General features: G+C 37.2%; 2 protein-coding genes across 3 annotated transcripts; one reads left to right on the plus strand and one right to left on the minus strand.

Annotated features, from left to right (window-relative positions):
- Nucleotides 1-15849: 15849 nt before the first annotated feature.
- On the minus strand, nt 15850-17094 carry LOC114410555. The gene is made up of 2 exons (XM_028374539.1): nt 17049-17094; nt 15850-16922 (listed from the first exon to the last, which is right to left on the minus strand). The coding sequence occupies exons 1-2, from the start codon at nt 17092-17094 to the stop codon at nt 15850-15852; spliced, it is 1119 nt and encodes a 372-aa protein (XP_028230340.1).
- A 12092-nt stretch (nt 17095-29186) lies between these two features.
- On the plus strand, nt 29187-34138 carry LOC114409348 (high mobility group B protein 10-like). 2 transcript variants are annotated; one of them, XM_028372775.1, is made up of 6 exons: nt 29189-29576; nt 30115-30193; nt 30474-30636; nt 31361-31447; nt 32407-32792; nt 33831-34138. In XM_028372775.1, the coding sequence occupies exons 1-6, from the start codon at nt 29356-29358 to the stop codon at nt 33921-33923; spliced, it is 1029 nt and encodes a 342-aa protein (XP_028228576.1). In that variant the 5' UTR covers nt 29189-29355; the 3' UTR covers nt 33924-34138. The 2 variants fall into 2 exon arrangements, with proteins under 2 accessions (XP_028228577.1, XP_028228576.1); XM_028372776.1 differs by lacking the exon at nt 31361-31447 and having other exon boundaries at nt 29187-29576.
- The last annotated feature ends 37951 nt before the right edge of the window (nt 34139-72089 follow it).

Here is a 72089-nt window from a genome sequence, read left to right on the forward strand (position 1 = left end):
TTCCTATACTTTTTTTTGTTAATCTTCATCATTGTGTTAGCCATTTCCTTTCAGTTCTGTTGATCTTCATCCATCGTTTTTAAACTCCATTTACAATATAAACATGACATTAAGTAGATTTTGTTAAATTATCTAAATCCACTAACTGATTCATGCATAAACTGACTACACCATGCTTATCAAGGAACTAGAACCATGCAAACAAACAATAATGAGGCCTACACTGTCGAAAACAACCAAAACCAGAACCATGAAAACAACCAAAACACCAATAAATCTGCAAAACAAACAGAATAGACAATGATTTCATTGAAAATTTCTAGGTGCTCTTGTTATGGAGGAACCAGAACCATGCAACATTTCCTCTCATATTTCCTCAGATATTTTACCAGAACCAGAAACAGAATTGTGCCACCAAAGCTTATTTTCTAGTAGTGTGTACATGAAGTTACTACCATATACATAACCCACAAGGCCACAACTATATACAAAAGGATGCACTATCATAGCTTAAAAACACAAGTATAATTTAACTTCGATGTGCATAACCGCAAACCAAGCAAAAATAAAAATAAAAAACAACAACACTACCATAACTTACGAATACAAGCTTCATTAGAGAATCACAAATTCACCTCACGAGGGTTTAGTAGCATTTAGCACCATTATCAATTTCAGAGAACACATTTTCAAACACAAAGCAAAGGCGTTGCTCAGATAGGGCTAACCTGAGGAGGAAGTCGCGAGGGAACAGGCCATGAAACTAAACAGGGCTTCAAGTTGCGAGGTATCAAGAAGATAAAATGATGATGGCATTGTCGCAGAACACGTGTGAGGTGGTGACGGTGTCGCAGCAGAACGTGGGGGATGACAGCGAGTCAGAGTTGTGAAGGAAAGAACCGTCGTGAGGTCAAAGGGTAAGAGTGAGAGTAGAGTTGAAGTGCCAGAAGTGTGAAAAAATAATTTAAATAAGATAATAAAACGTTAATTTTTTCTAAAAACCGATGTTAACGTGATTTGTTAACATCGGTTTTTGGAAAAACTAATGTTAATGAAGTCATGTTAACATCAGTTACTGAAAAACTGATGTTAACCAACTCATGTTAGTATCAATTTTTGGAAAATCAATGTTAACAAACTCACATTAACATTGGTTTTTTGGAAAACCGATGTTAATGAAATCACGTTATTTAGATTATGCCACCGCATTTTCGTTTACATCGATTTTCTATAAAACCAATGTTATTCTAACAATGTTAAAAGTAAATTTTTTAGTAGTGCCAAGTCCTTTTCACTACTAGATTTCATTCTTTGCCTTAAGTCATCTACCCATATATGAAACAAAACAAGATAATGAAACAAAAAATATAAATAGAAAGGTTTATAAGTGCAATATATTGATTATTGATTCCTTGAAAGTTAAGGGAAGTGGGGGAATGAAATTAGAAAAAGATAACATTACAAACACTGTAGAGAATGATGCAATCAAACTAAATTGAATATTGAACATACCTCATCAAAAGTTGAAAACGTACACCACAGGGACTTCTCAAAGATCTAATATCATTAGAAAAATTGCCTAAATGACTCGAGCAAATGTGAAAAACTCTACCATACTTTTTTATCATCAGAATTTATGAAAACCTGCAAAAGAATTGCTATCGTTGCTTTTTTCAATTGCATATATTATCACATATGACAATATGTGCCATTTATAACAAAGTCCCAAGGTCATAATCTGGGTATGGTAAACATTATCTTGTCATTCATGTGTGTCAATATTTCTTCCTCTTGGGATAAAATAACATTCAAATTAATGAGGAAGCATAAGAAACACAAATGCATCTTTTTACCAAGAACTTGCCAAGGTTATTAAACCAAAAATGACATTATTTACTCATTTATAAACCATTCAACCTATTGAGGATTAAAGAAAACACCAAATTACAATAACAACACCCAACAACATCTCAGCTTTCATCAAATTACCATATTCTTACTTTTTTTTTTTAATTTTCCTACACTAACTCCCTTTAAGTTTAAAAACATTACACTAACACCCCCTTATATGGTTGAAAACGTTACACCAAACACCCCCTCAAATCTTACATTAGTACCTCTTACAAGGAAGGTGAATGTAACGGTTAAAAAAGAAAAAAGTGTTTGTATAATTACTCGAAACCTCAGGAAATTTTGCTGTAATTACATTGGATTTTCAAATATTTAATTTGCATCAAGAAAGGGGAAATTTGCCTATAAAAGTGGGTTGTTTCCAAGAAAATATCTCAGACAAGTCTTTCTCAAAAGCACCAACATGCTCCAATGAAAGCATATATCGAACCCAAAGATCTCCAACCCAAGGGCAGTTCTTAGTTGCCCTAGAGTAAACATTTCTGACAATATTACCAACCTAGAGAAAGAAGCAAAAGGGAGAAAACTCTAGATTAGAAATTTGGACATAGGATTTGGATGTTGTGATGCGACAATGCTAATACAACAAAAACTTTATCCTACAAAGTGAGGTTGGCTAACATAGATCACATGATGCCATACCAACTCTCAAGGATATTAATTACCATAAGATGTGATAAAGACAATAATAAAGGCAAAATTTAAAACCTTCGAAGTGTGCCCAAATTGCGAGTATAATCCAGCCAAAGAACAACTCGTTCATATAGAACTTGAATTCTATTTGGCATTCTAGAAGACTGCTCAAATTAATCTCTTTACTAAAAAGAGTTACATATACTAAAGAACAATAGATAAATAAAATTCTAGGAATCTATCTCTTACAAGTAAATAGTCATATTTTGACTTGGAGACATACCATGTTCTATTGTAGTCTTTCTAAACCATAAATATTCAGGCTAAAAATTCATTCTTCAAGATGACAACATACATTATACATCTCCAAGGCCTTTTGGTATGAAGACACAACATCATCAGGATAGATATCAACCAAGTCAATGGATTCAAGATCTTGAAGACTTCCTTGTTCCACCTCCCAAGTTTGATAGGCCATATTTGTTGAACGCATACCTGCAAGGGGAACAAACAACTAGCGACGGAATAAACTACAAATGCATTGAACTTACTTTTCTTTGGCCTGCAAAGATAGAAGAAAACTTAATGTACTACTGAAACAACAACCTACATAATGCCACCAAAAGCTTCAATAAGCCAAGTTCTTTTTATAAATGTTGAAAGTTAATCTCTAAATCAAGTTTCTCTTTGGCTGATGGATTTTCGTTGTTATATAATAATTCTCTTCAAGACTTCAATTGATCAAAATTAAACTACACTCTCAATTGAATTTTGACATTTAGCTTAGGCCATTTTGTGCATTCATTGGACTACCTCAGCAATAACATTTTTCCCTACAACTATATTCAATTGTATCTGCCAGGGTTGGATTCAGTACACTCAAACACCTTAAGGGATCCTTTGCAAATTCCAAGTGGGCCTATTACAAGAGCAATGACCAAGAGATTCATGAAATACAATAAATAACACTAAAAAATACAATAAATAACACTAAAAGGGTTGAATAGTGTCATTGATAAACTTTTAGTATCTTTTTAATTGGAAGTGATTTTTAAATAACAAACTATTACACAAGGGCTATTGTCTAGTGAGTTGTTTTTTTTACACAGTAAAAGATTGTCGTCTAGAGATTTATAGATGGTAGTTTTTAATGAAAAACTTGTTGCAAAGATGTGATAGTAATATTCCTAAAAAATACTTATGATACACTAAAGAAGAAAAGTAGAATCACTTAGTTTTATATTGGTTTACTCGATCTTGAGCTACGTCCAATTTCCCTTTATTGACTAGTAAAAGGTTTCACTAATCAAACTAATTACAACAAGTATTCTATCTTGTCACTTTTGACTTACAAGTATTCTTTAGGCTACTACTGACACAATTCTTAATCTCTCTTGTGAATGTATATCATGCAGGTTTTTGATGATGCCAAAGTGTTTACTTGATGAGCACAAATTGAATCAAGTTAGCAAACAAGATCAAGAAAATCTAAGAACTTAGTCAATTTGTTAAAAGAATCTCAAATTTTGATTGCTATAGTTTGGCCTCAAAATCTTTTATCAAAATTTCTTTGTATTAAATTTAAAATCAGTTCAGAAAATTTCCTTTTGAATTGGTAATCGATTACCAAAGAGTTTGTGAAAATGGCTTTTTGAAAATTTGAATTGATGAACTAACGACACAAAATTATTTGAATTTTGATATATGTAATCGATTAAAATAGCCATGTAAGTGATTACCAGTGAATATATTTTAGAAAAACTATTGAGAAGTCACAACTCTTCAAAATATAACTGTGTAATCGATTACCAAAATGATGTAATCGATTATTAGTGAAGAAATTTCATAAAAAGCTTTTGAAAAGATATATCTCTTCAAACTATTTTTGAACAGGCACAATGGGCCTATATCTCTTCAAACTATCTCTCTAAACAACTTTGGCCAAACTCTTACAAATTATTGAGAATTCTTCTAGGAACTTCAATTTGTATCATTTACTCTAAAAGAGAGATTTTGTTCTGTGCATATCAAAAACTCAGTTGTAATCTAGAGATTGTTTGTCCCAAGGTGTGTTCAAAGATTGTAAAGGATTTATAAGGATAGTGGAAAATCTCCAGTGGGTTACTTGAGGACTGAACGTAGGTACGGGAAGTGACCAAACCAGTATAAATCGAGTTTGTAATTCTCTCTTCCCTTATGTCATTTATTTTATTGCAACTGATTTTGTCTTGCACGTTTAAAGAATATTGATTAATTTAATTATTGCTTCTTCTTCTGCATTCTGAACCTATCATATATCATTTAAAAGGGGTTTAAATTTTGTTAGTCAGAAAATTTTTAAAACTTAATTCACTCCCCTCTTAAGTTATTGATGTCACTTGTTCAACATCTCCTTGAATCTAAGACACCCAAATATTATTTTATTACTAAGCCACTTTTGGCTTTCTCAAACTATTGTTTAAAATAGAATCAAAGATTTCAACACTCAAAAAGTGTGTTTATAATGAAAATCATAATCTTAGAATTGAACTTTGCTAGGCAAAGAATAAAACTCTCTAAGTCCAGTGTTTTTCTTGAATTGATATCCTTTTCTATTTGAGTTCTTGACTTAATCACCTTTTGCTTCTTTTTTCATATTCCTGATCGTTGAAAAGAGTTGTCTTTTATAGCTGTTGGAAGAGTAGATATTCCCTGGGATCAACGCATTCAATATTTGACCGTTGTTAGTATTATGGTAGTTTAATAGCTGGAGGTGCAAATATTTTTAAATAAGGATAACTCTTCATGTTTCTAGTAGTAAATTGATCTAGAACAAATCCTAACTAAGTTTGTCTCTTCATGTTAGTTTAAATAAGGTAATAATAAGGAACAATCTAAAGTAGACAAATAGAAAGATCAAATCCATTCTTTTATTGGACTACACTTATGAAGGAAAAAAATGTATGCAAGTGTTTAAAAGTCCTTCTGGACACGTGATTAAAGCATAAGGGGTGATCCACTAGTTTTCAAAGTTTGTTCTATTAGTAGTGTGTTGGACATTCGATAAAACAATAGTACTTAATTATATAGTGAGCGATAATCATAAGCAAAACTTAAGGTATAGAGAAAGTTATTACCATAATGCTTCCATGTGATGTGTCCTGTACTCTTACATGTAAATCATTAGTAATCATAAATTTATATTATTGTTATTTATCAAAACAAAAGCACACGAATGGATCATCCAATTCTAATAATTCAAGAAAACATTAAATGGACTTGTTCAAGACATTTGGGCTAAGCATTATTATGTCCAACCTGAATTTGAGCCTAATTAATCATGTTTTTCAACTAACTTAGGCTAAAGATGGAGCTATAAAAAGAGATTTGGGCCAAAAACATTTAGATTACGGAGCTTGGGCTATCAACTATACATGGGTTGGTTGAGTTTAAGCTTAATTATGTTAGTTTGGGTTGAAAGGGTGTTTTTATGGTCAACAAATGTGTTTGGACGAATTTCTGAGTTTAAAAAGAGTCTTTTCAACTTTGGGATAATAATTCTAATCAGTTGTTACATATTAAACAAGCTTATTAGTGTGAGTTATTGAGTTTTTTCATTTGGCTAGTTAATGCGTTGTTACATAGGGATTTAATGTATAGTAATTACTTAGGTCAACACTTAGACTATATAAATGCAAAACTCAGTGTATCGAGCACCAAGTTGAATGAAACAAATATTCTAAATAATTTAGATTTGTGAGAGTTTTTCTCTTTGGTTTTTTTTAGAATTTTTCTAACTTATGAAGGCTTGATCATCCTTGTGGCATATCCAACACTTAGGATCCTTGTTTCTTGTACTCAAAGATTCGAGTGGATCACTAAACCTAATTGTTAGCTTTATTGGGAAGGGTGTAAACTCAAGTGCTCGTGGGTTCAAAGGTTCTAAGCCTTGTTGGGTTCACATCAAGTTAACAAGCTAAACCAGAACAATTTGGTAAATGCCAAAAGTTAATCTCCAAATCAAGTTTCTCTTTGGTTGCTGGATTTTCTTTGTTCTTTAAATCCGTTCAACAAACCAAAATTAAACTATGCTCTCAAGTCTCAACTAAATTTTCACATTCAGCTCTGGCCATTTTTGTGCATTCAAGGTACTACCTCAGGAATAAAACTTATTTTTGCTGCAACTATGTTGCTCTATCCTCAATATTATCAGGCAAGTAATACATCGAGTTTCTAATAAATGCAAAAAAAAAAAAAGCTTTGTCTACAATAGTAATGTAAAGGATATATACCTAAGTAATCAACATCCACCCTTTGTTTTGACAGATAATTTCATAAAAAAAATACTTAACTACATGCAATGCTTGGGGCATAAAGTAAAACATTGTATTAACATGTAAAAAGTAAAAACTAATACTGGTATTTTGTTTAGTACAGTCGTGTCAATATAAATGTATGATAAATTTACAAATGTTCAGAGTTGTGCATCAGTATCATCAATGGCTAAAAGTATAGCATGCTCATATTGCCTGTATGCTTCCCATATTTTAGTATACCTTCAGCAACATGCAAACTAACTGCATTAAGGGCACTCTCAAACAAATCCCTTGCCTTGGAAATACCAGTAGGTGAACATTAGAGTGCCATTGGATCAGAGTCTTGTACAAAATTAATGTAGTCACACCAAAGAAAGACAAACTGAAATCAAAGATAATGCGACGACAATTGTGCAAAACCTTAAAAGAAATAATTTGGTTATGAATTTTGGTTCTCCTAACACATTAAATAATTTTATAAGAGTAATGCAATATCTTTACTACAGTTAAAAAATTTTTAACTCGGGAAAATCATATTCTTACTTCCTCCAAAGGAAAGCTTTTGTGCGAAACTAACTAAAAAACGTTATCAAAAATGATATTTTTTTAAAGTAGGTACCAAACATGAGAAACAAAGTTTCCTACTCTAAGATTCTTTGGAACTTAAAAATTTCTCCCGTACCAAATATCTTCTTGAATATCCTATGCTATCTTCTTAACTAGGAAAAGACAAACAAAATGAATTGAAATGTAATAAGTAATAATCTAATAAAAGTAATGTGATATTTTTAGGATAGTTAAAAAATTAACTCAAAAAAGTTAGATTGCCACCTTTCTAACAGAAAAGCTTTTTGGAAAACTACCTAATTTTTTCCCCCCATAAAACCTCCTTTCCCATCAATGTTATATTTTAAAGTAGATGTCAAACATGAAAAACTAAGTTTCTCATTCTAAGATTCACATGAAATTAAAAAAATTTCCCTTATCAAACGCCCCTTTTAAGTATTCTATCTTATCTTCTTAACTAGGAAAAGACAAAAAAAAGAATTGAAATATAATAAGTAACATATATAACCAGCCAAATAATCAAACACCCCTCGTTGGTAAAGCTTGAGAATTCTAGAGGAAGCATCGAGTCTGCATGGTAAAGAAAGCGAAAGTAGGTCAAGAAAGAAATCATGCCTAATAGGAGTGGAAAAAGAAAAGAAAATCAAGATAAAGATGAATGGAGTGAAGGACCAATTGAGAGAAAGCTCATCATTGATCCATTGGCGCCACATTGCAAGGCTCAAAGGAAAGAGTTCACTCGTATTTTCCTAGGCTCTTGGTAGTTCATCAACATCACCTATTCTCCTCAGAAGCGTTATATACTGAAAAGATAAGGAGGTGTAATAATTTTTTATTAAAAGCTTTGATTAACTCCTTAGTAGTTGTTTGAACGTTTTTCTATCAAACAACTATTGGTCGACGAAATATGAACCAAAAGCTTAATCTTGATATACCTCAAAACAATACTTTTTTGTTACCACGAGATATATTGACAACTGCGGATCATTTGATTGGAATGAAATTTGGAATGAGTATACTTGACGATATAAATCATTTGAAAAATAAATGTATTCGTTTGGTAGCAGATTTTGCATTTGTTAATGACTTGTGTTTTATTTTGTTGTTTGTAACATCATAGGTTTGATATTTTAGTCTTACATTTGGTATCAGAGCCGTAGTTGCCTTTGCCTTGTTCATTTTCGATTTTTGGTATTGTTCCGATCTAATTTCGTTTTTGGTATTTAGAGTCTCATTTTTTAAAAATAAGATTAGAAATATGTAAAATAGTGCCCGAATGAGTGAGAATCGATCAGGTCTATATTTTGGGTCAAATTGACCCGCTTGAGGTTGAAGATGATGAATAGTGAATTTTTGTTTGCTTAAAAAAAAGAAAATAAACCATTTCTACATTGGCTGGGTGTTGAACCAATGACCTACAATTTACTAGATGTCACATGAGTCACTAAGCTATTTAAGGTTCTTTGATATTTATTTGTTTTTCCGTATTTTATATGCTTATGCATTTTTGTTTATTTTTGCAATTTGTGCAGTTTTAATTTATTTTATGCATGAATATAGTCTGAAAATTTTTGTTCTATGCATATATATATGAAATCAAATGCATAATATTATGTTTCAATTATGCAATTATATATGTGAATTTTATTCATCATTGTATTATATCTTGATCTTGAAGTGCATAATATGATTTATTCTCATATGATTAAGTTTTATGTTTAAGTGACCTTTATAATTTTGATTAATTATGAATTAGCCACAACATCTATAATTTGATTAAAGTTATATATTAAGTTGTTTAAAGATCATATAAGGAATTAATCATAATGTTGTGATTAATTGTACTTTATATAATGAATTTTATCCCACAGAAATTTTGATTATATTTGTATAATTAATTAGTATAAAATGTCATATTATTTTTCATGGTTTACCCATAGGGATTATGAAGTGATGTATAATTTGATAGTTTTATCATAAAGTAAATATTTGCGAAATAAAATCAAATTATTTTCATGTTATACCCGTAAAGCATGAATTTGAGTACGTGATTTGATTATTCTATCATAAAGTCTAATTGTATCTTATTGAATTAAAAATTTAGCCCACAGGCAATTTTTCTGTCACAAGATTCAATTTTCTAGTATGTTTACATTGGTAAAACATACAATTAAGATTAATATGCCTCAAATTTTGACATAAGCCTTTAAATTTTTGTAGTTTCTCAAACTGTTAGTTTTTCTGATATTCAATGTGATGTTCCCGAACTCAAAGAAAATAACTATAAGATATGGAAGGAGAAAATTCCTTTTGCAATTGGGGTGGATGGATGTTGATGGGTTGGCAAATGCACCAATTCGTCCCAAGTAGTAAAGTTAAAATGGAAGTCTGAGTGTTGAATCCACATGGACTTTGTTTGTACTTAGGTAGATGAATATTTTATTAATAAAAGAAGTGAAAGAAAATTGACTTGAAAAAGTTATGAGAAAAACAATAATTTAAATTGGTAGAAAATTAAATCAAACAAGAGAAGAAATTAAACAAGAATTTAAATTGATTAATTAAAGACAAAAAAAGTTAGAGAACCCAATAATATTGTAGAAGTAAATTCAGAAGATGAGAATGTTGAAAACTTAGCCTACCAAAGTTGCTCTTTGATGTAATGTTAGTGATTTTTCTCTATTTATAATTATTCCAATTTACACCTGGATCTAGTCGTATACTCTAACTTTGGTCCCCCGAATGAAAGAGCCTAATTTATCTATTTTCTCTCCTTAATCCCTTTGTATAGCTAAAATAGTAAATTGTATTAAGAATAGAGATGTATAACAGGCTAAACAAATATTAGTCTATCCCTAGTGATGACTTTATTTAGATACCCTTTCCCAGTTATATTAGAAAATAATGTCTCTCAATGTTACCCCTAAAACTTACCATGGAAATGAGTGATTAAGCCACAAGCAATAATATTAAGCACAAGAAAAAATATTGCAAATGTAATATTCATAAATAGATAGGAAGAGAAATTACATCAAGAGTAGTTGGCTGCCACGTTTCCATCAAAGGAGATTTAGCCTCTCATAGTCCTAGGAGGCTTTACAATTGCAAGAGGGGAATATTTAATGAAGGGGAATAAGATAAGAAAAGAGGACAGAAGGAAGGAATGACTAATGATTACTTCTCCTTCTTCTAGCCTTTGCCTTCTATATAAGAAATTGTATTCTCTTGGAATTTCTATATGTTTTTTCCTTCTCCTCTCTTTTTCTTTTATTGGTGCAAATTAGCTTAGCTAAGCGGGCTTCTCGCGCTAAGCCCACCTTAACTTTTCTGAATTAGCCTGCTTTCCTTAATTATCCATGCTTTCCTGAATCATCCTGCTTTTTTGGGCTTTATTTTACTCACTAAGCATCATAAATTCATCACTTTTAATATTTATTGCACAAAAACTTAAATGATGTTAATTTAACAATTATTTGATCAAAAAAGAAGAATTAAGAGAGAGAAAAAAACAAATTCCTATATAATTTAGCCCCAAAATATACTCACAATTAGCAATTATTAATGGACATAAACTATAAGGAAAGACGAACCACCTACAATCATTGGTGAAAGTAGCCAGCTGCTGTTGCGTTATATGAGCGGTGGGAGTGATCTAACCGGTTCAATGTGATATTCATTAAGGCCAAAATCTTGGCTGGGATACGTGGTTCTATCGACCAACATGATAAGGTCAGAGACTTTCATAAGGCTATTGATGACTAGTTCATCACTTCAGATAAGGCTTTAGCAACCCTGATCATGAAATTCTCCTCTCTTCGGCTCACTAGTGTGAAAGGTATGCGTGAGTACATAATGCAAATGTGAGATATTTTAGCTCAACTTAAGAATTTGGAGTAAGTTCTCCTCTCTCCAGCACACCAGTGTGAAAGGTGTGTGTGGGTACATAATGCAAATGTGAAATATTTCAGCTCAACTTAAGAAACTAGAGGTTGATATGCTTGAGTTATTCCTGGTGCATTTCATTTTGAACACCCTTTCACTGGAATATGGGCCGTTTAAGATTTCCTACAACACACATAAGGACAAATGGTCTATCAATGAATTAATGACCATGTGTGTTTAGGAACTAGAAAGGCTTGTAATGGAGATGGGTAAGAGTGCATTGCTGACAACTGCTTGTGGGAAGAACAAAGCTACTAAGTCTCAAGCTAATCAGAAAGGGAATGATAGAATACCACCTCAAGCTGATATTTAGAAGGTGACAAAGTGTTTCTTCTGTAAGAAGAAGGGACTTAGCACAAATCCCACGCTTAGCGTGTCATACCCCTAATACTCGCTGAGCCTAGAAAGGCGCGCTTAATGCGAGGTTGCATGAATTTTAAGCTACCTTATGCCTATAAAAGGAGTAGGAAACAAAGGAGAAAGACACACCGAGACTCATAGCTCTCAATTGAATACACCCAAAGCCTGAGCATCCCTAATAGGGGAAACCCTCCTTCTATAGTCATTCTCTCTTTCTCTTCCTTTATCCATCCTTCTTCTTCTTTTATCCTCGTCAACCCCTAAAGTGTAAAGCCTCTCATAAAAATGAGAGGCTAAACCCCCATTGTTGGGAGCCTGACAAGCTAAACTCTTGTAATATAACTCTTCCTTACTATCTATTTAATGCAATTCCAATTTTTATTGTTCTTTTCTGTGCTTTAATGTTATTGATTGTGGTCGGATCACCCATGTTCATGTATTGTTTAGGAACTAATGCATTGGAAAATGGGTATTTTCTAGAGAACTGGGAAATGGAATCTAAATGAAATCATGTCAAGGAATAGAGTGATGTTTATTTAGCCTATTTCATGCATCTTTAATCTTTATGCAATTTACTATTTCATTTTTGCAAAGGAATTTGAGAGAGAAAATAGATAAATTATGCTCTTCATGCGGGGAACCAAAGATAGAGTATCATAGTAGTTATGGGTAAAAACTGGGATAACATTAGATAGAGAAAAAATATTAACATTGCATCACAAGTAGTTTTGGTATGCTAGTCCCCAACACATTTGCATTCTGAATTCATCCTTCGTATTCAAGTCATTGTTTATTTTTCTTATTCTCTTATCTTTTACTTCCACCGTCTAATTTTCCACTTACAATTCCTTATCTCTTCTATTGCTTGAAAATTGGGTTTGCACCAATCTAAGTACAAACAAAGTCCCTGTTGACTCGACACTCAGACTTCCGTTTACTTTAATACTTGTGACAATTTGGTGCACTTGCCAATCCATCAACAAGTTCCAACCAAGGTTGTCCCAAAGACACCTTTCGAGTTGTTTAAAGATTGGAAACCGAGTTTGAAATATATGCACGTTTAAGGTTGTCCATTTGAGGTGAGAATATATAACCCACAAGAAAAGAAACTTGACTGGGGACTATTAGTGGATATTTCATTGGATATGCCAAAAGGTCTAAAGGTTATAGTTTTACTATCCATATCATATTACTAGGATTGTGGAATCAAGAAATGCCAAGTTTCTTGAAAATGACTTGATTAATGGGAATGATCAATTGAGGGACTTAGGTTCTGAAATTGATCATATAGAGTCTTAACCTTCCACATCAAGTGAAAGATTGGTTGTAATTGATACCCCTCTAGTTCAAAGGGATGATGAACAACAAATGAATGATATTCCAAAACTTGTTGCTGATAATCCTGCAGATCAAGTTGATCATCCAATTCCTGAAAATGATGAACAACCAATTGAACAACATGATCCACAAGAAAATGTTGATGCAACATTAAGGAGATATACTACAGTAAGAAAATCAGTTATTCCTAGTGGTTATATTGTATATTTGCAAGAATCTAACTATAATATTGGAGCTGAAAATGATCCCGAAACTTTTTATCAAGCCATGAGTTGTAAAGAGTCAAATTTATGGTATGATGCCATGAAGGATGAAATGAATTCCATGCAGAGTAACAGAGTTTGGAACCTGGTAGAGTTGCCTAATGGGGCAAAGGCCATTGGCTGTAAATGGGTCTTTAAGACCAAAAAGGATTCATTAGTCAACATTGAGAGTTACAAGGCAAGACTCACTACTAAGGGAAAAAAAGGAATTGATTACACATAGACTTTTTCTCCTTTATCTAAGAAAAATTCTTTGTATTATCTTGACATTAGTTGCTCATTTTGACCTTGAGTTGCAACAATTGGATGTAAAAGCAACCTTTCTTAATGGTGATTTAGAGGAAGAGGTTTATATGAAACAACTTGAAGGCTTCTCCTCTAACAGTGGTGAGCATTTGGTTTGCAAGCTTAAGAAATCTATATATGGTTTAAAAAAAGCCTCTCGTCAGTGGTACCTTAAGTTTCATGGGATAATTTCTTCATTTGGTTTTGATGAAAACCCCATGGATCAATGCATATACCACAAGGGCATTGGGAGTAAAGTATGTTTTCTTGTTTTATATGCAGATGATATTTTACTTGCAGCCAATGATCAAGGTTTGCTACATGAGGTAAAACAATTTGTCTCTAAGAATTTTGACATGAAGGATATGGGTGATGCATATTATGTCATTGACATTAAGATTCATAGAGATAGACCTTGAGGTATTTTAGGTCTATCACAAGAAACCTATATTAACAAAATTTTAGAGAGATTTCAAATAAAAGATTGTTCACCAAGTGTGATGGAAGCTTGCTTGAGAAGCTTCTATGGAGGCCGGATCTTTGAGCTTCAATAAGGTCTTTCAATGGTGATTTTCAGTCGTGGAGCTGCAACGGAAGATAAAGGAGAAGAGGTGAGAGGAGACACCATCCACTAGAGAATAAGCCATGGAAGGAGAAGTTTCACCACCAAGAGAGTGCCTTGGATAAGAAGCTTAGAGAGGAAGATTAAATGGAGGAATAGAATGAAAGAGAGAGGGGGGGGGGGCATGGGAATTGAAGGAGATTAAGGAAAGAAGTTGAACTTTGAAGTGTGTCTCACAAGTTTCTCATTCATCAAAGTTATGACAAGTGTTACACATGTTTTTATTTATAGCCTAGCACATGGGAAGCTTCCTTGAGAAGCAGGGAAGGTAGCTTTCTTGGGAAGCTAGAGGAAGAAAGCTTCCATTAGAAGTTAGAGGGGGGATGCTCACACCCCTCCAATAGCTAAGCTCACCCCCATGCCAAAATACATGAAAATACAATGGGAAGCAAGGAAGAAAACTTTCTTGAGAAGCTAGGGGGGCTACTCACACCTCTCCGATAACTAAGCTCACCCCCATGCCAAAATACATGAAAATACAAAAAAGTCCCTACTACAAGACTACTTAAAATGCCCTAAAATACAAGGCTAAAACCCTATACTATAAGGTACCCTTAACTTGTACCCTTAATTTGTAGGGTATCCTACAAACCTAAAAATGGCCAAAATACAATGCCCAAAAGAAGGAAAACCTATTCTAACATTTAAAGAGAAAAGTGGACCCAACCTTGGCCCATGGGCTCAGAAATCTACCCTGAGGTTCATGAGAACCCTAGGGCCTTCTTCAGCAGCTCTAGCCCAATCTTGTTGGAGCCTTTTGCTCATGGATCTGGTGACTGGTCCTTTCCTAGGAGGATTGCATCCTCGATCACTCCATAATGTTTGGTGATGGAGCGATCTGCTAACTGTAAAGTCATCCTAGTAGGCATTATCTCCAACTCTCCAAGTCTCCGGCACATGGAAAGCAACATTAAATTAATATTGGCTCCCAAATCAATAAGAGCTTTGACAAAAGAAACTTCACCTATAGAACAAGGTATAGTGACGCTGCCTGGATCTTTATGTTTTGGTGGAAGGATACGTTGAATTACGACATTGCAATTTCCTTCCATAATGATGCTGTTACTATGGATGTACTTGTTCTTCCTAGTTAGCATGTCTTTCAAAAATTTAGCATAGAGTGGCATCTGTTGTAGAGCTTCTCCAAAGTGCATGCTAATTTCTAGCTTCTTGAAAATTTCCAAAAATCTAGCTAGATGTCTTTCTTTGTCTTTCCTAGAAGGTACCAAAGGATATGGTACTTATGTCCCTTTAGCTGAAGTTGCTTCTTTCTTTTTCTCTCTAGCACACTCACTCTTGCTTTTTCTCTTCTCTTCTTTTCTCTCTTTTTCTTTTTCATTTTTCTCATTTTTCTCATTTTCTTTTTCTTTCTCTTTCCCTTTTTCATTTTCTTCTTCTTTTCTTTTTCAGTTATTTCTCTTTCACTCAAAATTATTGGCGTCTGTCTCATCTGTTCATCCTCCTTTTCTTCTTCTTCCTCTATAAGTTAACAAAAGGGTTGCACTGGCTCAGGTGTTGGTTCAATTACCAACTGTTGTTTGTCATCCTCCACCATTTTCTCCTTCGTCTTCTCTTCTTCCATGGTTACCTTCCTTCCTCGGGTCATCATAGCCTTGCATTCTTCTTTAGAATTCTACTCAGTGTTAGCTCCAAAAGTACTAGAAGATTTTTCTGCAAGCTGTTTGGCTAGCTGCCTTACCTGGACCTCTAGATTTTTTATGGCTGATTCTATGCTCTTATGATTAGTCAATGACACGTGCATAAACTGAGCAAGAGTTTCTTCCAACTTTGTTGTTCTCTCAGATAAGCGAGGCCCTTGTTGCTGTGGCCTGTTAGGTAGCCCACCCTGGTCTTTATTGAACTGATTACCAGGGTGAGTTCTCCATTGATTATGCTGCTGGTAAGGTTGGCCATGTTGAAATCCAGAAAATCCACCTGCATTAAAATTTTGTCTAGGCTGGTTTCCCATGTAATTAACTTCATGAGATGTTTCTTCAGTGGGAATACACAAGCCTGACCCATGAGCTCCACCATAAAGTGTGCAACCTGTAACCTGCAAAACAGATGAAGGTAAAGGTTGACTAGCATGCAATTGAGTTGGCAACTTACTTAGTGTTTCAGTTAAAGCTTCAAGTTGCTTGGACAACAACTTATTTTGGGCCAACAAGGCATCTTGTGATGAAAGCTCCAATAAACTCTTATTGGTAGGAATATGAACTCTATCATGTAAAATTGTGTGGTCACTGGCATCGATATTTTCAATTAAGTCCATGGCTTCTTCAGGTGTCTTCAACTTAGTTTTTCCTCCTGCAGAAGTGTCGAGTAACTGCTTTGGCTGTGGCCGTAACACATTAATGAAGATGTTCAATTGTATAGGCTCTGAAAAACCATGAGTGGGAGTTTTCCTCAACAAGCTACGAAATCTTTCTAATGCCTCACTCAAAGATTCATCGAGAAACTGGTGGAATGAAGAAATTACAGCTTTTCCCTCTGCAGTTTTAGACTCTGGGAAATATTTTTTTAGAAACTTCTCAACAACTTCATCCCAGGTCTTTAAACTATTGCCCTTGAATGAATGCAACCATTTCTTGGCCTCCCCAGATAAAGAAAATGAAAACAGGCTGAGCCTAATAGCATCTTCAGGTACACCAGCAAGCTTGACAGTATTACAAATCTCAATATACGTTGCCAAGTGTGAGTATGGATCTTCATTTGGTAAACCATGAAACAAATTGCTTTGTATTAGCTGTATCAATGAAGGTGGGTAAGTTAAGTTTTGTGCCTGAACCTCTGGCCGCGCAACACTGGAGAAATATTACGGCACTGAAGTACTTGAGTAATCTTCCAAGGTCAGTTGTTGAGGTTGCTCTTCAGCCATGACTTCGGCTACTGTTTGAGATTCCCTGGATGTAGGTGAATTAGAAGAAGATGACTCAGAAAAGTGAGCCTCTTCAAGGAATGATGCTACTGTTTTGTTGTGCAATAGCTTTTCTTTTCTTTCTGCGTTGTTTCTTCTAAAGGTGGCTTCAATTTCTAAATCCAATGGAACCAATTCACCTGCAGAAGATCTACGCATGCAAACACTAACAGGAACAATAGTTAAATAAATTCTGAACTAAACAAATATTAACAAAAACAAAAATTAATAAATCAAAGAATAATGAATTAATGCCTTCAAACTGAACTAAACTTTCCAAATGGAAAAAGTCCCCCAGCAATGACGCCAAAATACTTGATTGTTCGCCCCTAAGAATACTATTTATTTTGTGGGTGCGAAATCTACCATCAGGTGCATCGGATCGTCAAGTAAATAATTAAAATGAAATGAACTGAGTATCGAACACAGGGAACTTGTTCATTTAACAAAGTTTTGTTAAGTAAGCAGGCATTTGCAAACAGAAATTAATGATTGTGAATTAAAGCAAAAGTATGTTCTATCCTATGTAAAAACAATAAACGAGAACAAGTGTGAAAATAGATATCTAAAGGCGTTGGGTCCTCCTACTGAGTAAGTTGATGCAATTAAAGATGTTTTTCTAATTAAAGATGTTCCTGTGTTCTATTCTAAGGACAAAAATACCAAACACTGATTCCTCCAGAGTTTGGACTAATTTAAATCAAACTTCGTTCGCAGATCCCTCTTGTTGAACTTAGCCTAATTTAAACAGCATTATACTCACAACATAATAAAGAAAACCAAAACCCTACACACTATCCCTAGAAATGCAGTTATTTAGTCCCTTCTCTATCAAGTTCTAAGGAAACAATACATTTACGAATGCTAAAGTCCCTAACAGCACACACAAATGGGTGATCAAGCCATAAGCATGCATACAATAAGCATAGATAGAAGCAGTGAACACATAAAATAACTTTAATTAGATATGAAAAAGAGTTTACATCAACTACTCAGTAAGAATCCTCAACTGAGGGTTTTAGCCTTTCATTGCAAGGAAGCTCCTTTTACACTGAAGAAGAGGAATCAAGAGAAATTGCTTGCTTACAAAGGAGTGGGGATGCCTCTTCCACCTCTAGGAATCTCACAATCTCCCAAAAACTCACTAATCTCCCTAAAAGATGAAAACTTGGCCCATTGCTCTGCTCTGTGCTCTCTGATATTCACACTCTTTAGGCCTTTTACAACTATTCAACTTCCTCTTCTTGTTCTGTGCAAATCAGGCTTAAAAAGGGCTTCCTAATCTTGACGTCGTGCTTAGCTCCATTCTCGCGCTTAGCGCGAGTAAGTGAATTTGAGCTTAGCGCCAATCTCACGCTAAGCCTGGAAAGCGACAAACGACTTGCTTAGCAAGCTGATAACGCGCTAAGCGCGTGCTTGCATAGCAGATGCCTTTCCAGATTCCCCTTTACTCGCTAAGCGCACTGGTACTGGGCTTAGTCTTTGATGCACGCTTAGCACGATGACTCCTTTGTCACATCTTCAAAATAACTCCTTTTTTCCTGAAATTAAAGAAAATTTAACATTAATTCCATATAAAGAGGCTTCTACTAAGCAGAGATAAAAAACAAAGCAAGTTTATTTACAATCCTACCAAAAAGAATAATAAATTGGGAGATTTATATACATTTTGGAAAACTTTTCTATACAAAAGTTAGTCGTAAACGACGACTAATAGCATGCAGAGCTTTCCCTCTTTGAACAAATACCCCTCAGCCAAATAGAATCCATCTTGGGCATTTTGCCCATAACTCTCATAAATGGGAGAGAAATGTTCATCTAAAGCATACAATTTCCTAATGTTATCAAATCCTAAAATTTGAACTCCTAGGGAGCAAAACAATGTGTGCCTCCTAGAGAGGGCATCACCTACCATATTTTTTTTTCCTTTTTGTATTTGAAAACATATGGAAATTGCTTTATGTACTCTACCCATTTTGCATGCCTTTTGTTTAACTTGCTTTGCCCTCTAATGTACTTAAGTGATTCATGATCACTATGAATGACAAATTCCTTGGAAACAAGGTAATGTTCCCAAGTTTGGAGGGCTCTTATTAAGGCATAAAACTCTTTATCATAAGTGGGGTAGTTGAGGGTGGCACCATGAAGTTTTTCACTAAAATAAGCAATAGGGTGCCCACCTTGCAACAATACAACTCCCACACCTACTCCAGAGGCATCACATTCTAGCTCAAAAGTTTTAGAAAAGTCAAGAAGAGCTAGAGTAGGTGCCTTGGTGAGCTTTTCTTTGAGAAAAGCAAAGGCTTGCTCTTGTCTTTCACCCCAAGTGAATGTCATATTATTCTTCACCGGATCATTGAAAGGTGAGGCAAGTGTAGAGAAATTAGGAACAAACCTTTTGTAGAAGCTTGCTAACCCATGGAAGCTCCTAATATCTCCTACACTTTTTGAGGTGGGCCATTTTTGGATGGCCTTGATTTTCTCAGGTTCCACTTGGACCCCATTTCTACCAACTACAAATCCTAAGAAAACTATATTATCTACACAAAAGGTACACTTCTCTATATTGGCATAGAGAGTGTTTTTCCTAAGAATTGAAAAAACTTGCCTTAGATGTCCTAAGTGATCATCAAGGCTCCTACTATACACTAAAATATTATCAAAATAAACAACTACAAATCTACCTATGAAATCCATTAAGACATGATGCATAAGCCTCATAAAGGTGCTTGGTGCATTAGTGAGCCCAAAAGGCATCACTAGCCATTCATACAAACCAAACTTGGTCTTGAAAGCGGTTTTCCACTCATCACCCTTTTTCATCCTGATTTGGTGATACCCACTTTTAAGATCAATTTTTGAAAAGATATTGGCACCATGCAACTCATCAAGCAAATCATCAAGTCTAGGAATGGGGTTCCTATACTTTATAGTAATGTTGTTGATGGCCCTGCAATCTATACACATTCTTCACTTATCATCCTTTTTGGCCACCAACAACACTGGCACAACACAAGAGCTTAGGCTTTCTTGGACCCAGCCCTTCTCCAACAATTCCTTAACCTGAGACTCTATCTCCTTAATCTCCTGAGGGTTAGTCCTATAGGTTGGCCTATTAGGAAGGCTTGCTTCTGGGACTAAGTCTTTTTGGTGTTCTATTCCCCTAAAAGGAGGTAGCCCAGGGGTATCTCTTTGGGAAATATATCACCAAATTATGTAAGAGTTCTTGGACCTATCGGGGTAAGGTCTCAAATGTAAGAATTGTGGCAGTGCTAAGGGAGGTTTCCCTTGATAGGAGAAGGTAGAAGGATTATTTAAGAAGGAGTGCCCTTTTGATATCACGTTTTGTTGCAAAATGATTTTCCTTCTTAACAATATTCTTGGAGGAATCCTTTTCCTCTTTTTCCTTCCTCTTGACCTTTGAAGACAAGGCCTTATTATCTTTCTTTTTCTTGTGTTATTCTAGTTTTTCTTCCTCATCCCTCTTATCTTTCATAGTTAGCTGATCTTTGGCCACCTGTGAAGGTGTTTGAGGGTGCAACACAAACTTTGTTCCAAGGTGGGTGAGGGTTATCTCATTAGTTAGGCCATTATAGATGATTTTCCTATCATATTGCCATGGCCTACCTAAGAAAAGGTGTCCTGCCTCCATAGGAACTACATCACAAATCACTTCATCCTTATATGTTCCAATGGAGAAGGGAACTTTCACTTGTTGATTTACTATCATCTTCCCTTGCTCATTGAGCCATTGAAGTTTGTAAGGCTTTGGATGGGGAGTGATAGCAAGGCTCAACTTAGAGACTAATCTTGTGCTACAACAATTGCTACATGAACCATTATCTACAATGAGAGAGCATGTGTTATAAAAAATTTTACACCTTGTGTGAAAAATATTCTCTCTTTGATATTGGGTCAAGTCACAAGATTGGCCTCCTAGAAGCCTTTTGACCATTAAAAGGTCCCCTTCTTCTTGGGGGTAGATTTCTTCCTTAGATTCTTCCCCTTTTACTTCTTCACTTTCACTAGAGGAAGGTGAAGTAGTAGCCTCATCTTGGCTACTATAAATGTCTTGGCCCCTCATAATCATGGTTTTCTTGGTGGGACATTGAAAAGTAATGTGTCCTTTTCCAAGACATTTAAAGCACTTTATAGAGCTAGTCTTCTCTTACATACTAGCCTTAGGGGGTTACTTTTCTATTGTCTTCCCCTTACCATCTTTGGGCTTAGAAGGTGCAGCCCCTAAGATTCTTTGACCTTGGTCTTTCTTTGGATAAAAGTGAGAGTCATAAGATTTTAAAGTAGGTTTCCTTTTAAGTTGTTGCTCTACCCTTATGCAAAGTTGGACTAGGTCATCTAGGTCCCTCTATGGAAGGAGCTCAATCTTGTCCCTCACTTCCATATTAAGTCCACTAAGGAACCTAACAATACTTGTTTTTTCCTCCTCCCTAAGCCCAGCTCTCAAAAGGAGTAGTTCCATTTGTTGCCTATACTCTTCAACACTCATACTCCTTTGTCTAAGCCTTTGGAGCTTGTCCATAAGCTTCATTTCATAGTAGGAGGGGATGTGCCTCTTCCTAAGGGCACTTTTCAAGTCATTCCAATACTCTATTGGAGGATCCCCATAAATCCTTCTTTCCCTAACAAGGGAAGCCCACCAATAGAGGACATAACCTTGGAAGCTAAGGGTAGCCAAAGGAACCTTCCTTTCCTCACTTGTATGGTGGCAAACAAAGAGTTGCTCAACCTTCATTTCCTAATCTAAATAAGCCTCTACATTGCCTTCCCATGGAAGTATGTGAGGTTAATGTTAGCCTCTTCAGGCTTTCTTTCCTTGTTTCTTCTATGAGAGTGAGGTCTAGGATGTGACCTATGCCTTCCTCCATAATAGTCACTAAGTTCTTTACTTAGGCTCTTGCCAGAGTCATGACTATTATAGGAGACATGTTTTTCTTTTCTTAACTCTTTTAGTATTTTATTTCTTTCTTCTTCCCTTATTTGTTCCCTTTCATCTTGACTTATTTCTACCCTCTCTTTTCCTTTTTCTTTTTTTTTTTATATTTTTTTTTCTATAACTTAAGGGAACTCAACTCATATAATATTTTAGATAGAGGGTCCTTATGACTAGTACCCTTACCATTAACACTAGATGAATGATGACTCATGTTGGTTCCTAAGTTGTGGTTCTTTCTTGTTAGGCATTTGAAAAAGGTAAAAGCTAGGGTTCAAAAGAACTCAAGATAAGTGTGATAAGCAAGAAAAAAGTATTATGCAATAACAAGATAAACTAGGCATGACTAGTAAAGAAAATAAGCTATGAAAGTAAGCAAGAAATTAAAGGGCAAGAAATGTAAACTAGGCGGATCCAAGAGTGTTCGGATGACCACATTTAAGGTTCCCAACAAAACACTCACTATCTTAAGGGAAAATTGCCTAAAATTATTACACATAAATGGAAGTAGGGTAACCTATTGGAGGCTCCCAACATACTTCCAATGAAAGACCTTTTTGTTACAAAATTTGAAAGTAATTAAGGTAAACGTACAAGTCTCCAATTACAAGTAAATTGCCAATTACAAAAAAAGTCCTCAATTTTGGTGGTTGTTTTCTATTTGGTGTTTCACTCAATTTGGAGTGCTTCTTAGTTCAATAGCTCTTAAGGTGGTTGGCCCCTTGCTTCTTGACTCAAATTCTTCAATTGATGGCACCAATCCTCCTTTCCAAATCCCTATATGGCAACTCACAAACAAGGAAACAAAGAGATAAGAAATAAACAAAGACAAAAAAATTAAATGAAAGCTAAACCAATAGAGTTTTAACAGGATAAATTTTCAAGGATTTTCAACAATTAAAGCAATGAAAAGCACATAAAAGCAAGCTAGGACTCAAAGAGAAACCTAGAATGGCTCTAGAGTAGAGTAAAAAAACTAAAAAAAGACTCAAGAAACCTCTAGTTTTGGCACTTGTTTTCACACTACTTTTCAATTGAAATTTCAGAACTAAACAAATTTTGAGCCAAAACAATAAACACATTTCCCTTTCACTTATTTTATTTTATTTTTCCTGGACACTGATTTTCCTGCCAAATTGTATGATTTTTCTTATTTCTTCTTTTTATCCAAATCACTTGGTTCATTTTTTCTTATTTTTTTCCAAATATCTAGAAAATTTAGTAAAAGTTTCAGCTCAAAATTCACAGTGATCAATTCCCAGTAATTTTTTCAAGTTCGTATGTTCAAGCTGCTAGCACCAGCGATTTCAGACTTCGAATTTTTGTTAAGCATGGTATATTGATTGCCTTAGGTTTACTTTCAACTTTCCTATGTATGTTAAACTCACTAGGCCTATTTACCACAGTTTTAGGAGTTCAATATTCACTTAGGATCAAAATTTCAGCCAACAATTCAATCACCAAAACTTAAATTCACAATAGACACAATCATAAGGAAACCTAAAAGTTCAAGAAAAGGTTCACAATCAAAGATTCTCTATGAATTATGCATGAACATGTTAAGGACTAATTAACATGCAAGATTTGACTCAAATCAAATAATAGGCTAAACAAATTTCATACACTCATGAACAAATGAGTCAGACAAAGAAACAAGAAAAATAAAATTCAGCACATCATAGGGAATCTTATGTGACAAGTTTCATGACTAGACATGACTTCTACGACAAAACTATAATAGATGAACATGTCACTCTAGATTTTTGAGGTTTTCTTATACTTTAATGTTTCTGTAAGAATTTTATGGTTTAGGTTTCAGCCAGAAAAAATAACAATACAAAACTCAAAGGAATCTAAACTCAACACAATTCATGATTCAAGAACAAGAACAAGAAATTTGAATCATAGAAAATCAAATCTAGCTTCTATAGCAAGTTTAATCGGTGGAAATTCTAAAAATTCATGTTAACAACATTCAACACTAGACATGTGAGGAGATACATGGAGAAAAATGAAGAAACAACAATGGAGGAGAAGGTAAAGCTGAAAATTAATGGATGTTTAAAGAGCACCTACTTGAAGCTCTTGTGCTCTGATACCACTTAATGGAAGCTTGCTTGAGAAGCTTCTATGGAGGCCGGATCTTTGAGCTTCAATAAATTCCTTCAATGGTGATTATCAGCCATGGAGTTGCAACGGAAGATAAATGAGAAAAGGTGAGAGGAGGCACCATCCACTAGAGAATAAGCCATGGATGGAGAAACTTCACCACCAAGATAATGCCTTGGATAAGAAGCTTAGAGAGGAAGCTTCAATGGAGGAAGACAATGAGAGAGAGGAGGGGGCATGGGAATTGAAGGAGATTAAGGAGAGAAGTTGAACTTTGAAGTGTGTCTCAAGAGTTTCTCATTCATCAAAATTATGACAAGTGTTACACATGTTTCTATTTATAGCCTAGCACATGGGAAGCTTCCTTGAGAAGTAAGGAAGGAAGCTTCCTTGGAAAGCTAGAGGAAGAAAGCTTCCTTGAGAAGCTAGAGGGGGGCTACTCACATCCCTCCAATAACTAAGCTCACCCCGATGCTAAAATACATGAAAATACAATGGGAAGTTTCCTTGCGAAGCAAGGAAGAAAGCTTCCTTGAGAAGCTAGAGGGGGCTACTCACACCTCTTTGATAGCTAAGCTCACCCCCATGCCAAAATACATGAAAATATAAAAAAAGTCCCTACTACAAAGACTACTCAAAATGCCCTAAAATACAAGGCTAAAATCCTATACTACTAGGGTACCTTAACTTGTACCCTTAATTTGTAGGGTATCCTACAAACCTAAAAATGGCCAAAATACACGGTCCAAAAGAAGGAAAACCTATTCTAATATTTACAAAGAAAAATGGACCCAACCTTGGCCCATGGGCTCAAAAATTTACTCTGAGGTTCATGAGAACCCTAGGGTCTTCTTCAGCAGCTCTAGCCCAATCCTCTTGGAGCCTCTTGCTTATGGCTCTTGTGACTGGTCCCTTCCTAGGAGAATTGCATCAAAGTGTCACTTCCATTGTGAAGGATGATAGGTTTAATTTGAACCAATACCTAAAGAATGACTTTGAGAGGAAACATATGAAAAACATTCATTATGCTTCAGTTGTTGGAAGCCTCATGTATGCTCAAGTATGCACGAGGCATGACATTGCTTTTGCAGTTGGAATGTTAGGAAGATATCAGAGTAATCTAGGTATTGACTACTGGAGAGCTGCAAAGAAAATGATGAGGTACCTTCAAGGGACCATAGATTACATGCATATGTATAGAAAGACGAATAATCTTGATGTGATTGGTTATTCAGACTCAGACTTTGCTGGCTGTGTTGATTCTCACAAATCAACATCTGGGTACATTTTCATGATGGTTGATGGAGCTATTTAGTGGAGGAGTGTTAAGTAGACTTTGATTGCTAATTCTACCATGGAAGCTGAGTTTGTTCTTGCTTTGAGGCTACATCACATGGTGTATGACTTAAGAGTTTCATTTATGGGCTGAAGATAGTTGATACTATTTCAAGGCCTTTGAATATTGTTTGCGATAACTCAGCTACTATCTTTATGGCTATGAATAACAAAAGTGGAAGTCGAAGTAAACAAATTGATGTGAAGTACTTAGCCATTAGAGAAAGAATAAAAGACAAAAAAATGGTCATTGAGCATATAAGTATTGAGCTAATGATCGTTGGTCCTTTGACTAAGGGCATGCCACCATTTAAGTTCAAGGATCATGTAGAGAGAATGAGACTTGGTTCCACTTTATGATTTTATACATATAGGTTAAAGTTGAAACTCTTATATTATGATATTTTCTTATATTCAAGTACACATTGATTTATTTGAGAAAATTTATTTTTTGGACCAAGAATAAACATTGGATTTATTCATTAATTTTTATTACCACATTGAGTATACTACTTGGGAAATTGAACATGTCGTAATACATGGATGATATTACTCGTTATAAGAAGAATTATTACTATGATTCACATGTTCATTTCTTAAGGAAATTGAGCATTTTGACTTATTTTAGCCAATGAGTCAAAATGTTTGGACCAAGTGGGAGAATGTAATAATTTTTTAATTAAAAGCTTTGATTAACTCCTTAATAGTGGTCTAAACGTTTTGGACTTAGAAGGTTAAGTGCTTCGTCAGTGTTGGAGTTGGAAGGCCAAATATTGAATGACATCAATGGATGGTAATGGCTACTAAATGCATTCTTGATGGTAGAATGCCTATATATAGCGCATGTGTTTGGTCCCTGAGCTCATTTATTTCATTTTCATCTGATACACCATCTACAGAGAGAGAGTTTGGAAGAACCAAAATAAAGCAATTCTTTAATGACAATGGCTGGAGGTAGATTCTGATTTTGTTTTCTGCATTTGTTAATGACCTGTGTTTTGTTTTGTTGTTTATAACATCACAGGTTTGATATTTTAGTCTTACAGGAGGATCATCATCAACACCATGAAAAGTAGAGTAGAGAATAAGGAAATTACTTGCAAAAGAGAATCGTAGTTATAGGGGTCAATAACAAACTCAGAATCAAACATTGGAGGTTCTACGATCAGGTCTAGGCTTATGACGATGACAAAAGCTGACTGATGTAGTGGAGTACCAACTTGCAACGAACACGTTTAGTTTAGTTTAGTAGAATGGAGCCACCATTTTCACACCTTCAAAAAGTGTGGCGTTGATACATTACTATATTAATCTCTAAAACTAAGAACATTTTAAAATTTCCAATTGTTTTAATACATAATTAAACTCCTAAATAAAATAATTATTTTATATGTGTATATATATATGTGTGTGTGTGTGTGTGTGTGTTTAAAAATAAATTGAAAATTTTAAGGAGGGTCAAGGCGCCCATGGACCCAAATAAAATTAAAATTTGTATAAAAATATCATAGAAATATGTTAGTTTATGTCATTTTACATTTTCCATCTACTTTAATAAGTAATTACTTATGATTTAATATGTCAGCTTAAAAGCTTTCAGCTACCGCTTTCATCTATGTTTGATATAACTAGCTAGGAGTTAGCTCAAAGTTGAAAAACTAGTCGATACCTGAAAGTTTATTGTTGGTAACTGAAAATTGAAAAGCTAAGTTATTAAATCATAAGTTGAGAATAGTTAGAATTCAAATTAATAATTCCAATTATCTAAATATTATTATAAATCTTTTTTAAAATTTTGAAAATATTATAAATACTTTTTTAAAACTAAGAATAGTTGTGTGTAATATTAATTTCAAATTAAATGACTTTAATTTTTTAAAAATTATTTTAAATTTTTAAAAGACGTTATAAATGTTTAATTGTAATTAAGAATATTTGAAATTAAATAATTAAATTCTTATTTACTAACTTCCATTATTTAAAAATTGTTAAAAATGTTTTTCTTAAAAATTGTTTTATCATATAATAAATATGATATCTAATCAAATTTAACACAAATTAATGTAAATATAATATTGTATTGACTTTTAATTATTTAAGTATGTGTTATTAAATTTACATGTCTTTCATTCATTTACTTAATTTTGTTTTCAATAATTTTTTATAAAAGATATAAAATTATTGATCTTCATGAAAGTGATTATAATGGAATAATTTAAGTTACTTTGATAAAAAAATAATTTGGGATTTGTTACGTAATTCATTTGTTTATACAAACTTCTTTGACTTTAAGTGGACAATATTGTCAAAATTAATTTTATACTTGTATTTGAAAAATATTCATTTTCAATTATCTTCTATCATTTCTTATTAATAAATAAGTTATACATTGTAGACATTTGAATTGAATTTAGATTTTTCTCAATAGCATAAACAATTAATAAAATTGTTAATATAATTTTTTATATAATAAAAAAATTCTCTTCAAATTTATGCATGTAATAACGGGTATTATTTAGTATATATATATATATATATATATATATATATATATATATATATATAAAAGTAACTGGCTTTAAACTTTGTGTAAAAAATATTTAATGTGCATTATATATCCCTTTTTTGAAAATACTTAAAATTAATACAATTTTAATTTTAAGTTGTTTAGAAAATTTAATTGTTATTGATTGATCGTGTAAAATAGTTATACATTGACAAATCACATATGTTGAAGATGATAATTTATGATTGAATAACACTATAAAACTAATTTTTATACTATCAGTGCAGTTAAACTTTATCACTAAAACAATTAAGTTGTTACTTTTAGGATGAAAATAAAAGTAACTACTTAAATAAAGATCCCATTTAAAACTTTCACAATATCAAATAAGTTAAAGGTTTAAAAGTTAATGTTGGCTACCTTAAAAAAAAGTTAATATTGACTAAAAATAAAATTTCCTCTATTTTTCATATTGATTATGGATTTCTCTTCTTTCATAGAGGTGTTATTGCTTCAATGACTTTATTAGATTAATTGATTAACAATTAATATATCATTATTCGATAGAATTAGATTTTATCTTCTTGAATAAAGATCTTATTTAAGTAATTTAGGTGAATATTTCGCATCAATATCATGATAATAAAAAAAATTTGATTAGCAAATATTATTAATCAATGTTGACTTAAATAAGTTTTTCAAAATGTCTTGATTGAAAATACTCTCACATTTTTAGAAAAAAAAATCCAATGCAATGAATTCTAACCATATATATCAATTCCACAAAAAAAATAAAAAATCATATATATCAATTGGTGAAAGATTAAAAAGTGAATAGAGAAAATACTTAACATTATAAAAAATAAGCATGATTAATTGACATAAAAATATTCCACTTGCAAACAAACAATTAATTCCATATTCTAAAATCTCATATAAAGAAATAAATACGTACCATTCTATTTATCACAAAAGGAAATAAATCCAGAAAGTTATCATTCTTATATACTTATATATGAAGATTTTTTTTTGGTAACGGAACGGGCATATGCAGATTAATATATATTTATATTATTATAACATTTTATTCTTTGTTTCACCTACATTGATTACATCTAATTTTATTCATATTATACCAAATCAAACATACCACCACCCTAAAATACCATAAGTGCAGAGCAGATGCAGTATATAAAGGCTGTTTTATATAAGTATATAACCTATGGTTTTGCAATAATCCAAAGGAATTAAAATTGTCATAAGGTAAGGTGTGTGAATTTATACATACATAGATTAAGGATTTAGGACCAAAGAGGGAGATATGAATGTGACAAATAAGCCAAACCCAGATGGTTCCACCAATGGGTTTCAGTCTCAGCTTCAAGTTCAACAACAAAATGGGTGGGAGCAGGGATCATCTAGACTCAGACCCACTAAACCTTACCCTGCACCAACGGCTCGGTACCAGGACATTGTTCGTGATGCAAACCTCTTCTGGGGAACGCTTCAAGCTTTTCACAAAATACTTGGCACCAAATACAAGTACGAATTTAAATACCCTCTTTTCAATTGCTCTCTTTCAGTGTGTGTTTTGTTGCTGATTCTTGTTTTTTTCCTTTATGGGGTTAGTTAATTTGTTTATGGGGGTGTCAATTTGTGTGCTTTTTGGTGTGTTTTTGTTTTCTCCCCCACATGGCCAGCTATCTTTTTTAGCTGATGGTGAAAAATGAAATTATGAAAATTGCTTGTTTTGTATTGAGTTTAGAGTTCTAAAGCTTGCATGGTTAGTTAATGATCATGAAAATTGTCATGTTAGTGCTTTTTGCTATGCTGTTAAAACTTGCCCTGGTTCTGTTGGTCGGGCAATTGGGAAAATTGTGGTTAATTGATTTTCTTGATGTTTTGGACTTTGGTCTGGTTGGCTTTAACGAGTTTGATGCTTCCTTCAATTAATTTTATAGTACACCTGTTATTTTCTCCTGTCTATTTATTTGCACATGGAGTGTTGAATGAAGTCTGGATGATGCAGAAAAGCAATATAATTAAAATTGATGTCACTTTTCCTCTTTTGTTTGTGTAGGGTTGCTACTGTGGGAGGAACGTCACTTGATCTACATCGCCTTTTTGTCGAAGTTACATCTCGTGGTGGGATTGAAAAGGTTGCATTGCGTAAATCGTTCTCTATTAATTGTAGAAAATCAGTCCCTTTGTGTCTGAAACAAATGTGTTTTGTTTTCTTTGTCTAATTTTCCTTTTATTTATGATGTGATTTTGGTTGAATTGAGTTTGGTTTTCTTTCAGCAGATTTGGTGCTGATTGTAGAGATTTTAGGTTTGAGATTTATCTATGATACAGCTCTGTGCTCTGTTAGATTCAATTTTTCTCTTTGATATAACTGTTTAAAAATGACCCTCCTAAGCGTTTCTTAAATTTATGTAGGTGATTGTTGATCGTAAGTGGAAGGAAGTGATTCTGACCTTCAATTTCAAAGATACCATAACGAGTGCATCATTTGTGGTGCGCAAATCCTATCTATCGATGCTTTATCACTATGAGCAAGTGTATTATTTTGGGAGGCAAGGCATTCCTCCCCCAACACCTGGTAAGAAAAGATGATTTTCTTTTTCCTCTCTTGTTTGAGATCCTACATTGACCAGTAATATGGTCAAACTAGAGGATATATGTGGGAGACATCTCTCACTTCTTGAGCTTGTTATTTGGTTGAGTTAGGCCCAAACCCAAATTCTAAAATGGTACTAGAGTTTATCCTACTAATTGTTGTTGAGCTTATCAGGTCTTGAGATATTCAGTATTGGCCAAAATAGAGTATATAAGTGGGGACAATTCCCACATATTGTTTTTGGGATTGAGTTAGGTTTAAACCCAAATTCTAAGATGGTAGCAGAGTCTATGATAATGATTGTTGTTGGGTTCATCAAGCCTCAAGATGTCCAGACCTCAGTGCGAGGGGGTGTCATAGATTCTACATTGACTAGTGGTATGGTGAAAATAGAATATATAATAGGGGCAACTCTAACCTTGAGTTTGCTTTTGAGGTTGACGTAAGTCTAAACTCAAATTCTAGCATGGTATCAAAGTCTATCCTAGTGATTGTTGTTGGGTCTATCGCGCTTTGAGAGGTTGCATTGGAGACCCCACATCAAATAGTGACATGGCCACAATAGACTATATAAATGAGGGACAACTCTCACCTCTTGAGTTAGCTTTTGGGATTGAGTTAGGCCCAAATCCAAGTTTTAAGACGTAACCATGCTGTGATTTTTTTTTTTTTCATCTTTGACTATTCAATACTTTCATTTACCCAGATCTTATGATTAGAGGCCAATCAGGCCAACCCTATAGCTCGACAACCATTCCAGAAGTTGCTGCTGTGAATGATTCACCTGTTCAGAGTAAGCCAACATATAGATCTGTGTACTGCTTTGATACTTCATATATTCATTTGACTCTATATTTTTGTTCTCTTAAAACTGTGCTTAATGAGACATAGTCATAATCTCCAAATTACTAAAACCTTGTTTGAGCAATTTATGTAAGACCGTTTTTTAATAGAATGTACTTGGGAAGAATCAATTTTGGAAAAAGTTTCTTTTAGTAGACAGAGTCCTTTGTTTCACATAAAGTAATTTTTAAGAATCAATTTGTTTGGACAGTATGATGTATAATAACTTTGGGTGGGAAATTACCAAAATAAAAATTAATGCATTTTATTGTGTGTGAATATTTAGTACTTTAATGGAGGCCAAACTTGATTATTAAGGTTTTGTTGAAATCTAAGGTTTAGGTAGAAAATGTGGAAAACAGATAAAAATGTTTACAATATGATGAGACTAATATTAGATGTTATAGGATACCCTAACCTAATGTTCAAATTTGTATTAATTCTTTGTTAGATACTAGTACTACTTGTACTGGTCCAAGATAACTTAAAATATGACTGATAGCCATAATATTGTGACAGATTACATGACTGGAAAGCTTTAAAACATACGATTGCCAGCTTCCTTGTGCCAACAATTTTGACACATTTCTCATGATTTAGGCTATACTTTTTGTTGTCATCAATAAGCAAGTTGAAGATAACACCTACAATATTTTAATGTGATGTGAAAATAGAAGTAGGGAGCATGCTTTTCTTAGAAAATTTATTTTTTCTCGTCCTGTGATTATTAGTAAATATTGGCTTCTGTTCTTTTGAAATTGGAAGTAATGAAACAAATCACTGTTCTTAATGATTTGTTTCTACAACTTTCACTTTGCATTGCTTTGTAGCTTTGTGTTCATCCAATCGTGGTAAGTGGATATACTTCTCATGTATAACTGTGATAAGGATTTGCTTTCTAATTTGCAGGTACTCCAGTACAGGCACATGATGATATGGTTTCTGGAACAATTGATGCGAAATTTGATGGTGGATATGTAGTTACAGTGATTCTAGGTTCTGAGCAGCTGAAAGGTGTCCTGTTTCATGTTCCTGATAATGTGTCCCAGAGTTCTCATGCCGAAGGCACATCTAGTTCACAGAATCTTGGTGATGGCACATCTAATTCACAGAGTCGAAAGAGAGCAAAATATGCTCCACGTGATCCATTTCGGCCAAAGTCGAACAGGAGCGGTTACAACTTTTTCTTTGCTGAGAATTATGCCAGGCTGAAGCCCTCATATCATGGGCAGGAGAGAGCAATTAGTAAGAGGATTGGGTTTCTATGGAACAATCTGTCAGAAGCTGAAAGACAGGTATAGGTGCACTCCTTTCACCCATGACGACAGTTTTGTGCTTTTGTTTTGTTTTGCTGCTGATTCCTTTTTCTTTTTATAATTTCACATGCTGGTCTCTGACATATAGTGAAGATGAAGGGAAATAAATGGAAAAGTTATGTGTATCTGGACTAGTTTTTCAGGCACATGGATCATTTTCCTTCTTTTCCCATCATTTACCTCTTACTAATCAGGCAAATGCTGCATTGAGTTCTGTTTTAAGATTCAGAAAATTAATGACGTGTGTATTTTTCTGCTTACAGTTTCTATGAAACCTTACCTTGATGCTACATACTTTGTTGCTTCTTATATTTTCATTCTATGTAGCTATTATTGATGGAGTTGCTAATCTAGATTCTAGATATGTGTTAGATCTCAAAACAGTTTCTGTTCTCTTCTTTGTACACATGGTTTGATTCTTAGCTATTTTTCATTCCAACCTAGAACTAAGCTAAACTTGACATTTGAGATAATGTTCCCCCACAAGTTTTATATTTTAAAACTAACTATTTTTCTATTTGCTTATGGAAGCTATAAGGGATAACCAATTGTAATTCTATGTGGATAATAACGGCTTCTTAAATGTGAGAAAATATTAGGAAGGCTATAAATATAAGAAGGGTTATATTTGTTTTGGTAATAATAGCCTTTTGCTTTTTTTTTTCCTTTTATAAAATTTAACTTGTCAGAGAAAAAGTTGGGTTAACCATAGAATAAAAATACATTAGCATGTTGACCAAAGTTCAATTCTTTGTTGTATGTATGGAAAAGATTTTGTTAGGAGACACAAAGCTCACTTTGGTGATCTTTATGTCTTGAAGGGCTCAGTCTCTACCTATCAGCTGGAGATACCTTCAGTGCTAAAAAAAATGCATTTGCTTGCCAAAAACAGAATATCGATGTGGGGCTACCTTATTTGTTTGGGGTTATATTCTGGGATTATTTATCTCTTAGATTTTCTCATGCGTTGTTGTTTTTTTTATTTTGTGTGTGTGTGCGTGTGTGAATTTGATGCAGGTTTATCAAGAGAAAGGGATGAGAGATAAGGAAAGATACAGGACTGAACTGATGGAGTACAAATCCAATAATTCAACTCCAAATGCTCAATAGGCTGTTTTATGTAATCCTTAGATTGCCATTTCATATGTTTTTTCTTTTGTTCTTTTCCATTTTATATGTTTGTTATAGTTCATTTTCTTATCATTCTGCATAGAAGCTTAGAAAGAGTAGCTTTGTGACAATTCTGGTGTAAATTAGGCTAAATGGTTTTAATAAACATCTTGTAGCAGTTTGTTTACTGTGATATGGTAATCTTGTCACCCCGAGATGCTCATTAGTTTTAGAGGTATTACCTTAAGCCTTGTTTGTTTACTGTTTTCAGAAACAGTTTTCTGTTTAGAGGTATATGGTAGTCTTGTGCAATTGGCACCCAGTGAGGAGTTGCCCAAAAATCATGATTTGCTTGGAATTAACTAAAAATATGTTTGGGTGGTTGTGAGTTTTTTGTTTTTTGGTTTTATGTATTTTTCAAAACAAAACATGTTTACCAAAATTGGAGTTGAAATGTTTTTTAATTTATTTTCAAAACACTTTTATATTCATTTTAAAAACCAAGAAAAAAGATTTCATAAATTTTATTTCTAGTTTTAAAAAAGCACACACTTCTAACATTTGAAAATGACATTTTTTACTGTTACCATTATCGACACTGTTACGATCATTGTCACTGTCGCCAATGTCACTTTTATCACTGTTAGTGCCATCGACATTATCATCAATGTCGCCTCCACCATTGCCTCCTTAACTATTACCACTACTACTATCTTTATCACGGTCATTGTTTGTTATTATCATCGTCATTAATGTTACCTTTATTGCTACCAACATTGCACCACCACAAGATATTGCTATCACTCCCCCACTACTATTATAACCACCACCACACATAAGCACTTTCAAACTAATTGTAATAGGATAAGAAACTTTCAAAATGAGTTTATTTTGAAACTAAAAATTGGAGAAAAAACTAAAACTAAATTTTTAAAACCAAAATTATTTGTTATTTTTAAAAATGTCAAAACTCAACTAAAAATCACCCCAAACAAGATCTTATTTAATACGATTATATAAAAATTTAACATAAATAAATAGAGGTTTTTTTTTATAAGCAAGCATACACATATTGTCTAAAATAAACTCATTTAAATATTTGTTTAGAACAATTTATTTTATTAAATAACTTAATTATTTAGCTTGAAATTCAAAGATGAAATGTTAAGAATGATATGTATTAGGTTATTATGTTAATTAAATAAGACATATGTTATTGTTAAGATTGTGATAAAATTAAAGTGGGAGAGATAATGTGAAATAGAGTGATGTATACATTTAAGAGAAAAAAAAATATTATGCATTCATAGTATGGTAAGTTTGTTGATTTTTTACAATAAATATTTTAAAAGTCACATTAATAGTGATTTGTGATTGGATGATAATACAAAATTATTTTACATTGTCAATGCATAATCCTCAAATTCTATATTTAATGTGAAAAAGGTTATCGGTAGAAAAAAAATCAAAAAAAATATTTTCCACCATCTTAAACATGTCTTGAAAAATAATACAATATTAAAAAAATGTGATGTGTCAAATGACTCTTTTCTTTTTGTGTTAAATTAAACTTGTCAAATTCCAATCTAACCAGCTTGAACCTGTGTCTAGTGCTTGACTCATTTTGTAAAGCTGCTGGATTTAAAGTCATTTAACAAAAGTCCAAGTTCATAGCTTCAAAAAAACATTTCTAAGGATAAGTCTACCTTGAGTTTGGTTACATATGTTGTATTGACAAGTATCTTGGCTATCCTACTCTGACTGGGAGAGTTAATGAGAGAGACTCTAATTTCATTCTAGACAAGATCCAAGGCAGATTGACAGGATGGAAAAAGCAAGCTTCTTAATAGAGCTAGTAAGACTATTTTGGCTAAATCTATTTTAGAGGCTATTCTAACATATACTATGCAAAATGTTTGGATTCCTAAAGGGGTGTGTGTGATAGTATTGATGTTAATATTCGTTCCTTTATTTGGGGAAAACCTCATACGCACTGGGTGGATTGGAATTCAGTAACTCAACCAAAATCTCTAGGGGGTTTAGGTTTGAGGAAGACACAAGATATTAAAGTCACCCTCCTCGGGAAACAAGTCTGGTCTCTATTGCATGATGATGATAAGCTTTGGACCAAATTTCTCAGTGATAAATATCGTCATGGAGCCAATATTCTTCAAATGCAGAATCTCAAATGGGTCATGAATTCATGGAACTTAATTATTAAGGTGAAAAATGTTCTTAATAAGGGTTTTATTTATAGGATTGGGTGTGGTGATATTTCCTTTTGGTATGACAAGTAGATTCCTAATGGACTTCTTTGTCATGAGGTTCTGATGCATACAGGGAGAGAGAGCTAGTAGAAATATTAGAACCAGGTAAGGAAGTTTTCCAAATTTCTGCCTCCTTTATTGCTCAACCAAAAGTTACATATATAGGGAGCAAAAATAGAATAACAAACTAAGAAATGGATCCACTAATCCACTACTAACAGAAAGGATAAGCTAGCACTAGTCCACTACAGCAAGCACTAACTAACTGACAAGCATTTTTTTTAAAAGATCAAACTAGCATATTGCCCTGAATCTGTTAAGTGTCTTGGAGTGATAATTCTTCTTGTGGACCTTTCACTCGTGCCACCTTGATGCTTGATTGTGGGCCTATCAATCCCTACACCATCTGGCAACACTTTGCCCTTAAGGTGGAAATCTTCTTTTGAATTGGCCCAAACCTCCTAGGAAGTGTCATCTGGGTGCAAACATTCCCACTGTACTAGAACGAGGTTCACCCTCTATGACGTCCCAACGAGTGTCAATAATCGTGGGAGGTGAAATTATAGGTTGGTGTTCAAAAACGTGAGGTGGTAAGGCTATAGGCCCATCCTTGTTCGAAGGAGTTTGATAAAATGGTTTGAGTACAGAACAGTGAAAAACAAGATGAATTCGTGAACCTCTGAAAGCTATAATTTATAAGCTACCTTGCCAATACGAGATAAAATCTTAAATGGGCCATATAGTCTTTTGGCAAGTTTCAAATAAGAGGTTCGGGTAGCTGAAAGTTGACAGTAAGGCCCAAGCTTGACCATGACCCACTGTCTTGGCTCAAAATTAACATCCCTCTTGTGATTGTCTGCTATGGTCATCATTTGGGCTTGTACTTTCAGGAGTTTCTTTCACAATTTAACAAAAATAGCTTCCCTGTCAATTAGCATATCATCCACAACGACAACTGGTGAAGATCTCAAAAGGTATTGGGGAATACTGGATGGCTTTCTTCCAAAGGTTACTTCTAAGGATGAAACTCCAGTTGTTGAATGGACTGATGTGTTGTAGGACCATTCGGCCCACATCAGAAATTTGCCCTAAGTTGCATGTTTATGGTGAGCGAACGCGCGCAAGTATTGTTCAACAACTCTGTTGATGACCTCGGTCTATCCATCTGATTGGGGGTGGTAGGATGAACTCATTCGCAATTTTATTACACTCAATCGAAAGAGCTCTTGCCAGAATTTGCTTAGAAATAACGGGTCTTTATCAGACACGAGACTTCGAGGCATACCATGAATTTTGCCCACCATATCAATGAACAACAAGGCAACAGTTTGTGCCATAAAGTTCAAAGCCAACATGCCTAAGTGAATGCCTTTCGAAAACCTGTCAACTACCACCTGAATGGTAGTGTTTCCATGATAAGGGGGAAAACCCACAAATGAAAGGTCTTCCCATGGTCTTGTCGGGGCTGGTAAAGGACAAAGTAGTCCTGCAAGTTTCCTTGCTTCATATTTGGTATGTTGACAGTCAAGGCAAGAAGTAATGAACTGTCGAACGTCATTGTGCATAGTGGCCCAAACAATGTTATACCCCAAACGTGCCAGAGTTTTCTTGATTCCCATGTGCCCTCCCGTTGGTGACATATGGAACTCCGTCAACAATGACAAGATAAAGTTGATGCCATTGGGCAACCAAATGCAGTTCCTATATAAAATCAAATCCTGAGTGACAATATAATCAGGCATGCTTATCGGATTACCTTTGATATGTTGTTGGAGGGCGATGAACTTAGGGTGAATAGTCAACTCGCATTTGAGTTGGTCCAGAAAAGCAAATTGAGATATGTCATACCCTAATTTCGTCCGGGGACCATTGTTTCATGGCATGCAACCTTTGCTTGACCGCTTCGAGGTACTTGGCACCCATCGTTAGGCAATCCGTGAAGTTCCGTGACATGCCGGAAGTCAAAAGAAAGCATTGTTGCACAATCCGTGAAGTTCCGTGACATGCCGGAAGTCAAAAGGAAGCATTGTTAAACAATCAGTGAAGTTCCGTAACATTCTGGAAGCCAAAAAAGGGATGATTACGTAATCCGTAAGGTTTCGTGACATTACAAAAAGAAAACAAGTATCGTTACGAAATTCGTAAAGTTCCGTAACGTTACGAAAAAAGAATCAGCAAAAAAGGCAGGGGGTGTATTTAGTAAATAGGGGGTGCAAATAGCAACCAGGTCCACTTGGGCCTTCCAGGAAGTTCCCCCTGTTGGATCAAGTGGCCTCAGAATAATTAAGAAGGGGGGTTGAATTAATTATTCCTAAACCTTTACTAATTAAAAAATTACTCTTTTAAGGCTTTTACTAAATTGTTAAGAGAATGAGGAGTAGAAGAGAAACTTAACAGAAAGTAAAAGCAGAAATTAAATGCACAGCGGAAAGTAAAAGAGTAGGGAAGAAGGAAACAAACACACAAGAGTTTTTATACTAGTTCGGCAACAACCCGTGCCTACATCCAGTCCCCAAGCGACCTGCGGTCCTTGAGATTTCTTTCAACCTTGTAAAAATCCTTTTACAAGCTAAGATCCACAAGGGATGTATCCTCCCTTGTTCTCTTTGAACCTAGTGGATGTACCCTCCACTAGAACTGATCCACAAGAGATGTACCCTCCACTAGAACTGATCCACAAGAGATGTACCCTCTCTTGTTCTCAGTCAAACCCAAGTAGATGTACCCTCTACTTGTACCATAAAGGATGTACCCTCCAATGTGTTAAGACAAAGATCTCAGGCGGTTAAACCTTTGATACTTTGTGAATGGGGATACAAAAGAATTCTCAAGCGGTTAGTCCTTTGAACTCTTTTGTATTAGGGAAAGGGAAGAATCAAAAGAATTCTCAGATTGTGTCGTTTTGAATTCTTTGACAAGGAAGAAGGGAGACACAAAAGAATTCAGGCGGTTAGTCCTTTGTTCTTTTGGAAAAGGGAGAAGAGAGACACAAAAAGAATTCAGGCGGTTAGTCCTTGGTGAATTCTTTTTGGCAAAGGGTGAAGGGAATGAAAAGATGAATAGCACAAGTTTTCAAGGTTTAGAAAACCAGAAAACTTCAGAAAGCTTTTGGTATAAAGAAGAAGAAGAAGTTCAAAGAGATTCAAGGCTTGTAAAGGATTGATTGGAAAAGTAAAGTGTGAAAGAATTAATTGAATTGAAAAAGCAAAACAAAGTCTTGCTTTTATAGACTCTTCATGTCTGGTCAAGAAGACCATTTAGAAGAGTTATAACTTTTAGAAAAACTTAAAACCAATTTGAAAAAGTCAAAAACCTTTTGAAGAGTTACATCTTTTGATTTATTAAGAAACAGTCACTGGTAATCGATTACCAAATAAGTGTAATCGATTACACAAAGCTTTTATGTGAAAGGATGTGACTCTTCACATTTGAATTTGAATTTCAACGTTCAAAGACACTGGTAATCGATTACCAAAACATTGTAATCGATTATAACTTTTTGAAAATAATTGGAAAGTTGTAAATTCAATTTGAAAACTTTTTCAAAACCATTTTGCTACTGGTAATCGATTACAACAATCTGGTAATCGATTACCAGAGAGTAAAAACTCTTTGGTAAAAGGTTTTGTCAAAAATGCATGTGCTATTCAAAGTTTTGAAAATCTTTTTAATACTTATCTTGATTGAGTCTTTTCTTCATTCTTGAATCTTGAGTCTTGAATCTTGATCTTGATTCTTGAGATCTTTGAACCTTGAATCTTGATCCTTGTCTCTAGACTTTCTTCTTGAGTCTTGAATTCTTCTTGATTCTTATCTTGAACTCTTGAATTGTTCTTGATTGATCTTTGATTCACTTGAGTTGTTCTTTAATTGATCTTTGAGCTTCTTGTCATCACCTTTGTCATCATCTTTTGTTATCATCAAAACACCTTTGAATCATCTTTGATTCATCATGAAGCTTTGCTTCTACAATCTCCCCCTTTTTGATGATGACAACTTCCGAAATCAAGAAACACACACACACACACTTTTTCCTAGTCGATCACTCTCATAAATTCTCCCCCTTTGTTTTTGAATTTATGCTTATCTTAAAATTAAAATTAAATTGATTACTCATGTGAGTTCTTGATTTAATCCCATTTCTCTCCCCCTTTGGCATCAACAAAAAACCAAAGTGCGTATCAAAATTTAAGTATGCAAATATAACTAAACATTCATACAAAATTCATGGAAAAACCATAAACTAAATCATGTAGTAAGAACCATGAAACAACAATCATAGATTAACTATAAAAACCACATATTCAAATAACATACTTAATATTTGTTCAAACATACCATGCAAATAGGGAAATAGTAAATTGTTCAAATACCATAATAATATAGAGATTTATTTTGATAAATCACTAACATCTATTAGTCCTAATTCTCTTCTAATGTTATAGAAGGTATCTTCACTTAGTGGTTTTATAAAGATGTCTGCAAGTTGATTTTTAGTATCTACAAACTCTAAAACAACATCACCTTTTAGAACATGATCTCTAATAAAATGATGCCTAATTTCTATATGCTTGGTTCTAGAGTGAAGAACTGGATTTTTAGATATGTTTATGGCACTTGTGTTGTCACATTTTATGGAAATGTGATCTAATACTATTCCATAGTCAGATAGTTGTTGTTTCATCCACAAAATCTGTGCACAACAACTACCAGTAGAAATGTATTCTGCTTCTGCTGTGGATAATGCTACACTATTTTGTTTCTTGCTATTCCAAGAAACAAGTGCAGACCCTATGAATTGACATGTACCACTAGTACTCTTCTTATCTGTTTTTGATCCAGCAAAATCTGAATCGGAGTATCCTACTAGGTTGCATAAAGAATTCTTAGGATACAATAATCCTAAACTAACTGTTCCTAATAAATATCTTATAATTCTTTTTACTGCCATTAAATGTGAAAACTTTGGATCTGATTGAAATCTTGCACACATGCATACACTAAACATAATGTCTGGCCTACTTGCATATAAGTAAAGTAGAGATCCAATCATACCTCTGTATTGCTTTGGATCAACAGGTTGACCGGATTCATCTTTGTCAAGATAACAACTTGTATTCATAGGGGTAGCCAAGTGTTTTGAGTTTTCCATTCCAAATCTCTTAATGAGTTCTTTGCAATATTTTGCTTGATTGACGAAGATCCCATCATTTGTTTGTTTGATTTGTAGTCCAAGAAAGTAATTTAACTCACCCATCATGGACATCTCAAACTCACTTTGCATATCAATAGAAAACTCCTTGCACAAAGATTCATTAGTAGATCCAAAAATTATATCATCAACATAAATCTGTACTAACGAGATATATCCTTCTTTTTTATGAATAAGGTAGTATCTACTTTCCCTCTAGTAAAATTCTTTTATAATAGGAATTTACTTAATCTTTCATACCAAGCCCTAGGTGCTTGTTTTAGGCCATAAAGTGCCTTCTTTAATCTATAGACATGGTCTAGTTTTTGTGAATCTTCAAACCCAGGAGGTTGTTCCACATATACCTCCTCCTGAATTAGACCATTTAAGAAAGCACTTTTGACATCCATTTGATATAGTTTAAAATTCATAATAGATGCATGTCATACCCTAATTTCGTCCGGGGATTATTATTTGATGATATACAACCTTTGATTGGCCGCTTCGAGATACTTGGCACCCTTTGTTGCGCAATATGTGAAGTCCCGAGACGTGCCAAAAATCAAAAGGAAGCAGGCTTACGCGATCCTGAAAATTCCGTAATGTGACAGAAATCGAAAGGAAGTGTTTTTCGCAATCCGTGAGTTTTCGTAACTTCTTCGAAAGCTAAAAAAGAGTAAATACATAATCCGTAAGGATTCGTAACCTTGCGGAAGGAAAATATGTATCGTTACGAAATTCGTAAAGTTTCATAACGTTACGGAAAAAGAATTACCAAAAAAGGTAAAGGGGGGTGCATTTAGTAAAAGGGGGGGGTATAAATAGCAATCAGGCCCACTTGGGCCTTCCAGATTCTTCCTCCAGATGGCTGTTGCTTCTGGAGGAAGCAACCTTGCTCGCCTGGGCGAGCTGGGTGGCAAGCTCCTCCCCTATTTTGCTATAAATAAGGGGAGGAATGAAGGGAGAAGGGGTTCAACCTTCTTGACACTTCTTATTCTCTCGAAATTGTAGATGCAATTGCCTTTGATGTTTTGATGATGAACATGATGATGTGTTGCAATTGATGCAAATGAGCTTTTCAAGATTAAATTCAAGACAATACTTCAAGATTACAAGTCACAACATCAAGATGATCACTAGAATATTAGGAAGGGAATTCCTAATTGAATTAGCAAAGGTTTGGCCAAGTGATTGATATTAAAAAGTGTTTCTCAAAGGTTTTTACTCTCTGGTAATCGATTACCAGAGGATGTAATCGATTACCAGTGGCCAAATACGTTTTATAACAGCTACAAAAATTTGAATTCGAAATTTTAGACTGTGTAATCGATTACACAATTTTGGTAATCGATTACCAGCAGTTAGTAAACGTTTTAATTCAAATTTTAAAAGCTGTAATCGATTACACAATTACTGTAATCGATTACCAGACAGGATTTTCAGAAAAATAATTTCAAGAGTCACAACTTTTCAAAGGCTTTACTCATGACCACCAATGGTCTATATATATGTGACTTAAACACGAAATTGCTTAGAGATTTTCAGAACAACAAAGTGTTTATCCTCTCAAAGAGCAAATTCATTTTATCCTCTTAAGAATTCCTTGGCCAATTCAATTGCAATTCATTAAGGAATTATTTGAGTGCTCAATCTGTAAAATCCATCTCTTTCTAGAGAGATTTGTTCCTCTTCTTCTTCTCATTCTCTAAGGGATTAAGAGACTGTGAGTCTCTTGTTGTAAAGGATCTCTAAACACAAAGGAAGGATTGTCCTTGTGTGTTTAGAACTTGTAAAAGGAATTTACAAGATAGTGGAACTCTCAAGCGGGTTGCTTGGGGACTGGACGTAGGCACAAGGGTGTGGCCGAACCAGTATAAAACTGAGTTTGCATTTTCTCTTCCCTTAATCTCCTTTATTTATTATTGCTTTATATTCATATTCAAGTTGCTTCATTTGAATTAATATTTAAGAAGATTGTCATTAAGGGAATTCATAACTTGAGTAAAAAGTGAAATAGATTTTTAATTAGGGGAAACAGTTTGGAATATCTTAATTCAACCCCCCCTTCTTAAGATATCTGAGGCCACTTGTCTAACAAGTGGTATCAGAGCTTCATTCTTGTACAAAGTTTAGAAGCTTCAAGAAAAAGATGGCCTCAGCAAATTCCTTATTTCCAGAAGGGAATTCTATCAATAGACCTCCAATCTTTAATGGAGAGGGTTACCACTACTGGAAAACCCGAATGCAAATTTTTATCGAGGCAATAGATCTAAATATCTGGGAAGCCATAGAAATAGGGCCTTATATACCCACCACAATAGAAAGAGTTTCAATAGATGGTAGTTCGTCAAGTGAAAGCATAACCATAGAAAAACCTAGAGATAGATGGTCTGAAGAGGATAGAAAACGAGTACAATACAACCTAAAAGCCAAAAACATAATAACATCTGCCCTAGGAATGGATGAATATTTCAGAGTTTCAAATTGTAAGAGTGCTAAGGAAATGTGGGACACTCTTCGATTAACACATGAAGGAACTACAGAAGTTAAAAGATCTAGGATAAATGCACTAACTCATGAGTATGAATTATTTAGAATGAATGCAAATGAAAATATTCAGAGTATGCAAAAGAGATTTACACATATAGTAAATCATCTAGCAGCCTTAGGCAAAGAATTTCAAAATGAAGATCTTATAAACAAGGTGCTAAGATGTTTAAGTAGAGAATGGCAACCCAAAGTAACGGCTATTTCTGAATCAAGAGATTTGTCTAACATGTCTCTTGCCACTTTATTTGGTAAGTTGTAGGAACACGAGATGGAACTATTGAGATTGCACCAAAATGAAGAAAATGACAAGAAAAAGAAAGGAATTGCTCTTAAAGCATCATCCTCAATTCAAGAAGAAAGTGATCAGGATAATGATCCAGATGATGATGATGATCTAAGTCTCTTTGTAAAAAGATTCAACAAGTTTCTTAAAGTAAGAGGAAATCAGAGGCGACCAAATTTTAAATCAAAGAGAAGGACAGAAAATTCATCCTCTACTCTAAAATGCTTTGAATGCAATCAACCTGGACATCTGAGGGTTGATTGTCCCATCTTCAAGAAAAAGATGGAAAAATCTGAAAAGAAAAATCATAGTGAGAAGAAACTAAAGAAAGCATACATCACATGGGATGAAAATGATTTGGAATCCTCTGAAGATTCTGAAAATGAAGAGATAAATCTTTGCCTTATGGCAAAAAGTTACGAAAGTGATGAAGAGGTAACATCTTCAAACAACTTATCTATTTCTTTTGATGAATTGCAAGATGCATTTGCTGATTTGCATAAAGAATCAATTAAACTTGCAAAATTAGTTTCATCATCAAAGAAAACAATTTCAAATTTAGAAAATGAAATTTCAAAATTAAACAAAGAATTAGATCTTCTTAGAAATGAAGTCTCAATCTCTAAAACAAATGAAAAATTTAATATCTCCACTATTAATGACAAGAAAATAACAGATTCTTGTAGTTGTTGTGATAAATATGTAAAAGAAATTAAAGAGTTAAAAAATTCACTTGCAAAATTTTCATATAGTAGAAATAATTTAGATGTTATATTAAGTAAACAAAGATATGTGTCTAATAAAAATGGACTAGGGTATAAATTTGAAAAACTACAAAAGGTTCATAAAAACTTTTCCACTTCCACACAAAAATGTAATTCTAATTCTATCACTTGTTTTTACTGTGGAAGAAGAGGACATGGCATATCAACTTGCTACTTCAAGAAAAATTACAGTAACATTAAAATGATATGGGTCCCAAAAGGATCCTCAGTTTATACTAACATGCAAGGACCCAATAAAATTTGGGTACCTAAGTCAAAAACTTGATTATGCAGGTATCTTTGAGAAAGAAGTGGTACATAGATAGCGGATGCTCAAAACATATGACTGGAGATGCATCAAATTTTACACACATATCTCCAAAGAAAAGCGGGCATGTAACATATGGTGACAACAACAAAGGTAGAATTCTTGGAGTGGGTAAAATAGATTCTTTAGAACATATGAACATTCATGAACAAGATTCCAAAGGAAATGACAAAGGAAACAATGAAGATCCTCCAGAAGAAGGCAAATCCAATGATGCACTCCCAAGAGAATGGAAAACTTCAAGAGATCATCCCCTCGACAACATTATTGGTGATATCTCAAAAGGGGTAACAACTAGACACTCTCTGAAAGATTTATGCAATAGTATGGCTTTTGTATCCATGATTGAACCTAAAAATATAAAAGAAGCCATAATAGATGATAATTGGATCATTGCCATGCAAGAAGAATTAAACCAATTTGAAAGAAATAATGTGTGGAAATTAGTAGAAAAACCTGAAAATTATCCTATCATAGGAACAAAATGGGTTTTTAGAAATAAATTAGATGAACATGGTATAATTATTAGAAATAAAGCCAGGTTAGTAGCAAAAGGGTACAATCAAGAAGAAGGAATAGACTATGAAGAAACATATGCTCCTGTTGCAAGATTAGAAGCCATTAGAATGCTATTGGCATATGCATCCATAATGAATTTTAAACTTTATCAAATGGATGTTAAGAGTGCCTTTCTAAATGGCTTAATTCAAGAAGAGGTATATGTTGAACAACCCCCTGGTTTTGAAATTTCTGATAAACCAAACCATGTTTATAAATTACAAAAGGCTCTTTATGGTTTGAAACAAGCCCCTAGGGCATGGTATGAACGATTAAGTAATTTTCTTCTAGAAAAAGAATTCTCCAGAGGTAAAGTGGATACCACATTATTCATAAAGAGAAAGCATAATGATATTTTGTTGGTTCAAATATATGTTGATGATATAATTTTTGGATCCACTAATGATTCATTGTGCAAGGAGTTTTCCCTTGATATGCAAAGTGAATTTGAAATGTCAATGATGGGAGAACTAAAGTACTTTCTGGGATTACAAATCAAGCAAACTCAAGAAGGTATATTCATCAATCAATCCAAATACTGCAAGGAATTGATCAAAAGATTTGGGATGGATAGTGCAAAACACATGTCTACACCGATGAGCACTAATTGTTACTTAGATAAAGATGAATCTGGTCAGTCTATAGACATAAAACAATATCGAGGTATGATCGGATCTCTTCTTTATTTATCTGCTAGTAGACCTGATATTATGTTTAGTGTATGCATGTGTGCTAGGTTTCAATCCAACCCCAAACAATCACATCTAAGTGCAGTAAAGAGAATCATGAGATATCTATTAGGAACAATCAATTTAGGATTATGGTATCCTAAGAATTCAACATGTAACTTAATAGGATATTCTGATTCTGATTTTGCCGGATCTAAAACTGATAGAAAAAGTACAAGTGGAACTTGTCAATTTATTGGATCGGCTCTTGTCTCATGGCATAGTAAGAAACAAAACAGTGTTGCTTTATCTACTGCTGAAGCGGAGTATATCTCTGCCGGTAGTTGTTGTGCACAGATTTTATGGATGAAGCAACAATTATCTGACTATGGCATCATTCTTGATCGCATACCTATTAAGTGTGATAATACTAGTGCCATAAATCTATCCAAAAACCCAGTTCAACATTCAAGAACTAAACATATAGAGATTAGACACCACTTTCTTAGAGATCATGTCTTAAAGGGAGATTGTGTATTAGAATTTGTTGATACTAAGAATCAACTTGCTGATATTTTCACTAAACCTCTCCCCAAGGAAGTGTTCTTCTCTATTAGAAGAGAATTAGGTCTCTTAGATGTAAGAGATTTAGAAAAATAGGGATTGATTGGTTGATTGATTGGTTGATTTACTTTTACCTTTTGATTGTAGATTATTTTGTTTGATCTTGTTTGAATTCTTGTTTTTATGATAGAATTTATGATTTCTTGTGTATATAGTAATTGAATGATTGAATTTAGTGTATTAGTAGTGAAAATTAGTCATATAGGATATATTTGAGCATAAATATAGATATTCTCTTAGAAACTAGCCTAGGATAGGCTCTGGTAATCGATTACCATCCAGTGTAATCGATTACACATGAACAGGTAGCCTGTAATCGATTACAACATCCTGTAATCGATTACCAGAAGGCTTATTGGGCCTGTAATCGATTACCAATACCTGTAAGCGATTACAATGCGTCATCTTCTATAAATACTCATGAAATCAGAGCTGCTGCGCAGCCAAAGCTTCCTCCACGTTTTCCTCCATACCTAGAACTTCAAACCTTCGATTCTCACTCAATTCTTCACCAAATCACGTCCCGTAAAGCCCAATCTTCCTCTTTTTCACTCCTCTTTCACTTCCACCGATCAAAATCCAGAAAAACTTCATCAAATGGCAGAGCCATCAAAGAAGAGAAAGGGATCATCCTCCACCGCTACCGCTGCTGCCCATCGCCGTCACGGCCCATCCGGAGCACCCACAGCACCTATTCCTCCTTCTTTGTCATCTCCAAGATCATCAACACTGTTTTCATCCGATGATCAACGTCTACGGTACCTTTCTCAATTTTCTTCTAGAATAATCTTAGACCCTAAGTACCTAGACGTAGAGTTCTTTAATGATGAAACGTTTGATTGCTATCAAGTGTTTCAAAATTCTGGTCTTGTTGATTTCATGTCATTAAAATTTCCATATTATCCTGAATTTGTAAAGGTCTTCTACTGCAATTTAAAAATTCAGGATGGTATTCTTATGTCTGAGGTGCATGGTACTTTTATGGTCATTGATCAGTCACTTTTCTTTTCTTTGACTCATTTACCCAGTCAAGGTGCACCTTTTGAGGGCACCATTGTTGATGACTGGAAATTCGATTATTCGAGTCATGATGCTCGTCGCATGGTCTGCAATGATCAAGCTGAAATGACCGGTAGATTGTTGGCCGGGTCATTAACTTTTGATAATCGCATCATGCATTATATCATTGTTAGAATTTTGCTTCCTCGGTCTTCAAATTTAGCACAAGCCTCTGAGGAGGATTTGATTCTTATGTGGGCTTTTCTAACCGGTCGTCAGATCGACTGGGCCCATTTGGTTCGGTACCGAATGCATAAGGCATTACGGGCCAATGCACCTCTTCCTTATCCACATTTGATTACTCTGTTTTTGCGTCATTTTCAAATTCCGCTTGATGATGAACCCTTTGTTCAAGTCAAGCGTTCCTTTGCCATTGGTGCTGGTGCAGTGACCTCCTTTGGGTATCGTAAAGATCGGAATGGACAATGGCTGAAGAAGGATGCACTCCCTCCTCAAGATGAACGTACTCCTTCACCTCCTCCTCAACGTGAAGATTCCGCACTCATGAATGAAGTCCTCTCCGAATTACGGGGTCTTCGTTCTTATGTTGGTGACCGCTTCGACTCGTTAGATTCACGCTTTGCCGGTATGGACATTCGCCTTACACAGCTTGAAGAGGATGTCAGATACATTCGTCAGAGTTTCGATCTTCCCCCACCACCTCCGTCTTCTTAGATTTTAGTTTCTGATTATATGTTTTTTTTAAGCCGTGTATTTTGGCTATTTAGTCTCTTAGAGTTTAATTTCATTATGTTAAGTACTTTGCTTTTTTATCTTGTGGTTTTAAATTTCAGTCTTGGATGTTTTGTGGTTTTTATCTTGCTACTCCATTGTTATATCTGTGTTGATTTCCGAGTTCTTTGGCTTTTTGATGTTGCCAAAGGGGGAGAAAAGGTTGTAGAAAAAGCTTAAGAAAAAGCTTAACAAACTTAGAAATCAAGTGATCATGAATTCCGAAATATAGGGGGAGTAAACGCTTTATCTATATATACAATTGTTTGTTGCTTGCTTGAATCTTGATTTCAGGTATTGTATTGTCATCATCAAAAAGAGGGAGATTGTAGATGCAATTGCCTTTGATGTTTTGATGATGAACATGATGATGTGTTGCAATTGATGCAAATGAGCTTTTCAAGATTAAATTCAAGACAATACTTCAAGATTACAAGTCACAACATCAAGATGATCACTAGAATATTAGGAAGGGAATTCCTAATTGAATTAGCAAAGGTTTGACCAAGTGATTGATATTAAAAAGTGTTTCTCAAAGGTTTTTACTCTCTGGTAATCGATTACCAGAGGATGTAATCGATTACCAGTGGCCAAATACGTTTTATAACAGCTACAAAAATTTGAATTCGAAATTTTAGACTGTGTAATCGATTACACAATTTTGGTAATCGATTACCAGTAGTTAGTAAACGTTTTAATTCAAATTTTAAAAGTTGTAATCGATTACACAATTACTGTAATCGATTACCAGACAGGATTTTCAGAAAAATAATTTCAAGAGTCACAACTTTTCAAAGGCTTTACTCATGACCACCAATGGTCTATATATATGTGACTTAAACACGAAATTGCTTAGAGATTTTCAGAACAACAAAGTGTTTATCCTCTCAAAGAGCAAATTCATTTTATCCTCTTAAGAATTCCTTGGCCAATTCAATTGCAATTCATTAAGGAATTATTTGAGTGCTCAATCTGTAAAATCCATCTCTTTCTAGAGAGATTTGTTCCTCTTCTTCTTCTCATTCTCTAAGGGATTAAGAGACTGTGAGTCTCTTGTTGTAAAGGATCTCTAAAAACAAAGGAAGGATTGTCCTTGTGTGTTTAGAACTTGTAAAAGGAATTTACAAGATAGTGGAACTCTCAAGCGGGTTGCTTGGGGACTGGACGTAGGCACAAGGGTGTGGCCGAACCAGTATAAAACTGAGTTTGCATTTTCTCTTCCCTTAATCTCCTTTATTTATTATTGCTTTATATTCATATTCATGTTGCTTCATTTGAATTAATATTTAAGAAGATTGTCATTAAGGGAATTCATAACTTGAGTAAAAAGTGAAATAGATTTTTAATTAGGGGAAACAGTTTGAAATATCTTAATTCAACCCCCCCTTCTTAAGATATCTGAGGCCACTTGTCTAACAGAAATTGCTGAGAAAAATTGTTTCCGTGAAGAAAATCCAAGCCGAGGCGCTTCCGTAACGTTTCCGTAACATTTCCGTGAGTAATTACGCGAAGATTTTCAACCGTTCTTCAACATTCATCGTTCGTTCTTCGTTTTCTTCAGTCTTCAACTGGTAAGTACCCCAAACCGAGCTTTTCAATTCATTCTATGTACCCGTGGTGGTCCCCATTTTGTTTCATGTATTTTTATTCTCGTTTTCATTCGCTTTCTATACCCCCTTTTGACGTGCTTCAGTCATTTATTTAAGTCATTTCTCGTCTAATCAAAAAATAAAATAAATTTCCACGGATCATTTGAATTGTAGTATTCGTTAATTTCTGTTAAAATGAATTCCAACCGTTCGGTCGTGCCGTAACCACGTTGGAAATCAAAAAAGAGGTAAAATAATAATATAATAATAAAAAGTATCTTTTAGTAAATGAAGCACAAAAATCAATCAGACGTTTTCTCTTTGGGATTTCTCATTCTTAATTGAATTGACTAATAACTAAAGCGAAACTAAGGCTAAAATCAATTCGCCAAGTCAAGCTCGTCCACCAAAAAATCACTAAAAAAGGATTTGAAAGTTTTATCATTTCAGTTTCTTACCAAGTAAAAAGGATCATTTTTAAGGTCCAACGCCTTAAAAATGATCACAAATTCAAGTAAAAAGAATCGCTTGATTCACCTTTAAAGAAAGAACTACGTAGGTCTGATTTCCTCTCCAAAGGAGGGTACGCAGGAGCAAAAACCCCGCTTTTGTCGACCTCAAAAATAAAAAGAAATAAAAGTTAAGATAACACAATTTCCACAATTCTAAAAAATAGGCTGTTGTCCTTCGAGACAAACGTAAGAGGTGCTAATACCTTCCTTAAACGTAAATACAACTCCCGAACTTAGAATTTTCATTTTGACCGGTTTCCTTCGGTTTTCCCGACGTTTTCCACAAATAAACGTTGGTGGCGACTCTGCGCATCTTTCCTCCTTTGGAAAGCGCACCCGTGAGCCTCGCCTCGCTCGCCCACAAAAGGGCATGTTTCGACAGTTGGCGACTCGACTGGGGACTATTTTTGTGAGTTAGGCCTATTTTAAGGAATTGTGGATTTGTGAAACTTCGTGTGTGCATTTGTTGAACTGTGTAAAATGTAAATAACTGTTGTCTATTTCGCATTCTTTACACTGCATTCTAAGCACCCACAGGTTTGAGTAAAAAAAAAAAGAAAGGGGCCCTATACCCGGGTTCATGGGAATTTAAGGAGTGGAGGTGAATCTATCATCATGCCAGGTCTCCGACTTGCTTGATAATAGTGAAACCTCGTCTAGAGCTTTCTCTCTTTATAATGTGTTGTCGCTGGTATTCCATACCGCCACAATATTATTATCTTGAGTGATGATACCTCTAGAAAACAGCCGTGTGAGTTATGAATTGTTGGGGAGTAGTTATTAGAGACCTATAGGGGCAAATAGGGGCAAAGAGGGGCAAAGAGCAAACACGCTCCGTGCCATTCGTTCTCATGCATTTTTTGGTAAATAGCACTAGTTTATAGTTTTGCTAGCGATGTTTGGTTTCTTTAGAGTAATACGTAACCTTTTTAATACTACGTTGAGGCGCCATCATGCCCAAAACGTAGCATTAAAATTGGATCTCTGCAGTCTCGTATGTGTGAATTACCCCTTTGTGTTGTTTTCTTTACGTTTCATGCATACGCATTGCATCATCCATGTCGTAGTCTTGATCCACCCCTTTTTTAGGTAAATGATGGGGACAAATCAAAACGGCAAAAGGTTTTATCAAGTCAAGGTTAAAAGTCTAGATGTCACCAGCCTCAAGGAATTGAGACGATTGATGGGACCTCTCCAAAGGCAAGCCTTCCGCAAAGTGTACGAGAAGATTCTAGATTTGACCGCAGCGGAGGTATTTACGAAAGCTGTCATATCCCTCGCCCAATACTATGACCAGCCGTTGAGGTGTTTCACGTTTGGGGACTTCCAAATGGTACCGACTATTGAAGAGTTTGAGGAAATATTAGGATGCCCTCTTGGGGGGAGAAAACCGTATCTTTTCTTCGGGTTTCTTCCCTCCTTGAGCAAGATTGCAGCTGTGGTTGGAGATTCGGCAAAGGAGATGGATCGCATGAAGCAAACTCGGAACGGTGTAGTGGGCCTGCCTCGAAAATACTTGGAAGGCAAGGCAAGGGATATGGTGGGCCAAGTGAAGTGGGGCCCGTTTGCGGATATATTAGCTTTGTTGATTTTTGGGGTTTTCCTCTTTCCAAACGTTGACGGTTTGGTGGACTTAGCCGCCATTGATGCTTTCCTCGCATATCACCATAGCAAGGAAAGTCCAGTGGTGGCTATCTTGGCAGATTTGTTTGACACCTTTGACCGGAGGTGTGAGAAAAACAGTGCATGGATTGTCTGTTGTTTACCCGCTCTCTGTGTGTGGTTGGTTTCACACCTATTCCAACAAGACACAAGACACCCGTGTCCGCTTCAAAGTTATCGCTCATGAGCCGGAAAAGGAAGAGTCGATTGGGACCAACATTTGGCTGGGATAGGGGGCAACGCAATCAATTGGTTTCCTCATTGGAAAGAAGGCAAGGAAGGAGTTCTTTTCTCGTGTGGGGACTACCCTAATGTTCCATTGATAGGGACTAGGGGTTGTATTAATTATAATCCCGCACTCGCCATAAGACAACTAGGGTACCCCATGAGGGGAGCGCCAACAAAAGAAAGTCTCTCGCCTTTCCTTGTGAGGGATCTAGGCGCGCAAAGTCTCAAGGTGATAAAAAGAGTCCACAAGGCGTGGAGAAGTCCGTTGAGGAAAGACAAGGAGCTTAGAGGCATCTGAAATGGCGTCATCGGAGGCTATCATGGATGGCTAAGAATTCACACGTGAGAGTTAGATTGGCTCTCCAAGTTGAAAGTTATCGATGAAGAGAACTTTGAAGCTCCGGAGGAAGATGAAGAAGTCCGAGCTCTAAAATTAGAGCTAGGGAAGGCAAGACTCGCCAAGGAGAAGTTCAAATTAGCCGCTACACACATCCAGAAAGAGTGCACCAAGTTATAAGAGGAAAACGCGGCCACTGCAAGAGCCCTTGAACAGGAAACTAAAAGGGCCCGCAAGGAGGAATATGGCCGAGAGAAATTCCGAGGAGCATTGTGGGGTAGCAACAATGAGCTCAAGCTCTGAAGAGAGGAAAGAGACCGGTCACGGCTGCATGGCATGATCTTAAAAGAAGAGTTAGCTGCTTGTGCAAGGTCCAAGAGGAGTTTGGCTCAACACTTGGAAGCCACGGAGCAAAGCATGCTAGCTATCATAGGGCAATACAAGGAAGAGTTTAACCAGTCTGTGACCCATGAACAAAAGCTAGCGGAGGATTTTGCACAGGTGTACGCCGAAAAAGAAGCAAGAGGGAGGGTGATTGATGCATTGCATCAAGAAGCGACTATGTGGATGGATAGGTTCGCCTTGACCTTGAATGGAAGTCAAGACCTCCCGCGTCTATTAGCCAAAGCAAAAGCCATGGCCGAAGTGTGTACGGCTCCCGAGGAGATTCATGGGCTAATCAATTACTGTCAACACATGATAGATTTGATGGCCCATATAATTAGAAACCGTTAGGTTCTCTTGTAACACCTTTGTATAATCTTGGCTAGATGAAAGCTTTGTTCTTTTTATAAAATGAGAAGTTCTGAACTCATCACGTTATCTAAAAAACCTTGGGGTGGATCCAAGTGCTCCAATCATTCATTTGCATATTCATGTTTTGGTGGCATACTCACCATTGTTTATTTCTTTAGGAATTTCATCATAACTAATAAAACACCAAGGCACCCCTATAACACTCGATCCAGAAAAATGGATAATGAAGAGGGCGTGCAGGAATAGATGAAGGCCGATCTATCGGCCTTAAAAGATCAAATGGCTTCCATCTCAGAGGTCATGTTAAAACTCCAGAAAACTATAGAGGATAAAGCCACGACAACCGCCTCCAGTACAGTTAGGGAAGCGGAGCCGGTGCTGCAGCCCGCCTTAAATCCGGGCCGAGATAGAAACACGACAGTGTTTGGTCGGAGGTATAGTCTGCAAGCTTACCCCTATGGCTTGCCTCCGGACTTCACTCCCCGTGCCACCCCGGAAGATTTAAGCCAAGCCCCTACTTTCGAGGGGCAACTGCCACCTTATGACGACTATCCCGGACAAGACGATGAGGAAGGAGATACCCATCTCGGTCCCCTGCTCCACCTCAAAGATCCGTCCCCCATGAACTACCCCAACCAAACATAGTCCGCCATATCCCGGCTTCACCCACACCCGTAAAAGAATCTGTTCCCTTCGTGGAAGATAAGGGAAAGATTGAGGCACTTGAAGAAAGGTTAAGAGCAGTCGAGGGCCTTGGCAATTACCCATTCTCGGATCTAGCGGACTTATGTCTCGTACCCAATATCGTCATTCCTCCCAAGTTCAAAGTACCAGACTTTGATAAGTACAAAGGGACGACATGTCCAAAAGGGCATCTCCGGATGTATTGCCGAAAGATGGGGGCGTATTCTGCGGACGAAAATTTGTTGGTCCATTTCTTTCAAGACAGCTTGGCTGGAGCAGCTATAGCATGGTATACCAATCTGGAAGCTTCCCAGATCCGATCATGGAAGGACTTAGCAACTGCCTTCATTAGGCAGTACCAGTACAATACAGATATGGCTCCTGATCGGAATCAGCTTCAGAGTATGACTAAGCGAGAGCATGAGTCCATTAAGGAATATGCCCAAAGATGGAGAGATCTCGCAGCCCAAGTCGTACAGCCCATGACGGAGAAGGAGATGATCACAATTATGGTAGATATGTTACCCACATTCTACTATGAAAAGCTGATAGGCTACATGCCATCTAACTTTGCGGATCTCGTCTTCGCCGGAGAAAGGATTGAATCCGGACTACGAAAAGGCAAGTTCGAATATGCTTCCAATGTGGCCCCCAACAACAACAGAAGAGCCCCAGTAGTGGGCACGAGGAAAAAGGAAGGAGACGCCCACGCAGTCACCACCGCCCCGACGTGGATGAAAGCACCCCAAAATATCCAAAGCTCATACCAGCCCAATCCCCCAAATTTTTTAATCCGAGCCAGGAGTTCCCTCCCGACTCAAGTAAAAGGGCCGCCCGCGGCAGAGAGAACGCCGGCCCAACGCACAGCTCCAGCCATGCCCCGGCCAGTCAACAATACGGCCCCCGGCACGAGCTATAATAATGCACAGAGCCCACTCCCGAAAGATAACTTCTCTCCTATTCCCATGGCATACTCCGAATTATGGCCTTCATTATTGGAGAATCATTTGGTGGTAGCCATACCCGGGAGGGTCCTCCAGCCACCCTACCCCAAGTGGTATGACCTGGGTGCCAAGTGTGCGTACCATAGTGGAGCTCCCGGACACAACATTGACTCCTGCCGCCTGTTCAAGTATAAAGTGCAACACCTAATCAGTGTCGGCTGGCTATCGTTTCAAGAGGAAGGTCCAAATGTTAAAACTAACCCCCTAGCTAGTCATGGAAAGGCTAGCGTAACGCCATCCAAGAGGGTGGGCCATCGCGGGCAAGGAGATTAGGAGAGGTGGCTACTTCCAGACGTTTTATCTACCAATCGCTGCAAGCGGCATGTATGGTCTCCCGTGGCGGAGGCGAAAGGGACGAATGTTTGTTTCACCTTGGGGAGTCGCACGATATGGAAACCTGTCCCGCGGTAGAAGAATTGCTTCAGCGGCTCATGGATTGCGGGCAGCTTGAAGTGTCCATAGGAGGGAGGGAAGAACCACAAATTTGCATGCAGTCGGAAGAAAAGAAGGTTCCTCTAACCTCCAAGGCCCTAGTGATATGTTTTGCTAGGAAAGGAACCGGCTCCACACCCATATACCTCTGGACAGCACCCAAGCCAACGCCATTTGCATATCAAAGTAATAAGGCCGTTCCGTGGAAGTATACCCCTCCCGCGTTTAGCGAAAGAGTTGCAACCGAAGTTGACTCCCTGTCAGCTAAGGTGACCCACATCACCGGCCTCAGTGGCGTAACCCGAAGTGGTCGGGTGTTCGTTTCCCCTCACCCGGTGGAGTTGCCCTCCAAGGGGAAAGCACCCATGGTCCAAGAGCCCACAGACGTAGCCACCCCCTCGAAAGAAGCAGATCCTCTAGTGGTAAGAAGGGCTGAAAAGAAAGAAGGTCTTCAAAGAAAGACGGTGACTTTGGAAGAGGCCCATGAGTTCCTTCGCCTCATTAAACAAAGCGAGTTTAAGGTAGTCGAGCAACTGAATAAAACTCCAGCGAGGATCTCGTTGCTTGAACTGCTCATAAACTCCGAGCCTCATCGTACGCTGTTGAAAAAGTCCTCAATGATGCCCATGTAGCCCACGATATCTCAGTGGAGGGTTTTGAAGGCATCGTTAATCATATAACCACCAACAATTATATCGTGTTTGCGGAAGAAGAGATTCCCGTAGAGGGGAGAGGACACAACAAGGCTCTTCATGTATCGGTAAAGTGTATGGACCATGTTGTCGTAAAGGTGCTTATCGACAATGGATCGAGTTTAAATGTGATGCCGAAGACCACTTTGGAAAAACTTCCTTTTAGTGCGTCATGTTTAAAACCGAGCTCGATGGTGGTACGAGCCTTTGATGGGACTCGGTGGGAAGTAATGGGGGAAATCAACATTCCCATTCAGATAGGCCCCCACACTTGTAATGTGCTGTTTCAAGTGATGGATATAAATCCCGCCTATAGCTGCCTCTTGGGAAGACCTTGGATTCATGCCCTGGGAGTGGTCCCTTCAACGCTTCACCAGAAATTGAAGTTCGCAGTGGGTGGACTTTTAGTGATAGTGTCAGGTGAAGAGGATATGTTAGTGAGCTGCCCCTCCTCTGCACCATACATAGAAGCGGCGAAAGAATCATTGGAAACGGCTTTCCAATCCTTCGAGGTGGTGAGCTGCGCCTCTGTGGAACCAAGTCCGTTGCTACCTTCTCTCTCCAACGCGACCATAATGGTGGCGCGTGTTATGCTCAGGAACAGATTTGAGCTCGGAATGGGTCTAGGCAAGGACGGCCTCGGAAATGCCGACGTGGTCGATATCAAGGGAAATCCATACAAATATGGATTAGGGTATGAACCCGGGATGCCGGGGAGGAGGAATGTGCCGTCAAGACTTCGGGCGGATAGGGTATGGCCCGGCCGTATTAGCCGGTGTTTCACCAGTGCCGGAACGGTGTCCAAGGAGGAGGTGGCCACAGTACAAGAGGAGTTCCCTCAAGACCCGCCAAGTTTTGTGCAACCATGCCATCCCGATTCTCAAGTGGGGAACTGGCGCGTGATAAGCCAGTCGGAAGTCTATACCGCTGATTCAATGTAATTAGAGCCTATAGATCTCCTTTCTCTTTTGTTTTGTGAAACCTACCTTATTAAATAAAACAAAGAGATCTTGTTTCATCTGTTCTTGCAATTCCACCTTTTCTAATATCATTTTGCATGTTTTGTCTTGTTTGGTATAGATATGAGGGTCGATTCTTTGAGGATCCTAACAACGAGGGTTTGACAATTGATTTCGATCGAGATATAAGCCAAACGATAAATGAGGAAGAGGAAGAGGACGTCCTTTCACCAGAGTTGGAGAGGTTGGTCGCTTAGGAAGAACGTGAAATGAAGCCTCACCAAGAAGAAACCGAATTGGTAAACTTGGGGACCACGGAGGAAAAGAAAGAAGTAAAGGTAGGAACCGGTATGACCGCGCCTATCCGCCAAGGCTTGATAACCCTTCTTGAAGAGTATCAAGATGTCTTTGCATGGTCATATCAAGACATGCCCGGTCTGGATTCCGACATTGTGCAGCATAAGTTGCCTTTGAATCCTGGGTCTTCCCCGGTTAAGCAAAAGTTACGAAGAATGAGACCCGAGATGTCTTTAAAAATTAAAGAAGAAGTAAGGAAGCAATTTGATGCAGGGTTCTTAGCTGTAGCTCGGTACCCAGAGTGGGTGGCCAACATTGTCCCAGTCCCGAAAAAGGACGGCAAGGTTCGAATGTGTGTAGACTACCGGGACTTGAACCGAGCCAGTCCTAAAGACAATTTTCCCCTGCCACACATTGATATATTGGTAGATAATACAGCCAAGTTCGCCCTTTTCTCATTTATGGATGGTTTCTCGGGGTATAATCAAATAAAGATGGCATCCGAAGATGTAGAGAAGACCACTTTCATCACCCTATGGGGGACGTTATGCTATAAAGTGATGGCCTTCGGGCTGAAAAATGCTGGGGCAACCTATCAGCGTGCCATGGTGGCGTTGTTCCATGACATGATGCATAAGGAAATAGAGGTCTACGTAGATGACATGATTGCCAAGTCGCGAACTGAGGACGAACACCTTGTCAATCTGCGTAAGCTGTTTGGAAGGTTGCGGAAATACCAACTAAAACTAAACCCAACCAAATGCACCTTCGGGGTAAAGTCGGGGAAGTTGCTAGGATTTATCGTAAGTCAGAAAGGGATAGAGATAGATCCCGAGAAAGTAAAGGCCATCCTTGAAATGCCGGAACCACACACGGAGAAGCAGGTTCGGGGGTTCTTGGGTAGGTTGAATTATATCGCGAGATTTATCTCGCAACTCACCCCTACTTGTGAGCCCATTTTCAAGCTATTACGTAAGAACCAAGCGGTCCTGTGGAACAATGACTGCCAAGAGGCCTTTGAGAAGATCAAATAGAGTCTCGCAAACCCCCCGGTGCTCATGCCACCTGTAACAGGAAGACCTCTTTTCCTGTACATGACCATGTTGGACGAGTCTATGGGGTGCGTGTTGGGTCAGCACGATGATTCTGGGAAAAAGGAGCAAGCCATCTACTACCTAAGCAAGAAGTTTACCGCATGTGAGATGAATTACTCAATGCTGGAAAGGACGTGTTGTGCTCTAGTATGGGCATCACATCGGCTTAGGCAGTACATGCTCAGTCATACCACGTGGCTTATCTCCAAAATGGATCCCATGAAATACATCTTTGAGAAACCGGCCCTCACGGGACGAATCGCTAGGTGGCAGGTACTATTATCTGAATTCGATATCGTTTACGTCACCCAAAAGGCGGTAAAGGGAAGTGTCGGATTATTTGGCCCAGCAACCCCTCTAGGATTATCGGCCGATGCACCCCGAGTTCCCAGATGAAGATATCATGGCCCTGTTTGAAGAGAAGCGGACGCACGAGGATATAGACAAATGGATTGTTTGCTTCGATAGGGCATCTAACGCTTTGGGCCACGGAGTAGGGGTAGTCCTAGTATCCCCGGATGATCAGTGTATTCCTTTCACGGCTAGGCTAGGTTTTGATTGTACCAACAATATGGCCGAGTACGAAGCATGCGCCCTCGGGGTTCAGGCGGCCATTGATTTTGATGTAAAACTACTCAAGGTGTATGGAGACTCAGCTTTGGTGATACGCCAGTTGAAAGGAGAATGAGAAACTAGGGATCCGAAGTTGATACCCTATCAAACTCACATCTTGAGGTTAGCCAAGTACTTTGACGACATTTCTTTCCACCACATACCTCGGGAAGAGAATCAAATGGCTGATGCATTAGCCACCCTGGCATCCATGTTTCAAATTGCCCCACACGGGGATCTGCCGTACATCGAATTCAAATCTCAGGGCAGGCCGACATATTGTTATGCAATAGAGGAAGAGCGGGATGGGAAACCGTGGTATTTCGACATCAAACAATATGTCGAGAACAAAGAATACCCACCGGGGATTTCTGACAATGACAAAAGGACGTTGAGGAGATTGGCTACTTGTTTCTTTGTAAGTGGTACCATCCTGTACAAACGGAACCACGACATGACCCTCCTGCGATGCGTAGATGCCAAAGAGGCGAACTTCATAATTGAGGAGATCCACGAGGGTTCCTTTTTGGACACATGCCAATGGGCATGCTATGGCCAGAAAAATCCTTAGGGCCGGTTATTACTGGCTCACTATGGAAAGCGATTGTTGCGCTCATGTAAGGAAGTGTCATAAATGTCAGGCATACACGGACAATGTCAATGTTCCGCCACATCCTCTGAATGTTATGTCCGCTCCTTGGCCTTTTTCCATGTGGGGAATAGATGTCATTGGAGCCATCGAACCCAAAGCGTCGAATGGTCACCGCTTCATTCTTGTGGCGATAGATTACTTCACCAAATGGGTCAAAGCGGCTTCTTATACTAATGTCACGAGAAGTGTGGTAGTCAGATTCATAAAGAAGAAGTTGATTTGTCGATACGGACTCCCCAGGAAGATCATTACTGACAATGGCACCAATCTGAACAACAAGATGATGCAGGAAATGTGTGAGGATTTCAAGATCCAGCATCATAACTCCACCCCTTATCGGCCAAAGATGAATGGGGCTGTAGAGGCTGCGAATAAAAATATTAAGAAGATTGTTCAGAAGATGACAATGTCATACAAAGATTGGCATGAGATGTTGCCTTTCGCCCTACACGGATATAGAACCTCGGTACGAACTTCTACTGGGGCAACACCGTATTCCTTGGTTTATGGGATGGAAGCAGTACTCCCATTTGAGGTAGAGGTTCCTTCTTAGAGGATAATAGCGGAGTCAGGCCTAGAAGAGTCAGAGTGGGCTCAAGCATGCTACGACCAACTCAATCTTATTGAAGGTAAGCGTTTGACCGCCATGAGCCATGGGCGGCTATATCAACGAAGGATAAAGAATGCATTCGACAAGAAGGTATGCCCGCGCAAGTTCAACGAGGGGGACCTCATGCTGAAGAAGATGTCCCACGCTGTTAAGGATAATCGAGGCAAGTGGGCCCCAAATTATGAAGGACCTTTCGTGGTGAAAAGAGCTTTTTCTGGGGGTGCTCTGATACTCACCCACATGGATGGCGAGGAGCTGCCCTCGCCCGTGAACTCCGATGTAGTTAAACGATATTATGCTTGAAGTCTGGGGCAATCGAGAGGACCGTTGCATGTTTTTATTTCTGAGTTTTTCTCGTTCTTCTTGGGTTCCTCTAGGGATTCCCATTCACTGTATTTGTCTCATTTCTTTGAAAAGAAAAGCTGGGCGAGGTTTCAGTCCTCCCTTTGGTTTCAAACCTTGTGTTTTAGTTTGTTATAACCTGAGCCCTCTTCGCTCGGTTCATGGGGTGCCCCAAACGCTTATTTAAAATTGAACCTAACCGGCCTTCACTAAAAAATCATCGCATTAGAAACATTCATACATGCACATGCACATGCATATCTTGTGATAGCAAGGAGCAGAATCGTCTCAGGCCATGGTCAGAAGTCAAGACAAGTCAATGGCAGAAATCAACCAAGGTAAGACGATGACCGGTCACGATTGGCCGTGTATTGTTTGTCTCCTACTTGCAGGTACTTAGGGATGGAGGCAAATGCAGGATAGGGCCACGACCGACCAATCGTCACCCCTTCCCGACGCTGGGCCAGCGGAGAACGTCGCTGCAAGGCAGCCCAGTATCCTTTGAAATTCACAGTATTTTATTGTTTGTTTTAAATAAGTAATCGACGCCTAATTCTAACTTAAGTAGGTTCAACACACTAACCCATAAGAGGGGGGGGGGGGCATGGTTAATGTATCCTTAAAAAAAAAATTGCAGGTTAGCTTGCCTAGGCGAGCTGAGCTCGCCTGGGCGAGCAATCCCTGCATTCAAAATATAAAAACGAGGGAGGGGAACGTTTTTGTATCCAAAAAAATCCCCCCCCCCCTCATTCAAAAGAGAGAACTCACGAAGGCTTGCGGTTTTTGCTCCCCTAAGCCACTTTTGGTTGCATTTTGCTTTCATTTTTGGTGTTTCTACTCACTCCAACAAGTAAGTATTCAATCCTTGAGTTTTTTGCTTCCCATTGGAGTATTTTCTTCATCTTTTGGTGCTCTAATTTGTGAGAAGTGCTTATATTTGTGGGGCAGTTTTGGGTTGTTTTTATGCTTGATTTCTTGAGTTGAGGATTTGAATGAGAAGGCCTTAGGCCTATGTTGTGTTCTGAATCAATGGGGCATGCCACATTGCCCCCATTCTCTTGCAATTTATGTCCAAACATGTGCCCACCAAGTGCTCGGTGAAATGCCCCAATGATATATGAATATGGTTTTGCAAAATTGGGATGGTGGGACTGTTTTATGTATGTAGAGACAGCATAGGAGATTCAAAATAGGTACCCACATGCAATTTCAAGCTTAGGAACCCAAACTTTTTAGCTTTAATGCAAGAAAACATACTCATGGCTAGGAACCCAAAATTTGGTTTTAGAATTAGAAAAGCATGAAAATTAGGACTTGCTTGCGAGAGTTTTTACTCGAAATTGTTCTGCCCCATGATTGATACTTTGCACCTAGGTAACGTGGGAAATGCTTTTCAATGGTATGTATATATAGGTAAACAAAAGGGGCATGAAATTCTTTGCAAAGGGTGAATGAATATTGAGGTCGCTTCCTAAATGAATGTATGATAGCACGAAATTCCCTTTTGAATGCAAGTGTGTGCATAATGTAAATAGCTTGCCAATATGAATAAATGTGAGTGAAACAATAAAAATTTGTATGATATATATTTCAAATATATGTAGGTAGTTTGTAATAGCAAATGTTTAGGATATAAATTAGGTGTGAATATTGACGCAATGCCTTGAGCGTAAGAATGTATGTTCTTTTCAAATGCATATATGTGTGTGACAATTAGAATGTGTTGGATGGCCTCTATGTTGATATAAATGGTAGGATATTCCACACGTACGCGTGTGCATAAATAGATTACGTGAGTTCGTTCTCAAATCAGAAGGATTAGCATGACATTTTTTGCGTTAAGATAAGCATTATCTTGTAAAACTAACTTCCAAATGTTGGCTTTCGCAGGAAATGGCCCCAAGGAAGCTTGCCTCAAAGAGATCCAGGAAGGATAAAGCGGCTGAAGGAACCTGTTCCGCTCCCGAATATGACAGCCACCGTTTTAGGAGCACTGAGCACCAGCAACGCTTCGAGGCCATCAAGGGATGGTCATTTCTCCGGGAGCGACGCATCCAGCTCAGGGACGACGAGTATACCGACTTCCAGGAGGAGATAGTTCGCCGGCGGTGGGCATCACTGGTTACCCCCATGGCCAAGTTCGACCCAAACATAGTCCTCGAATTTTATGCCAATGCTTGGCCTACAGAGGAGGGCGTGCGAGATATGCGATCCTGGGTGAGGGGTCAGTGGATCCCGTTCGATGCGGATGCTCTCAGCCAGTTCCTGGGATACCCTTTAGTGCTGGAGGAGGGCCAGGAATGCGAGTATGGCCAGAGGAGGAACCGGTCCAACGGGTTTGATGAGGAGGCCATCGCCCAGTTGCTATGTATACCGGGGCAGGATTTTGCCCGGACTGCTGCTGGAAGACGGGTGCGGATCATGCGCACCAACATGACCACCCTGACCCAGATCTGGATGACCTTGCTGCTCAGCAACATCCAGCCCAGCGATCATAATTCCGACCTCCCCCTGCCGAAGTGTCAGCTGGTGTACGCCATCCTGACACGGATGAGCATTCACGTGGCTCAGTTAATCGCTGATGCCATCTATCTATTTGCAGGTATGGCGCCTACCAGGCACCCTCTGGACCCGGATAAGTCCAACAGGGCCCTGGGATTTCCCGCTTTGATCATAGGACTCTGCCAGTCGTTCGGAGTCCCCGTCGCACCTAGCAAGGTGATTCGACCGCCCATCACCCGAGCTTTTAATAAGAAGTATTGCACGCAAAGACAGGCCCAGGGGGATGCTCCGCAGGCCGCAGACGCGCCGCCACCTCATTAGGCTGGCCCAGCTGGATCATTTGATACGGAGCAGTATTTGCGGCATTTGGTTCGCCAGCAGGCGGCCAACCACCGGGCGCATGTATAGACCCATGATTGCCTTTACCAGTTGAGCCTCGGCCTGCAGAGCCAGGGTTTTACTTCTTTTCCATGCCCTACTCCGGATCAGTTCAGGGCAGAGGTCGCTTGGCCCAGAGATTGGCCGGAGGCACCAGCAGAGGCACCAGTAGAGGCTCCCGACGAGGCAGATGAGGCCCGCGAGGACGAGGAGATGACCGATTTACTTGATTTCTTAGGAGGGAGCGGAGCCACATGATTGGGAGATCCCTTGATCTGTATTTCTTTTTTGTTTCCATTTTTTCCCGTTACATATCATCTTATTTTTGTTTGACTAAGGGACTAACGTTTGTTTCGTGTTGATTGACTTTTGTTTTGTACATACATATCGTTTAAGTTGTTACGTCAATACTTGTTTCGTTGTTGTCAATAGTGTTTGTAGAAATTCCGGAATCGCGTAGAATTTTTTTCATTTAGGAACGTCGTCCTAAAAATAAAATGACTAAAATCATGATAAAAAGAGAGAAGTGTAGTGAATAAAATGTCTGCGTATATAAAGAAAAAGGAAAATGTGCATAGAAGGGTTTTTATAAAAAATACGTGTAGAGAAATTCTTGTGTGTGTGAACAATGAGTGTATATAAAGAAACCGTTGTATAACCATAAGTGTGCGTTGGAGAAAAACGAAAAAGATCTTTGAATGTAAATAGGGTTTGACCGTGTGACGTGAAGAGAGAGAGTTCCAATGCATATACAGAAAGAGTTTGTTATGTACAAGAGTGTAGATATACAAAGAAAATTTCTTCATAGAGGACCATAGGTGTATAATTTTGTGAATATATAAAAATGAAACAAAAAGGAAAAAGAAAGAAAAACTGCGAAGGTCAACATGTTATAGTTAAGAAGTATAAATCATTCGTAAAGAGCAAACGTATCTTCTGGAAACAAGGGACTGATGCTAAGAGTTTATTTTCTGGAATAAACCGAGATAAGAATGGATGAATTCATTGAACTGATGAAAGAACATAACTTGGAAACGTTGGGTCTGTTTGTGTAAATTCCCAACCGTAGTATCACAATGCCATAAACGGGATGCTTGAGTGCCCACCTAGCTGTAGCCATGACTAATTTTGCATGTTGTTTTCAAATCATCATTGTCACGCGTGCCTTATGGAATAATATGGAAGTTCGGCCCGAAATCGACACCTTGACACCCAAATTTGTTTTGCCCTAGACATCAAGATTGGGTTCCCACAATAAAAGACCCCATTGAAACACAACCCTAGACTTTTTGAACCTTGGCCTATAAAAAAGAATCCTCATTTCTTCCCTGAAGCAAAGGACAGCGGAATCTCCTCAAGGGAGAGTGAATAGAATGCTAAAACCCGATTTCCCAAAGAAAGGGATGGGGAAAGAGAAGTGAAAAGAAAGAAAAGGAAGAAATGGAAAGAAAGAAAAAGAAAAAAAATGAAAATAAAGAAAAGAACAAAAGAAAGAAAAGGAAGGATTCCCGATCAAAGATCGAAAGGAAGTAAAAAGGGAAAAGAAGCAATTCTCGATCAAAGAAAGAAAGAGAACGGAAGATCTTCAGACCAGATAAATTTCCGGCAAGGTAAGTGACTGCCGGCAAAGGAAAACCCATTTTTGGTGTCTTTTCCCTTCAGATTGCCATTCAAGGTCATTGTCGACTGGCGATATCCCACCCCACATGAACAAAGAGGAAAAGACCGAAACACCAAGCTTCCTCTCCAAAAACACTACCCTCGAGAAAATCCTATTGGTCCGTAATCGTACATTTGATCTTTGATTCGATAGGAAATCATGTGAAAAATAAAGTCATGGTGCAGTTATGGTTTGGGAATAGGATAAAACACTTGCCTGTGTGAGTTTTATACACTATGAGTGATTTATTTTCAGCTTAGCCCCATGTTTCCCCTGCATGTTCATTTAAAAGCTAAAAGTTGACATCCTGCCCTTCATTCTCGGTTACAAGGAAGATTACCCTTGGCACAAGTATATTGTTTCTCTAAGTTATGGTGCTCTCGCGAATGATTTATTTTTCTTTGCAAAAAGAATGTTTGCCTTTTAGGTGGAAAAACCCGGTGGACCGTTCGGTCCTGCCAACAAACTTTTTTCCGGAGCCCCATGAATATTATTGCCTAACGCTGTTCATGTGTCCTCCACCATCGAGTCTGGAGCCCCGCGAAGTTATTGCGTAGCGCTGTTCGCCAATTCTCCATTCTCCACTTTTTTTTCGGAGCCCCATGAATGTTATTGCCTAGCGCTGTTCATGCATCCTCCACCAACGAGTCTGGAGCCCCGCGAAGTTATTGCGTAGCGCTGTTCGCCAATTCTCCATTCTCCACTTTTTTTTTGGAGCCCCATGAATGTTATTGTCTAGCGGTTTTCATGTGTCCTCCACCATCGAGTCTGGAGTCCCGCGAAGGTATTGCGTAGCGCTGTTTGCCAATTCTCCATTCTCCATTTTTTTCGGAGCCCCATGAATATTATTGCCTAGCGCTGTTCATGCATCATCCACCTTCGAGTCTGGAGCCCCGTGAAGTTATTGCGTAGCTCTGTTCGCCAATTCTCCATTCTCAACTTTTTTTTTGGAGCCCCATGAATGTTATTGCCTAGCGCTGTTCATGTGTCCTCCACCATCGAGTCTGGAGCCCCGCGAAGTTATTGCGTAGCGCTGTTCGCCAATTCTCCATTCTCCACTTTTTTTTACGGAGCTCTATGAATGTTGTTGCCTAGCGCTATTCATGTGTCCTCCACCATCGAGTCTGGAGCCCCGCGAAGTTATTGCGTAGCACTGTTCGCCAATTCTCCATTCTCCACTTTTTTTTTGGAGCCCCATGAATGTTATTGCCTAGCGCTGTTTATGTGTCCTCCACCATCGAGTCTAGAGCCCCACGAAGTTATTGCGTAGCGCTGTTCGCCAATTCTCCATTCTCCATTTTTTTCGGAGCCCCATCATTGTCATTGCCTAGCGCTATTCATGCATCCTCCACCTTTGAGTCTGGAGCCCCACGAAGTTATTGCGTAGCGCTGTTCGCCAATTCTCCGTTCTCCACTTTTTTTCCGGAGCCCCATGAATGTTATTGTCTAGCGCTGTTCATGTGTCCTCCACCATCGAGTCTGGCGCCCCACGAAGTTATTGTGTAGCGCTGTTCGCCAATTCTCCATTCTCCACTTTTTTTCGGAGCCCCATGAATGTTATTGCCTAGCGCTGTTCATGCATCCTCCACCAACGAGTCTGGAGCCCCGCGAAGTTATTGCGTAGCGCTGTTCGCCAATTCTCCATTCTCCACTTTTTTGGAGACTCATGAATTCATTGCCTAGCGCTGTTCATGTGTCCTCCGTTATCAAGCGCGGAGCCTCCGGTGACTGGGAAATATGTTTTTGTTATTTTCCGGATCGGTTCCTTCGCCAAACATGTGTATATGTGTATGTGTATATTGGCGAGAGTCGTCAAAAAAAGAAGGAGTAGAGACGAGAGTCGTCATCACGGAAAGGGAAGGACGGACGAAATCAGTGTCTTATCTTTGCTTTCCTCTTATTTCCGATGAGAGGTAAGTAAAGAGGGGAAACTGTCATACCCTAATTTTGTCCGGGGATTATTATTTGATGATATACAACCTTTGATTGGCTGCTTTGAGATACTTGGCACCCTTTGTTGCGCAATATGTGAAGTCCCAAGACGTGCCGAAAATCAAAAGGAAGCAGGCTTACGCAATTCGTGAAAATTCCGTAATGTGACGGAAATCGAAAGGAGATGTTTTTCGCAATCCGTGAGTTTTCGTAACTTCTTCGAAAGCTAAAAAAGAGTAAATACATAATCTGTAAGGATTCGTAACCTTGCGGAAGGAAAATAAGTATCGTTACGAAATTCGTAAAGTTTCGTAACGTTACGGAAAAAGAATTACCAAAAAAGGTAAAGGGGGGTGCATTTAGTAAAAATGGGGGTACAAATAGCAATTAGGCCCACTTGGCCCTTCCAGATTCTTCCTCTAGAAGGCTGTTGCTTCTGGAGGAAGCAACCTTGCTCGCTTGGGCGAGCTGGGTGGCAAGCTTCTCCCCTATTTTAAGATAACACAATTTCCACAATTCTAAAAAATAGGCTATTGTCCTTCGAGACAAACGTAAGAGGTGCTAATACCTTCCTCAAACGTAAATACAAGTCCCGAACTTAGAATTTTCATTTTGACTGGTTTCCTTCGGTTTTCCTGACGTTTTCCACAAATAAACGTTGGTGGCGACTCCGCGCATCTTTCCTCCTTTGGAAAGCGCACCCGTGAGCCTCGCCTCGCTCGCCCGCAAAAGGGCATGTTGCGACAATGCATATGCTAATAACATCCTAATGGCTTTTAATCTAGCTACAAGTGCAAAAGTTTCTTCATAGTCTATACCTTCTTCTTGGTTATATCCTTTTGCTACATGTCTAGCTTTATTCCTGATTACTATACCATTTTCATCCAATTTATTTCTAAATACCCATTTAGTTCCTATGATTGGATAATCTGAAGGTTTTTCTACTAATTCCCATACATCATTTCTTTCAAATTGATTTAATTCTTCTTGCATAGCTACTATGCAATGATCATCTATAATAGCTTCTTTAAAGTTTTTAGGTTTTATTAATGAAACAAATGCCATATTATTGCATAAATCGTTAAGAGAGTGTCTAGTTGTTACCCCTTTTGAGATATCACCGATGATGTTGTCAAGAGGATGATTTCTTGAAGTTTTCCATTCTTTAGGAAGATTATCATTTTCTTGTGCTGTGTCATCTTGATCATCCTTGTCTTCATCATCTCTCTTTCTTTTCATATTTCTTTCTTCATTTTGAGTATCTTCCAAAGTATCTGCAATATCATCAACAAACTCCTTTCTCAGGGAGGTAATATTAGTTTCATCAAAAGTAACGTGCATTGATTCCTCAATTGTCATGTTTCTTTTGTTGTATATTCTAAATGCTTTACTATGTAAGGAATACCCAAGGAAAATACCCTCATCTGCCTTAGCGTCAAACTTTCCTTGGCTTTCTTTACCATTGTTTAGAACAAAACATTTACATCCAAAAACATGTAAATGTGCAATGTTTGGTTTTCTATTGTTAAAAAGTTCATATGGGGTTTTCTTAAGAATGGGTCTGATTAAGGCTCTATTCATAATATAACATGCGGTGTTAACCGCTTCTGCCCAAAAATATTTTGGAAGAGGTGTGTCATTTAAAAGAGTTCTAGCAATTTCTTCTACGACTCTATTTTTCCTTTCTACTACTCCATTTTGTTGGGGTGTCCTAGGTGCATAAAAATTGTATTCTATACCATACTCATCACAAAACATTTCAAAATCATTGTTTTCAAATTCACCTCCATGATCACTTCTGATGGAGATAATTTTGAGATTCTTTTTGTTTTGAATGACTTTGGCAAGTTTTCTAAATGCATGAAATGCATCATTTTTATGAGTAAGAAATAAAGTCCAAGTATACCTAGAATAGTCATCAACAATTACTAATGCATAGTAACTTCCACCAAAACTCATGACCCTAGATGGTCCAAACAAATCCATGTGTAACAATTGCAATGGTTGAGTGGTGGAAACAATATTTTTAGATTTAAAAGATACTTTTGTTTGTTTACCTTTTTGACATGCATCACATAACTTATCTTTTTTCAAATTTTAATTTAGGCAAACCAATAACCATATCTTTTGAAATTAATCTATTTAGATGATCCATGTTAATATGAGCAATTCTCTTATGCCATAACCATGGATCACAATCTTTACTTAAAAAGCATCTATCATTTACAGATTTTTGTTTTAAATCAATCATGTAAACATTATTTTCTCTAAAATCTATATGTTCAATATCTTTGTCATCCTCATGCTTAATAACGCATTTTTCAGAATCAAAAGATACTTTATATCCTTTATCACATAATTGACTAACACTTAATAAACTATGCTTCAAACCTTCTACAAGCAACACATTTTCAATAGGAGTAGAAGAACTAAGGCTAAAATCAACTCACAAAATCAAGCTTTGTCCGCAAAAATCACTGAAAACCGTTTTAAGGTCCAACGCCTTAAACGATCCTCTTTGTTTTTATCGGTTAGCATGGACTGTTCGAAAGCGTAAAATCAACACATCACTTCACTGCCCTTTGGAAAGAACTACGTAGGTCTGATTTCCTCTTCGATGGAGGGTACGTAGGAGCAAAAGCCCCGCTTTTGTCGACCTCAAAAATAAAAAGAGACAAAAAATTTTATATACATGATTTCACACAACTCTAATCTAAGGCTGTTGTCCTTTGGGACAAACGTGAGAGGTGCTAATACCTTCCTCAAGCGTAAAGATAACTCCCGAATTTGGAATATTCTTTATGACCGGTTTCCTTTGGTTTTTCTAATTTTTTCCTTTCAATAAACGTTGGTGGCGACTCCGCACATTTTCCTCCCATGGAAGACGCACCCGCGAGCCTTAACTTGCTCGCCCGCAAAAGGGTAGGTTGCGACAGTTGGCGACTCCACTGGGGACTTTTTTTAAGTGAGTTAGGCCTATTTTATAAAAGAGTGGAATTATGAAACTTTGTGTGTGCGTTTTTTCTTGAATTGTGTAAAAATAATAAATGCTGTCTTTTCCACATTTTTACACCGCATTCTAAGCACCCACGGATTTGAGTAAAAAGGGGCCCTACACCCGGGGTTCATGGAAATCTAAGGAGTGGAGGTGGATCTATGGTCATGCTAGGTCTCCGACTTGCTTGATAATAGTGAAACCTTGTCTTGAGCTTTCCCTCTTTATAATGTGTTGTCGCTGGTATTCCATATCGCCGCAATATTATTATCTTGAGTGATGATACCTCTAGAGAACTGCCATGTGAGATATGGATCGTTGGGAGTAGTTATTAGAGACCCATAGATATTATCCTATAGGTCCCCAAATAGGGGCATGGAGCAAGCATGCTCTGTACCATTTGTTTTCATGCATTCTTCTACGAATATCACATAGATTATAGTTTTGCTGTATATCTAGTGATATCTTGTCTCTTTAGAGTAGCGCGTCACTTTTTATTGCATACGTTGGGGCGCCGCAATGCCTAAAACGTAGTATTAAAAAGGTGGATCTTTTTCGGTCTCGTATATGTGAACTACCACTTGTTTTTCTTCTTTTCGTTTCATGCATGTGCATTGCATCATTCATATCAGAGCCTTGATTCACCCCTTTTTAGGTAAATGATGGGAACAAATCAAATCGGAAAAAGATTCTATCAAGTCAAGATTTAGGGCCTAGATGTCACCAGCCTTAAGGAGTTGGGACGGTTGATGGGACCCCTCCAGATGCAAGCCTTCCGCAAGGCTTACGGAAATATTTTAGATTTGACCATAGCGGAGGTATTCACAGAAGCCGTTGTATCCCTCACCCAATACTATGACCAGCCATTGAGATGCTTCACGTTTGGGGACTTCCAAATAGTACCGACTGTTGAAGAATTTGAGGAGATTCTAGGATGTCCTCTTGGGGGAAGAAAACCATATCTTTTCTCCGGGTTTCTTCCCTTCTTGAGCAAGATTGCAGTTGTGGTCAGGGATTCGGTGAGAGAGTTGGATCGTGTAAAGCAAACTCGAAACGGCGTAGTGGGCCTACCGCGGAAGTACTTGGAAGGCAAGGCAAGGGATATGGCGAATCGAGAGGAGTGGGTCTCGTTTGAGAATATATTAGCTTTGCTAATCTTTGGGGTTGTTCTCTTTCCAAACGTGGACGGTTTGGTAGACCTAGCCACAATTGA

Source organism: Glycine soja, chromosome 4, assembly GCF_004193775.1.
Source record: "Glycine soja cultivar W05 chromosome 4, ASM419377v2, whole genome shotgun sequence".
NCBI classification, from domain to species: domain Eukaryota; kingdom Viridiplantae; phylum Streptophyta; class Magnoliopsida; order Fabales; family Fabaceae; genus Glycine; species Glycine soja.

Excerpts from the sequence above, each read along its gene's own strand:
- LOC114410555 (XM_028374539.1), bottom strand. The coding sequence starts at position 17,094 with ATGGCTGAAGAGCAACCTCAACAACTGACCTTGGAAGATTACTCAA. Across the intron at positions 16,923-17,048 it reads GACCTTGGAAGATTACTCAA|ATCCATACTCACACTTGGCA; the intron begins GTACTTCAGTGC and ends TACCAAATGAAG.
- LOC114409348 (XM_028372775.1), top strand. The coding sequence starts at position 29,356 with ATGAATGTGACAAATAAGCCAAACCCAGATGGTTCCACCAATGGGTTT. Across the intron at positions 29,577-30,114 it reads ATACTTGGCACCAAATACAA|GGTTGCTACTGTGGGAGGAA; the intron begins GTACGAATTTAA and ends TTGTTTGTGTAG. Across the intron at positions 30,194-30,473 it reads CTCGTGGTGGGATTGAAAAG|GTGATTGTTGATCGTAAGTG; the intron begins GTTGCATTGCGT and ends AAATTTATGTAG.